General features: G+C 38.1%; 1 protein-coding gene across 1 annotated transcript; it reads right to left on the reverse strand.

Moving 5' to 3' along the window:
- Window positions 1–1,850: 1,850 nt before the first annotated feature.
- Window positions 1,851–25,470, reverse strand: ccdc80 (coiled-coil domain containing 80). Its single transcript, XM_028435376.1, has 10 exons — window positions 24,568–25,470; window positions 21,301–21,498; window positions 20,540–21,033; window positions 18,028–18,366; window positions 15,429–15,585; window positions 11,289–11,425; window positions 8,793–8,944; window positions 5,593–5,696; window positions 5,399–5,482; window positions 1,851–4,084 (listed from the first exon to the last, which is right to left on the reverse strand). The coding sequence occupies exons 1-10, from the start codon at window positions 25,109–25,111 to the stop codon at window positions 3,762–3,764; spliced, it is 2,532 nt and encodes an 843-aa protein (XP_028291177.1). The 5' UTR covers window positions 25,112–25,470; the 3' UTR covers window positions 1,851–3,761.
- Window positions 25,471–72,089: the final 46,619 nt, after the last annotated feature.

Consider the following 72,089-nt stretch of genomic DNA (forward strand, 5'->3'; position numbering starts at 1 on the left):
CCAACAGACACTGTACTAGTGATAATAACCAACAATTCACACTGACTGACTGATGATGAATTTTTTTTTGTCAGTGTGCAAAAATGCAAAAGTTGTCCTTTTTAATTCACATTTGAAAATAGATGGATGATGATCCATTTATTGTATCTGTGTGGAAAAACAAGCAAATACAAAAAGTAATTAAAAAATGAGGATTTGTTAAATTGAACAAACATCTTAAAGCAATTGCTGTACATAGAGAAACCAAACTTACGTTCCATCCTTTCACAACCTTTCACCTTCAATATATGTTAAGGTTTCCTTTATTCAGACAAAGTTTTTCCTTATGAGAGAACTCGTAGGGACACATCAAGGCATATCACCTCTGAGGAAGACTGGCAGTTGAACATGTCAGGAGATTTCCTGAAAAACCTTGTCTGAATAAATGAAACTTTAACATATATTTAAAAAAAGAAGTCAAAATGTACTGGAATTTTTTCTTTCAATAGTTACTAAATGTAATATCCATATTTCTATATATGGATTTTTTCATGTGATACAGACTAAGTCAATATCATTTGTAAACTTAGGTTAATTAGTTCTGAGAAACAAGAGTTTAGGGACATGAATAAAAAAAGGTGAAATTCTAATGAGAATTTTACATCAGTTCAGGTTGAGATGATGTCACTGAGTTAATTAGCACATTGAAATGTCACCTGTCGCTTGACGAATTAACTAATTCAGTCAAAAATTTAGTTAGCCAAAAATCCCAAAATAAACATATTGCATCTAGACAGCATGGAGATATTGGAAATGTCTTTAACAATAATTTATTAGATCCACAAGTGAAAATCTGATGATTTAAATTTTTTTTGCATTGACTTCAACTGTTCACATGAGAACAAAATTGAAAATGCTGTTAAAAAAAATTAAAAATCAGCTTTTCCCAAACATTATCGACAATGATTACAAAATGTTATTTCTCTAAAATGAACATTGAAAATGTATTTAGCAAGATTTTAAGTATTCGTTTACATTACCGATTACAGTCAAATATGTTGATGCACTATAGGCTCAATTTTTAATAAATCAAAAATCTGTGTGAATAGTTTGTGCAGGACAGTCTGAAGATGAGCAACAATCAAGATATTTTAGTTTTTTCTTTCAAAAAAGAATTATGGATTTTTTTTATGATAAATAGGTTCTTTGCAGCTTCGGCTGCTGGTTTAGTATTAATCACTAAACTAATGAACTTTAGAAGGAAATATCAGCAGCTTCAGGCACATGTCCATAATAACATCAATATTTAAGTGGTAGAGATCAAATCTGAATGAATAAATCAGTACTAATATTTGTATTTTAGCCACAACTGTTCAGTTTGTTTTGGTTTTTAACCTTGAGTCCACACATTTTCCTTCAGAGTTTGAACAATAGTCGTGCTAATGAGTTCACAGTTTAACAGAAATGTACCTAAAATATTATTTTAGACTCTTTTCTCATAGAAGCCATTATCTAGTGTCAGACTGTAACATTGTGGGTTTGTCACATGATTTTATGATGAAGTTAAAATTTGAAAAGTGCTCTAAATGTTCACTGACTAAAATGTCAGATTTAATCATCCTTAAAAAGGTTAAGCTTTTTAAAATGAAATGCTCAACGAAGCTTCTGTCATTTCATCATCAATCACAATGTTATTCAGTTAACTATTAATACTAGGTATCTCACTAAATACAGTGATTAAACATGTGTTAAAATAATAAAACTTTAATGTTTTTGTTAATCGTTGTAACCACTAGAGGGCGATGTAGCCTCAGATGATTTTTCCTTTTTAAGAATGCAGTTTACCCAATGAGTGGAACACTAAAGCATACTGGTAGTAGTTATGTGTTTATTTAAAATAAGGCCAGTAGATTATAAATAGGAACATTGCAATGCTACATCAATCTTTACAGACGAATAACAATCCTGACAGCTGTGAATAAAAAAAAAAAAAACTGAACCAATAAATACACTTCTCATTTCAGGGTGTTATCTACAAAATGAGGATCTGGACTGAAGACGTGCTTATGTAGAGTTTGAGCTAAAATAATACAACAAGAATAAAGTAGAAAACACGGTTCCATTTCTACAGACATAAAGAAGACTTTATAAACTTAAAGCTTCCCGTTAAAGGGTACTTTTAGTGAAAACGTGCATAGCAAAAAAGATGTTTAATGTATTACTAATAAACAAAATATGTGCACTTTTTTTATTTTTTTTTTATAAGAGAAACACATTAAAATGACTTTTTTAGAAGAATTATATACCTTCTGGCATAAACTATGTAGAGTCGCCATTTTGAACAGGGTATATCGCACACATCAGCCCGGCCTGTCGCTTTAAATAAATGGTGCATTGTGGGAGGTAGCGGTGCAACGGGTCAGTTTACATCGTGGGAAGTGTAGTTTTTCTTTTAGCTCTTAGAGCTAAGCAGCCATGTGTATCCGCTCCTTCTGTGATAAAGTGCAGCATCCAGGTTGTATGTTAGGAGAGGATTAAATATCGCCTTTTTTGCCAATTTCCTGCTTCTTCTGTGCCTCCCTGCAGTGCACCCACTCAGTGTGCAGAATTAGCCTAATGGACAGAGCTGTTTTTAGCAGCAGAAACGAGCCATGGCGGAGTAGTTAGGTGTTGGAAGTGCATAAATATGGCTAGCAACTGTGATGAACGCTGCGTGAAAGGATATCTGTTCATTGACGGAATGATGCGACAAGGAGCGGCACCTGACGAACAGGTAAGTTCTCCTGACAGCTCAAAATTTAGCCACAAGGAAATAAGAGAGAACAATCTGGTGGGGATGCGGTTTGTGCCAAGACACCCGCCCATAGTATCCCCTGTAAGCAGAAACATAGTAGTGCAACAAGTACGTTTACAAGCTGCATTGAGACTTTCAGTGAAGGAATTCTGTTGAGACCGTGTCTTGTTTCAGAAGTAACTTTGGCTTTCTGCCCATTAGCTTAGCCCGTTAGCTTAGCCAGCAGATCCCTCTAATAGCAGCTTAGCTTGAAACGGTCCTCTTATAACTCTGAAATTCATCAGTACGGAAACATCTTAAGTGTGTATCCCGTACTGATATTATGGAGCCAACATCTGGATAACTCTGACTTAGTGTTGTTATTTGGTTAGAGACACAAAAGAAATGTTCCTTTGGGGTTTTTCTCTTGTTGCAACCATTGGCTTTACACTCCGCCATTGGTCAGAAACCGTAGACCAAGGTTTAAAATTGTTCTAAAAACTCCTTTTAATTAATGTTTTTTTTAGTTATTTGTTTTTATATAAAGGTGCACATATTTAGTTTATTGGTAATACAATAAACATATTTTTTGTTATATACATTTTCACTAGAGACACCCTTTAAGCAGCTGCTGCAATCAGCCATAACATTATAAGCAACTGTAGAAACCACAACAGCTTAAAAAATGTGGAATTCTCTAAAACTTTTGAAGGTATCTGAAGCATATTTTTGAATTCCTGAAACTTGTTGGGAGATGCTTCCTTCATTGCCTATGACTTCTTTTCCCAGAACATTCACAGATGCTGGACGGCATTGATATGAGAGTTCATACCTCATCTTACATTGTCTGCTGTTTCCCAACAGACTTTCCCCTTGTTTTAAAAAGGTTGTCACAACGTTATGGCTAATCAGTGACTCCAAAGCAGTTGATAAAATAAAAGGTGGAAGCAGCCTCCAGGCCTCCACTAAGTGCTACAAAGTATTTAGGTTCCTGAATCAAAGGAGGCGTTCAGTAGCCGTAACCTTGGTGATATCCGTCCTGATAGCCGTGCTCGTATCCGTGCTGGTGGTATCCGTATCCTCCGTACTCGTCCTCTGGGCAGCGCATCCCCAGTGACTGCTGGATGGCCATCTCCTGCCTCCTCAGCTGCATGGAGTCCACGAGGTCGTAGATGATGGCCATGGACCACATGGGCGACGGGTACCAGGACTTGACGTTGCCGTCCTTGCCCACCAGTAGCATGGAGAAATACTCTGGACTGATCTGGAAGTAGTTCCTCATGTCCTTCACCAGCATGGCAGAAAGTCCTTCTCGCTCCACAGTAGCAGTTCCTGCAGAGAGAGAGGAATACGTTTAGGACTGGAAAACACTGAGTGTGTGTTTTTACAGCTGAGAAAACCAACGTGCTTTCCTTTATGGGCTTCATTCCAGCTTCTCAGCCAACCTTAAACTCCTTAAGCATCTACAGCAGTGACTGTGTCCCAACCATTGGTACGTGTAGGACAATATTAGTAGAACTAATGCTACTTATGTAGCACATACAGTTTAAACTTATATAACATAAGACGTGTTTTACTTTCTACACATCTAAAGGCAAAGCTAAAGGTGAAATAGCAAAAACAAGAGAAATACATGAATTAACAGCTTAAACTCCTGGTTACGACTGTCAAACTCATTCATTTATGGGTCAGTTTAAAGTCAAAAGGGCAACAGATTTTAGGCCGGAAAATGAGTAATTTCAACATTAATGTGCCCTTGTTTGCACTTTAACGTATAAATGATGAAGTCTGTAATTTAAGTCAGATGTCCATCTCTGCAGAATTTCCTTAAATTAGAGACCAATTGTGTTATACTGTAATTTGGCGACATTTTGTGGGAAAATGTTTGATTTTGCGAGTTCTTCCAACATTTAGAGATGAAAATGTAATGCAAAATAAGCATTGGAAATATGTGAGAACATGCAAATATTGTGGAGTTTTATTGAATTTGTTTATATGGAGGGACTGAATTATTTGGTCATTTGATTTGATGATTCATGTTTTTTGGATGGAGTTTGACAAGTGTGTACTTGATACTGCTCACTAAATAAACAACATAAAAACTGAAAAGTACCATGACTCATGAAAAGCTTGTGTGTGGATGAGACGAATTCTCAGCCTAGCTAAATTGGTTACAGACAGTAAAACTGGTAACAAGTGATTCCAGTGGTGTGTTAAATCAACTGGTCATCATATTAACTGGTGACTAGTCTAGTGCTGTGTTTCAGACAACATTGGAAGGCCACCTGATGTCACAGCTGTTGATAAAAGTCAGAGGGAGGGAATCTACAGCGTCACGCCAGTGTTAAAACAATGATCAAATGCATTTTTTCACTACGTTTACTGGTTACTTACCAACATGGTGGAACACAATAATGCAGGCTGTATTTATGTTACTTCCTTTTGATTTTAAATGATCTGATTTTATGATTTGAAAATCATGCCCTGTGTCATATTTTTAATGCGTTACGTGAATCATTTTCAATGCCTTTGTGTTGAAATGTTTTACTTAATATCGCCTGTGTTTGTTTGGCCAACAAAAAAAAAAAAATATTGTAAAGAAACAGGATCAACAACTACAGTAATATCATTGTGGGAAATACTCACCATTTATTGGATAAAGTTCCAAGACTCCGCCCATATCTGTTGTATCCGTGCCGACCAGCTTTAAGACGGCAATGTGTCTCAGACCTGTGGTCAGGAGTTCAAACAGATGAATATAAAGGGTTGTATGTGTTTGTAGAGACGGATGGATGAACAGTGATGGATGGATGCATAGTGATGGATGCTGTGAGGCTCACCCAGGTTACAGGCCTGGCTGCTGAGGCCATAGAGCTGCTGCTGATAGGCCCACTCCTCGTCATTGGGAGACGAGATGATGAAGAGGCGACGCCTCCATCGAAACCTGCAATCAGCCAGATTTAGGTGAAGCTGCTGCTTTCCATGTTACAGGTCGTCATGATGCTAATGACAGCGTCTGACAACCTCAAATTAGGCTTTTTAAAAAGCTGCACTGAAGATGGTTATTCTGGTTTCCATGGAAACTGTAGAAAGCCTGTCCATCAAACGCACGAAAGCAGCAATTATTTGGGATCAAATGATGGGCCTCATGGTTTAGATACACACACGACAACATGCCAACAGATCTACATTGATTTATTTTAGCCCAGCAGATATGTAGCAACATTACAAGATGTTCACTTCCGGAACAAAGCATGACAATTTGACAATCAAGAAATCCAGATGGCCACCATCTGTATTTTGTCATAACTTTGGATCTATTTGACATAGAAGCATGATCTTAGTAGCCTGGAATCCTGCCTAATCTTCTGGTATTATTCATGCAGGCGATTAGTCTTGAAGCGCTCACCAGGCCTTTGAGTTCTGGTGGCTGAGTGTGGTGACACAAACAAGCGTAACCAACCAAACAATGAGCGGACCTGACGACAATAGCTCGACCGGCGGAGTTATTTTTCCCTAAATGGAGCCAGCAGACAAAAACAGCGTGTAGTACGGTACAGACTTATGGTTTTAAAGCCTCTTCTTGTTGTGGTTTCAACAATATATTTAGGTCTTTTAAAATAGAGCAGAGCACAGATACGAAAGGTCTTGTCCGTGTCGGCCACCATGTTTGTTTTGATATTGCTTTGCATAGGGGATATGATGTTTTTTCCTGTTCGGCTCTCATTGGCTCGACCAACTCTGGGGCGAGGAAGTGAGTAGAGACGGCCGCATCACCAGACCCACTTTTTTACAAAAAGTAAGTAAGTGGGTGTGGCTTTGCCAGGCTTTGATCTCAGTGACCCATTATAGGTTTTTCGTAAATTGTGCTCAGAACAAAGTCCAAGATGGCAGCCATCCTTATTGCAAATATCAATCTTACCATAACTTTGTTCAGTTAGACATAGAAACATGATCTTTGCTGCAAAATGCTCCATTGTTGTATGATGAAATTAAAATTCACAGTACGGATGGTGGCCATCTTCAATCTTCCCCCGAACATATTTTACAGTATTTTCAGATATATTATTGAATTATTTGACCCTGAAAACAATTTGCCACTGAGATCATGCTTTTTTGTTAAATAGAACCAAAGTTATGACAAAATATCCAAATTGGAAATATGAATGGCGACCATCTTGGATTTTTTGATTGTGAGTCGGAACCATTGGTTTGCCAGCGTGGATACCATTAAAAATGGATGTAACCCCCATGTACACATTTTAATGCTTTCTTCCAGAAGTGAACATCTTTTTGACATATCTGCCAGGCTATTTGGACCTCTTCATCCCAATGAGGTGTCACGTCCTGCCTCCATGACGTCCTGCCTCCATGACGCCCTGTCCGTGCCTACATGTTGTCCTTCCACCAGCCTTCATCGTTGTTCTAGGTTTTCCCTGTTTTGCCTCTTGTGTCTAGTTTGAAGGCCCTGATCCATCCTGACTCCATGACCCAATCATCAATCATAGAGATCTCCTCTGGTTGAACAAACATGTCAAAGACAGTCTTTTTCTTCATGTATGACTTTCAGTATTACCCATCCATCCATCAATCCATTTTCTGACGAGTTTGCTCTTTTTTCCAGGGTCGTGGGGGTCTGCTGGTGCCAATCTCTAGCTCTCATTGGGTGCTAGGCAGGGCTACACTCTGGACTAGGGGTGGGAACCTCTGGGTACCTCGCGATACGATACGATACACAATACAAAGCTCGCGATAATGACTATCTCACGATTTGATGATACTGCGATTATCGCTATATTGGTCAGAAATCCATCTACGATATCTGACTAACAAGAAAAAAAAAAGATTAAGTGAAAAATCTCTGAAAGACAATAAATTGAAAGAGTGCAACATTTCTGTAAATAAGAGTCAACATACCAATGTAAATGAATAAGTATTTCCAATAGTGCTTTATGTAAACAAAAAATAGGGTCTTTCTTACCAGTGACACCAGTATAGTGCAATATTCCAGTAAACAATATATTGATTCCTTCAACAAACAGTGACAAAATTTCTGTGAAGACCTACCTGCACATTTTAGTGAAAAAGCAGCGCGAGCATATCGATAATCGATCGTGCGAAAAAATATTGCGATATATCGCCGTATCGAGATATCGTCACACTCCTACCCTGGACAGGGCTCCAGTTTATCACAGGACAAGAAACACACAGACAGACTCACATTCACTCCTACGGCAAATCTAGAGTCTCCAATCAATCTAGAAGTCATGTTTTCGGATGGTGGGAGGAATCGGAATCAGTTTTATTGCCATGTAGAGTTTTGAGACAATACAAGGAATTTTACTTGGTGGATGGTCCAAAAAAACACCCCCAAAAAACAGAAACAGTATAATAATTATAATAATGATAAATATATAGTATATATGTACATACAGTATATACAAGTAGTGCAGGTAGTATTGCTGAAACATTGTCTTGGTGGTGATGGGGGGATTTTGGTAATGATGGACCGACCCTCCTGCCAGAGAGGGGATATGAGGTACCTGGAGAAAACCCACACATGCACGTGGAGAACATCCAAACTCCACAGGGGCTTGAACCCAGAACCTCCTTGCTGTGAGGTGGACGTGCTAATCACAGCTGTATTACCATTGGTTTACAGTGCTGGATGATATCAAAAACTTACAACAGTTTATGACGTATATGACTGGGTGTTAACCATATTCTTAAAGGATTTAAACAGGAGTAGATTGGTTTACAATGACTTATTGTAGTGAATATTTATCTCAGACTTGCAAGGACTGACTCACTATATTTTCTATATTTATCTTCTTTTATTGTTTTGTTATTGGGTGAATAAATGTGTTTTGAACAAAACTGGTACCACAATGTTTCTGGCCATTTACTTCAAAGTAAAAGCATAGGTTTTACATTGTTGTTTTTCGTCACATAGGCAAAATGCCTGCGTCCCTTTGAAAACAGGTCTTTAAAGCACTTGATTCCTTGTTTGACGAGGATATGAACATTTCCCGGTTCTTACCTGGAGAGGAAGTTTTCCAGAGATCTGGGCTTGTCCTCCTTCTTACAGACAACTCCGTCTCTCTTTTGCTGCTCCATCTCTCTGATGCGGGAGGAGAAGGTGTCGATGTAGTCGAAGACGGCCTTCATGGCAATGGGAACTTCATAGGATTGCTGACAAAAATAAAACATGGAAGCTCTCATAAAAACCTGCTGAAGCACAGATCAATAAACCAGTGGGAGAACATGTGGGACGAGCACGAAAGAGATTCCAGAACAGTGATAAAGTGTACGCTTGCAGGATGTTTGGGATTGTGGTTTGGTTTGGCCTTTTTTACATCTCGACTTCTGAGAAGTAGCTTCAGGCATGTTGTTCATATGCAACAAAAATCTCCTTTAAATCTATAAAAACAACAAGAACTTGCACCACATTAAGGTGCAACGCTCAAACTTTCCAGCACATGCGTCAGCGCTTGTCCAAGCTTATTCACGCCTGTGTCTTTGCTTCCCTCGCACGTCTTTTTCTGTCTTGTACACACACCCACATCCGTGTACACTCATAGACTCCTCTGTCAGCACAGGACAGGAACACTGGCCTCTTTGACGGATCTGTCCGAAAACAGCCTCTTACATTTACTCTGGCACTCACATGAAAAGGCAGAGCACACACGCTGAGCAAACGTCATGTGTAGGTAAAATAGTTTCAAAAGTAAAATGCAAACAAAAATGGCAGGATGAGGACAGGTCAGTCCTCCTTTTGAAGCAGAAGTATTAATAGGAATGTGAACAATTTGTATAGAGTCACAATAAGAGCTTCTGTCCATAATTTGCAAATTGCTCTGATGAAATTGCATTTAGTTGCTGTTTAGCACCTCTGTCCTTAAATTAGCATTTTACTCCCTGCACCGTTGCAGCTTCGTCCCTAGAAATTAGGTGAGGTATAGACATTACATGGTGCGGTGCTAGTTTTTCTACCCTGTCTGCACATGCTGTTGAAGGTCAACATTACATGAAGATGACAGCTATTCATGTTGTATCATTGCAATGAAATAAATACAATAATTTTATTGCATAATATTGACCATCACCAGCCCTTCCTAAGGAAGGGTCAGAGAAACTTTTTTTTTGTTTTTTGTGGGATAACGTTTGAAGTGTAAAACAGGCTTTAATTCTAATGTTGGAAAAGAGATATGATAAAAAGTAAAAATCAATAGTGTACGTGAAAGACGGTTAGTGGATTCAACTCCAGACCACAAGCAAAGTCCACTTCAGGTGACAGTTTAGATTCTCTCCATTACTAAGGCCCTTAGATACAAAAATGAGGACCACAGCATATCGTCTTTATTGTCCAAAGGTCTTTGCAGAGAGTCTTCATTGTCAAAAAGGTATTAAAGGGAGAATATAAAAAGAGAGAGGGCAGTGTTACACCTTGTGAAGCGTTGCTCGTTGATGGTCGCACGGTGCACCATGCACTACCATATAAGACGGGTCCCAAATTACCAGAACATTTGGTTCTGGGCCACACTGATGTATTAAATCTAATTGTCAGATTAGTATCACAGACTAGATTTAGTAAAGTGTAGAATTCACAATCTGTAAGATACACGACCAATGAGCAACACATTGGAAAAACCCAGAACTTACATATGCACATTCACAATATTATGTTAGTAGCTGAGGAAATGAATTTAAATATGCAGTATCTTAGAAAGTGCAGTAAGTGTAAATAAAAGCTGCTGCAAAGTTAAATAGCTGGAATAATTTAATTTCTGTGAAGCAAAAATAGATCAAACAAAGAAACTTGTGCACAGGTAGTATATATTTGTTTCTATTTAGTGTATAAATATATAATTATTTCTTATTTCTGCTTTAAGTATCCATGCTTGTGTCACTGTGTGTCTGAGGTAGTCGATGAATGTCAAACTAAGGAGAATGTTGCATCTGTCTGGTGCAAATTGATGCTAATACCTGATTTTATATAATTTCATTTCATTTCCCCTGCTGGGCTGGGTCTGGGCGTCCCAGCTGAGGATTTTTCCTCTGGACCTGGACCGAGACAAGCAGAGGACCACGAAACAAAAGATAAGGATTCCATTTTATTTTTACAGTGTTTCCTTGTCTCAACTCTAACTTGATATCCAAAAAAGGCAGAATCTCAGAAGGCTTTTACAGCAGATATTTAGACTGAGTGATATTTTTCTTACTTTTCTATCCCACAGCACAACTTATGTCTTTACTACGAAGCTGGATAAGTATATCCTGGATTTATCCCTGTTAGCAGCCTTCAGTTAACCAAACATTCTCTATCAGAGAGCACCTGTGCTATGAAGCATGATATAAATACATTCACTTAAGAGAGGTGATTTCAGCCTGGCTACATCAATTATTCCCGTAAAATGTTAACCAGCGTCGTAGTACACCAGTAAGAAAGGCCCAGCAGCACAACAGAAAGATGTAGAAATAATCACACACTGCAGCCTTGTTCAGTGAGGATCAGATGAGCCACAGCAGCTCTTACCTTCACCCTCATGTCGGTGTCGGTGAGCACCATGTAGAACTCATCCAACGTCATGCCGAACTCCTTCCTCAGCTCTGTGATCAGATCCTGGTTCATCAGGTCCTCCTGACGAAGGCCCTTCATCGGCCTGTCGTTCTCTGGAGGAAGAAAAGACTGCTCAGTTTAGCCACATGGGTCAAACTCAAGGTCTGGGGGCCAAATATGGCCCTTTAGACCATCCAATTTGGCCCGCATGGTCACAAAATCAATGAAATTCAAAAGAAAAAATCCTGCAGGGACTGATATCTGTCAATTATTGCCTGGATGTTGTCGGCACCAACCAACCACTCAAACTACCCACTCACCAACCAACCAACCAACCAACCAATCAAACTACCTACCAACCAACCAATCAAACTACCACCCACCAACCAACCGACCAATCAAACTACCCACCAATCAATCAAACTACCAAACAACCAACCAATCTACCAACCAACCAACCAACCCACCAACCAATCAAACTGCCCATCAACCAACCAACCAACCAACCAACCAACCAACCAACCAACCAACCAACCAACCAACCAACCAAACTACCAACCACAAACCAACCAATCAAACTACCACCCATCAACCAACCAACCAAACTACCCACCAACCAACCAACCAACCAACCAACCAACCAACCAACCAACCAACCAACCAACCAACCAATCAAACTACCAACCAACCAACCAACCAACCAACCAACCAATCAAACTACCACCCACCAACCAATCAATCAAACTACTACCCACCAACCAACCAACTAACCAATCAAACTACCACCCACCAACCAATAAAACTACCACCCACTAACCAACCAACCAACCAACCAACCAACCAACCAACCAACCAACCAACCAATCAACTAATCAAACTACCACCCACCAACCAACCAACCAACCAAACTACCAACCAACCAACCAACCAACCAACCAACCAACCAACCAAACTACCACCCACCAACCAATCAATCAAACTACTACCCACCAACCAACCAACTAACCAATCAAACTACCACCCACCAACCAATAAAACTACCACCCACCCACCAACCAACCAACCAACCAACCAACCAACCAATCAAACTACCACCAACCAACCAACCAACCAACCAACCAACCAATCATACTATCACCAACCAACCAGCCAACCAACCAAACTACCCACCCACCAACCAAAATCAACCAAAAACAAATGAACTGGTTTGGAAACACGCACGAACACTTAAAGAAATATTAAAGTTTACAATGTTTTACAACCCTTATCGTTTTTCTAAAGGTAACCATGGAACATAATAATATTTTGTGTGTGTGTAAAAGCAATAACCTGAGCCCCGTGTCAGTGTGTGGAATAAAAATATCAGCCTACTCTCAGTGGGTGAGTGAAGGTGGATGACATCACCTGCTGGGTTGAATAAACCCTTGTTGTCGTGTGGAGTGTCAGCCTTGTAAAGTGGGTTTTCCATGTCATAAAGTGAGCATGTTGTCCATGTCTGTGTTAGACTTTGTTTAAAGCTGGGATTACTGTTCAAACCCGTGAAAGTTGTGGTGTTACATTGGAGCAATGGGATGTGATGTGAATGTACAGACCGGACAAACGCAGTCAGGAAGCAGACTCATAGCAGATTAAGTGGAAAACCCGACATTCCCTCCAGTGCTGGTTCCTGTACAGGAAGCCCTGAGTCAGATCACCTTTAGATTCCACACTTTTAGCTTTTAACAGTGTTGCCATCAATCTAATTTTGTGTGATTCTTAAAGTAAAAGCACAAAATAACCTCCGAAAATAAACGAAATAACAAAAAAATACACAAAATTACTCCAGAAATACTTAAATACACGCAAAAAAATTGCATAACATTTATGATGTTGGGCAACAATGTTGTGGACCAGGCAAGTTTATGCAATTCTGAGCAACAAGCTCATAGAAAGATTAAAAAAGTGGCATTCTAATGTTTTTTTTCATCAGTTAAGGATTCTACTCACACTTTCTTGCAGAAGAGATGATGTTCTCTCTCTCACTGAAATAATTATCAAATGCAAACATCACATGTCGCTTCAATAATTGACTAAGCCAGTCCCCTGTGTATAAGACAAGAGAACATATTGCATGGAGATGTTGGTCATTTGTTTTAACAATGATTTATTTGCTTCATAAGTGAAAAAGTGATGATTAAAAATGCAGTTTTTGCATTGACTCCAATTGTTCCTGTGAGAAAAAAATCAGTTTTTGAAATGTTCCTATTTTCCAAACATCATCTACCATCACTAAGAAATTGCAGTTGTTTAAAGATCACTAAACATGCAGTATATGTTTACATTACCATTTATAGTCAAACATTTTGATGCACTGTAGGCTCAATTTTTGGATGGTTTGTGTAAGACAGTGAAGATGAGCAGTAGCAAGTTTGCTGTCAATTGAGCAAAAATAGTGGGAGGAGATATAAATTATTCTGTTTTTGAAGAAAAAAAAATAGAGCATGGACTTCATAATTTGCAATAGGTTTAACTGTACAAACATTTCTTCAGTGTTGGAGCTGCATTTTAGTGAAAGTAGAAAATCTACTGCAGCACATATGGTTGATTTTCTGCAAATTTTCATTTTGAACTTTAGAGGCTCGCTGTAGTGCCACATTTTGGAAGATTTTTGCATCTGAGGCAATCTGACATGGGACTGGACCTTTGTGGAAAATGTGGTGTTTGTTTGCACATGGAAAGTTGGATGTAGACTGCTAAATATACAAACTGGCAACAATAATACACAAAAACAACTCAAAAGAAAACAAAATGACCAAAAACAGACAAAACTGGAGGAAGCAGTTTTAAAGCACTTTACAATCTCAGCGCATTCACCAATGGGACAGAGCTGACAAGGCGCTAAGGTCGACCATTAGGAGCCCTTAGGACACATTGACACATAGACTAGCATAGCCTTGGGATTCATTGAACCCCTGACCACTCAATCAGAAGACGACTCCTCTACCACCTGAGCCACAGTCACAAAAATAGACCAAAGCCTTTGTTCTTTCATGTATTAATGGTCAGATTGGTCTTTATTCTAAATGCTGACATGCTTTTGGATAATGTGGCCCTTGGATGCAGGGAAACAAAGTTGCCGAGTGGTTCATAAGCAGAGGTGGCAAAAGAACTAGTCTTCAATACTCAAGTAAAAGCATAGATACTCTGGTAAAAGTAAAAGTATTGAAGTTGCTCCCTTACTTGAGTAAAAGTAAAAAAGTGCATGCTACTAGATGTACTTAAGTAAAAAAGTAAAAAAAATGTCCCTTCAATAATAAGACAAGGTTTTTAAACCAACAAATTCCAATTTAAGAACATGTAGGAAACTGGTTCATGGAAACAAGTTAAATCTGTTACCTTTGAACACCTGGAGAATTTAGCACTCATTATGGAGGACGGGCAACCCGGCGTGCGCGGAAGGCGGGTTGGATGGCGACGGCAGGGTCTTGCCGGCCTCCTCAGAAGCAGTTTTAAACATTTTGCTTACCTTGGCTATGACCAGGAGTCGATCAGGTGGAAGAATAGTAGCAAAAGCCTTAGCTTAGCTCCCTATTTCCCCCTGGGATTAATAAAGAAATTCTGATTCTGAGTATATCAGAGCCTGCGGTCACGTGACTGCCGTAAAGTGAAACGTTCGTTTCATGTCCGTTTCTCCAAACTTACATAGTCGGTATTTCAAGAGGGAAGTCCCGCTCTGAGCACTGATACTGTCAAGCGCTGTGTATTGGCCTGAGGAATCATTTAAAATAACTCATTTGGGTCAACTCTTTAGGTCAAAAAGTCCACGGTGTGCCTTTAAGTACACTAACTAAGTATTTGTACTTTGTTACTTGTCACCTCTGTACATAAGTAGTCATTTTTTCAGTTCTCCAACTCTATCAGTATGTGAGGTATTTGTCAAAGAAAGACATCATCGAGGAAGTTCATCTTTGCTTTTCAAAACATCTCCTCTCATTCAGACTCAACAGTAGGTTGGATGCGATGGTTACGTCTAACATTATATTATCAGCCTTTCATTATTGGTAGAAAACCTGATGTAGATATTACTTTACTATGCTCATAGGGATATTATTGGATATCCATCCCAATTCTTCTTACCAATCTGGTAGTGGTCTATCTTCATGGTGGAGTTATTGATTGAGCCAAAGATGGTAATGATGGAGACTTTCCTGATGGCCATCTCACACACAGACTCCAGGTACTCATCTCTCTGCTGGATGTACATGCTGTTCTCCTCACTGTGGGACGTGATCAACTAGACACACACACACACACACACACACACACACACACACACACACACACACACACACACAGGTAAAAACACAAACTTCCACAGTGCAGTGGCAGAGACTGTTTACATGAAGCTGCAGACGGAGGATGTGCCCACATCACTGCTGTGATATAAATATCTCATGTGACAGACAGACAGACAGTCTGTTAGTATACAGCTGTGCAGCAAACCGTGTTATTACATAGACACCATTCATGCTTCTAACAGCAGGAAAGAAGGAATTCTTTGGGATGTTCCCTCTCCGCCCAGTCTCACGGAGTTCATTAAATTGTCATAGAAATATCTGTAAAGGGGGAGTATTATGAAAAATTCACTTTATAAGGGTTTTTGCTACAGTGATAAACATTCCTTTAGCCTCATTCAGGGGGCCAAATTTGAAAATGTTCTGTTTCCTCCCTTCCTTGCTATTCCACATTTTGTAAAAAGTCAGCTCCAAACGGGCGAGTTGGATTTTTCTCGCGTTGCGACATCACAACGTAGAAACTCCTCCTCCTGACAATTCTGACTCCTCTTACTCTAGAAGAATGTGAGCCCCTCCCTCTCAAACTACCTCACAAGTAAAACAAATATAGCAAATGCAGGTTGATATTACAGTTAGTATGACATTTAATATCTTTACGTTCAGTATATAGATAATTCAGTATATAGATAAACCGACGAGCTTCACTTTTAGTAGCCGTTAGACCACCATTTATCGCCTTTATGGGATGATCTGACGTGTTTTTGACCCAATGCGATGCAGCAGTTGGACAAAACAATGGACTATTGTCTTAAATAGAATATTTCTATGGTCAGTAGAGGTGAAAAGGACAAGTAAGCAACATTGCAGCTTATATGAGTGTTTGAAACAGCTGACTCAGATGATAGTTGAGAGTTTACTTCCCTGCGGCGCACAGCAAGCGGTTAGAATCAGTTTTATTTTTAGTAGCAGTCGGTTATACCGCCTCGTATCGCCTTTATGGGATGATCTGACATATTTATGACCCAATGTGACCCAGGGGTTGGACAAAACAAGACTATCGTCTTAAATTGATTATTCCTGTGGTCAGTAGAGGTGAGGAGGAGAAGGAAGAATGTTAATGATTTACTGCTGCTGTTGTTGTGATAAACACAGTGAAACAGTGCTTGACTAGCGAGTGTGTTTTTGCCCAAAAAACAGCCTGTTTTTAGAAGCGTCATGAAAATGGCTATAATTCTAGAAAACAGACAAGTCTGGGAAAATAAACCTCAAATACTATGTTGGTGGGTTCTTAGAACAATTGGAGATGGGTAAAAAATAGCATAATGCTGGACCTTGAAGTAATTATTTTTGTGCTGCGTGGCACAAATGTGTACGGAGTGAGAATATTTATCACTTTAACTATAACCCAAACTAGTGCTGGACAATATATCGAGATTCAACCTATATCGAGTTTTCTATTTTGGGGATATAGAAAATGACAATATCGCCTATATCGAGATATATCTTTTTTTTTTTACTTGTTTTGATTTAAACAATCACACAGCACAAATCACATCATGCAAGTATTTAATGTTTTTCATAGAATACAGTCAAACAGTGTCCTTCTTTACAATTTTTCTGTTTTCTGAGACATAAATATATACAGTATTTAGCTTATTTTATAATAAAATACTTGTTTTAGGAGTCTCTGCATTCGTTACTTCTCAGAACAGAATGAAAAGTTAGATGAATCGCTGAGTGCGTCCTTACCCAGACCTTCACCTAAACAAGCCACACTACAGAACTCACTCACACGTGCTGTCCCTTAGAGGAGAATAAGCCAAAAGGGGAACATTATGATCAGAAAACCAAAAAAATTACGACGCAAATTATTAGAACCAATGCATTTGTGGTGTTGCGTCATTAAAACATCCTATTTCGGTCCGATTGTTTCGGTTATAAAAGCGTTTCGGGAAAAACCAAAAATCCCCTTTTGGGCCATTTTTGGCAGATGCATCACTAATCCAAACTCTGAGTTAAACAAATTCCAATTGAAACACGAGTTTAAAAGTAATATCCCACAACATGAAAAGAATGTGGAAATCATGTTGGGAGAGACACAAAAAACAGAGATATTCTGTTTTCATGACGGTGTCAAGTTTCCCAGTGGGATCGTGTGATCCCTTCAATAAAATCTGTGCTGTTTCGTTGAAACCACTAAACTGATTTTTCTGAATGCAAAGTAAAAACCCAACCAAAATAACCAGACTGTGTTTAAATGTAAAGTCTCTTCTTCTGCTGTTGATTATATGAGCTGAACTTTAGATGTTTCTCACATACCAGCACTGAGACATCAATTTATGGATCTGAACCCAAACCACAAAGAGCGTTCAGCTTCAGCTAAAGCCTGAGGTAAAGCCGGGAAGCTTTTTATAAACTGGTAAACATAATTCCGCTCTTACCAGCAACCTTCTCCGATTCTCAAAGTATTCCAGAAATGAAGCCAGGGAGTTCTTTGGAGCGGGTGCTGGTCTCTTTGTTGGTTTGAGCTGATCTTCCTTCTCCACAGACTTGGACGCCTTCTTCCCGTTCTTCTTCCCCCCGTTCTTTCCCTCCTTCCCCAGTTTTCCTCCTCTCCTATCTGCCTTTTTGGTGCCCTTTTCATTCTTTTTCTTCTTCTTGTCCTGTTTGACTTTCACCCTTTTGGTGGGAATGATGTCGGTGACTGTTTCCGGTTCCTCTGGCTCTCTAAGCGTTGGCCTGCTGGGCTCAAACCGTTCTTCATACTCATTGGTCACGACCTGCAAACAGTCACACAACATGCTGTCAAATTACTTCTTCTTCTAAGGAGTAAGGTTATTGTGTGCACCCTTTAAATTTGGATTTTATTCTTGTGGATAAGAAACTCATTCCTGTGGACTATTTTTCATCATCGTCACAGGCATTATGTGTCGAGTAAAGATCTGCAATGTAAATACTGCATTTCATGTTTGACCCAGTGGTGGCAGTAATGCATCAAAATACTGGATTCCAACTGCTGTTTAAAGGTTCCATGTCATGCTATTTTTCACCCATCTCCACTATGTTTTTGAGGTTCTTAGAAGAAATGAAGATGAATAATGTGAAAAATGACATGGGACCTTTAATAGCTAGTTCCTGTCGATACCAATGCCAGCTTTTTAGTGCCGTATCGGTGCCCCTTCCGATACTAGTAATGGTGTCAGAACAACACTAGTACTGACCCTATTTATTTGGACATTAAGTAAAATTTGAAATGTTACACAAGATGCTTAGCATTGGCCTCACTATATAGTTCATTGGCTTCACAACAGACTGTAATTCAATCAATCATGTTTTATGTATTACCAATAAACAAAAGACATGAACATTCCTTAAAAAAAATACTCTGAAGATGTTTTTCCTAGTAGCTTCATTCCTTGGAATCAAACCAATAGTGAGCAGCCATGTTAGGCTGAATCTGATGTAATAAAGTGTTATCAGGGTCAGTGTTTTGCATTAGCTCCCACCTCAGATTTTTGTTGTGCTTTTCTCCAGTTTTATTAAGATGGTTTGGATTTACAAAGATGTGTTTTGGAGCTACATTTGACGTGTCGGAAGTTGTTATAGTAACTTCTGATCTCAGCAACCAAAGCCTGCTGTCAGCCTGCAATATTTACACATTGGACTAGCAACTGCTCGAGACAGACTGGATATCCAGGCAGAGCAGATGGAGAAGATATTCTAGTGATTACAAGGAAGAAGATTCTGCCAGAGATGTGCCCAATGACAGACCAAATAAAATGAAAGCGTGTCATACCAGCTAATGTAGGAGGTGAGATGGTGCTGAGCATTCCTCACTGAGGAGCAGTTATTTACCAGTAGTTACTGTGACTGCTTAAAGCTGCAATATGTAGAATCATGAGACTTGTATGGAGTCAACCGTGTCCGTCCCTCTGCCCTCTCTGTTTCGAATTCACTGGTATCCTTGTGAACGAGCACAACTGTGGAGCTCTTAGCAACTTTTTCTCAATAGCTTTTGGAGTAATTTTGTGTAATTTTATTGTCATTTAGTGGTATTTTGGATTCATCCTATGAATATTTCTTTAATTCTGTCTGTTTCTGCAGTCTTTTTGTGTAGTTTTGTGGTCATTTGGTGTGTTTTTGGGGTCATTTATACAGTATGTATTTTTTGTGCATATTATTCGGTAACTTTTTTTCTACATTTGTGTATTTTTCTCTCATTGGCCACGGTTACATGATGATTTTACGGGGATGCATTTACTCCGCCTCCAGGTCCTAGTGCCAGCCGTCCACTGAAGCCTGTTCTGTTTACCGTGTTTACCAAGGTCCGTGTTTGTTTAATAAGTCTGTGTGTGTTCGTGTGAAAGTCTGCATGTTTATGCCTCCGTCCATCCACTCTTTTCATTATATCCATGTCTTTTAAGGCTCTTACTAAATAGTCTCAGCTAGAGTTCGGGCCGCCGCTATCTTGGATTATGTCATCACCAGCGCGTCATCGCCACAAGTCGCGCATGCGCAAAACGATGCAAATGAACTTAAAGCGGAAATAACCAAGTAAGTGTTTACAAGAAAGAGGAATGATCGAACTCAGAATTAAAAACGGAATAAACCAGCCACCTAATTCGGAATTAACTTTAATTCGTAATTAAATTAGCATTAGGAATTATGTGTTTACAAAGGTCAGGTTAAAGAGGAATTAACTTTTATTCCACTTTAAAGAGGAATTAAAGCTCCCATTTAAACGTGGCCATTTTGTGTGTTTTTGGAGTCATTTTGTATGTTTTTGGAGTCATTTTGTGCTCAAATTGTCTGTTTGAGTATAATCTTTTGATGGACTTTGCAATGAAAGATTTCAATAGGTTCCCTTTGAGGGGATCTTCCACTGTTTGTGAGTGATTCAGTGCAATACAGCTTCACACATGATGGTCTCTCAGGGAACAGCGGCTCATTTACCTTCTGGCCTCCATTTTTCTTCCTGCCGGGCTTCACCTTGGATGGTTTATTCGAAGCAGGAACCAGTTTGTGGATGTCCTTGTCGGTGCGGTTGTCTCCAGACGGAGTGGTTCTCGCTGGGTGTCGCTCTCTCTCTCTGCGGTTGTTCTTGTTGTTGTAGTAAGGCTCAGCGGTTGTCCTCGGGGCCGGGAACCAAAGGGTTGTAGTGGGAGCTTTGGTGGACCTCTGGGTGGTGGTTGTAATGGTCGTGGTTGGTCTTTTTGTGGTGGTGGTTGTACGTTTTGTGGTAGTTGTGGTGGTTGGGCGTTTTGTAGTGGTTGTGGTTGGACGTTTTGTAGTGGTGGTTGTTGCTTTGGTTGTGGTTGTTGTTGCTCTGGTGGTGGTGGTGGTTGGACGGGTTGTAGTAGTTGTAGCGGTGGTGGTTGTTGTCAATACCTGAGTTGGTTTTCTAGGGATCTTCTTCCATGGTTTTCTCTCTACTGGTGTGTCAAGAACTGTAAAACAAAGACAACCCAATGGTACGTTCTGTTTTTCTAATATTCTGTTTAATGTGAAACTACAATCCAAATGTTTATTCAAGCATCGAGTAAAGGCATACCAATACCAGGTAAGAAATAGAGATACGAGTTGTGTGTGAACGCAGCCTCAGTTTAAAACAGAAACTGGAGTAAAACTTAAAAGACCAAACATGAAGACTAAAACCAAGGTTACATTTAAACCTGCTGTCCACCTTTCACCTGATTACATTTCAGGAGACTCACCTGATGGGGTCCCCTCCTCCACCTGGCCCTCCACCCCGGCTCCTTTACACTTCTGAACGAAGCCTTTTTGTCGCAGCCTCTCCAGCTTCCTCATGGGTGACCGGTCTATGACCTCGTACATGGCCTCCAGCCTGACCGGGTATGGGTATCGTTCCTCCACCTGTAGAGTCTTCCTCAGCAGCACCATCCCAAACTTCCCTGCATGTCAACACAAAGGACAGTCGGCCATAGGACAAATTTTGAATCTGTGCAACATACAGTAAAGTCTGTACTCTAGACCTGAGATGGGCCACAAACAGCTTTTCTCTAATCTGAGAGTCACATTATTAAAAATCATGTCAGTATTGAGAATAATGACCAGTTTGAGCATTAACACAACTAGCAACAATTGCTCTGTGAGTTTTTGTTGGTTTCTTTTGTATTTTTCTGTAATTCTGTGCTTTTACTTTAGGGCTACACAAGATTTTGAATTATTATTTATCATTTTATGTTTATGGAGAATCCGTATACAATTCATTCTTTGGTTATTTTGTTTCAAAACCAAATAAAAAAATAGAAAAAACTGATTGTTTTTTTTAATTAATTTTTATTTATAATATTATTAATTTTTTATTAATTTGTTTATTAATTTAAAACCAGAAACAGAAAAATGAAAAACCAAACAAGCAGTGTTTTTCTGTTTTAAAATTAAATCTGGTTCTGTTTGTGTGATATTTGGATATTTACGGGGAAACTTTGACGAGAGCTTCATGTTTTATTCTCACCATACAGAGGGACTTTTATTCTGCTCCGTTTGATCAAAAATGATCTTGTATCATCACACTGATGGCAGAGGCATAATTTGTGTGTCAATGACGTTTTGTTAAAGAGTTATTGATGCTGGAAGTCTGAATCCGTGAATATCTGCCAACTTTACCGAACGGTCCGGACATAAAAAGAAGCAACGCATAAGTCACATTACTGGTGAATTTAACTAAACCAAAACCAAAAAATGGATGTTACGTAAATCATGCACATATGTGGAACCAGAGGTGGTGAATGAGTCTACGGGTGCTCCTCGTTCCTGTGATTCAACTTCCGTGTGTGTTGACGGTTGCTGTTAGCAGTATTTATAACGTGCAAATAAAAATTCTCACTCCCCTCCAAATGCTGTGATTGTTTTTGCAAAAGTGTCAAATGGTAGAAGTTCTAACATCTATTGTTCCTCACATCAACCTCACAGTCGATAGTCAGTCACCAGTTTATATGGATACTATTTAGATTGTAACACCGCAAAACAAACTAAACGTGAGCTGCTTTTTTACGAGCTAAAACAGCTAAAGCAGGACCAGAAAACTGCTGAATAAATCCTGGTCCAGGACCTGGGGAGGGAAACCAGGTGCAGCGGACTTCAGTTCCCGCTCTAATTTCCCCGTAAATATCAAAATATCACACAAACAGAACAAGGTAAAAAAACAGAAAATATTGCTTATCTGGTTTTTTGGTTTTTCTGTATTTCTGTTTTGATTTTAAAAGTCATAAAACAAAATAACCACACTGTTTTATTGTTATTTGATTTGGTTTGAAAACGGAATAACCAAAGAACAAAGGGTACACGGTCATTCTTGTGTATTATTGTTATTGTTTTGTTTTCTTTATTCATGGCTATTTTTGTAGTTGTCCTTGGTAATTTTGTGTAATTTTGTGTATTTTTGTAGTTGTTTTGTTTATTTGTTTTGCCATTTTGTTTAGTATTTTTCTGTAATTCTGTGTATTTACTTTGGGCTCCACACAACATTTTATGATTCTTTTTTGTTTTTGGAGTCATTCTTGGGTATTTTTGATATTGTTTTCTATAGTTGTATGTATTTTTGTAGTAGTCGTTGGTAATTTTGTGTATTTTTTATTGTTGTTTTGTATATTTTTTGTGTATTTTTGTGTATGTGTATTCCTCTTGTGTGTTTTTGGAGTCATTTTTGTTTTCATTTTAAATGCTTTTATGTATTTTTGGAGCAATTTAGTGTATTTTTCTTGGCCTTTTCATATTTTTCTTTATTTTCTTGTACTTATGTAGTAATCATGTAGACTTTTTGTAATCATTATTTGTATTTTTTGTTGTCATCTTGAACATTTTTTCTGTATTTTGTAGTCATCTTCTGTATTTTTGTAGTAACTCCACATATATAAAAGAGAACAGACAATATCAAAGAAAAAACAGTGTCAGATATCAGTCCTGCAGGATCTTCACTTAGGTTTTCTTGATTTTTAGACCATTTTTTAAATTTAATTTGGGAATTTTTTTTTTAATAATTTGAGAAAAAAAAGTAGGTCTTGGAAAAGTTTGTTATTAAAGTTATTTCAACAATTCAACATCGACGACTGCCATCATGATGATGGGGAAACTGTGAGCCCTGCAAATGTAGTTAAGTTTTATTGAACCAGAACAAAGAGATCAGAACACATTAGCCAGTTTTAAGTCTTTACACTGGCTCCCAGTCAGCCTCAGAATAGACTTTAAAGTTCTGCTGCTGGTTATAAATGTGTGAATGGGTTTGGTCCAGAATACATCAGTGACATGTTAGTCAGGTATGAAACCCAGCAGGTCTCTCAGATCTATGGACACAGGTCAGATAGTAAGAGCCCAGAGCTCACGGCAAACACAGTTACACTGCTTTTAGTTGTTATGCTGCAAAGAAGTGGAACAAACTGCTGCAGAGCTGAAGTCAGCATCACATGTGAACATTTTTAAATCAAAGTTAAAGGCACTTTTTTCTTTACTGGTATGATTGAGAGGAGATTTTTAATCAATTATTGTTCGATTAATATTTTTATGTGCTTGATTTTAAATGTTTTTACTGATGATTTTAATGTTTTTACTGATGATTTTTAATGTTTTAATTATTTTAAACTGTTCTAATGTTTTCTATGGCACGTTTTAATCATGTAAAGCACATGAATTGCCTTATATAAATGCACTACAAGTAGAAGGGCTGAGAGTTATTGGTAAATTACAATGATAATGTTTTCACTTTCACCTGTGGGCCAAATTGGATGCTTTTAAGGGCCTGGATTGGCCCCCGGGCCTGAGTTTGACACTTATGGTGTTAGGGGCTTTTTGTTGGATTTTGGACTGTTTCAGTGTGGAATCTTCAGCTGTATCTGGCAACGCAGAACAAACACTGACACATCTGCAGAAATAAATGAGTGATACAGAAGAAAGACATAGTGGATAAACATGAATTATGAATAAATAGTGTGAATCCTTCTAGTTGAGCTTTGCATCCTCACCTTTCTCCAGCTTCAGGAAGCTCATAAGTCTGGGGATGAGCGCCGTGTCCAGGGGCTCCTCCATCACCTTCCCCTCGGGGGTGACCCTCCTCACCCTCCCTCCCATCTCTCCCTCCTGGTGGAACATGACTATCTGCTGCACGTGCCTCTCAGCCAGCTCACAGTAAACATCTGGCTTCAGCAGGGACATCATGAGTCGGTAGTAACCATCAGAGTCATGAGGAGCTGAGATCACCAGGACTCGGTTCTTCCCTGCAAAGCTGCCCAGAAGGTTGGGTGACCCGGTGCTGCTGCTGGGCATTCGGGTCACCCTGGACCTCGGGCCTTGGACGCCCTCATCCTGGACCATCCTATCCATTATTCCTCTTCTTGCAGACCTTCTATACTGCACATTCCCAGTAATACTGACTGGAAACCTTTCACCCTGATCAGCCTGGGTGTTGATGACACCCGGATGGGCGCGTCTCCTGAGGTGCGTCTTTCTGTCCGCTCCAGTGCAGGTGATCAGATACATCACAGCAAAGGGAAGCACGAGGGACTTCATGGTGGAAAAGGTCAGATGAATATTGTATTATATACAGTCAGATATTCCCAAAGGAAGACCATAACAACAGAGGAAAGTCACTCATCTGAGCGCAGAAGATTCAGCAATGCTTCAAGTCCAGGAATTCATCCGCCCAACATTCCCGCGTCTGTGCGTAAAAAAAAAAAAAAAAACTCCTATGGCTCCGCACTGTGAACAAAGAAGAAAGTGTTCACAGGAATAAAGAAGTTTGGAAGTGAATCCCATTAAAGAAACAACAATCCTTTTCTCCCTGCCAGTGACCGTGACACTGACTCTGTCTCGTTCCCGTTTCCCTGCTGTTGGAATCCTCAGCGCTCCCAGTAAATCCCAGTAACTCCCCACTTCTCCCCTGGAAAAACCCAAATGTCCTGCCTGGGTGGAGTTTAGCTCAAAACACTGCGTTTTTCTTCCCAAGGTTAAAAAAGTGACTTTATTTTAGCTGAGAGATGTAAACGTTATAAAAAAAAAAACAAACTTCACAGGGATTTCATTTACAAAAAAACCAAAGCTGCAAATGTACACATGATGGCAATTTCCCCCCGTTTGTTAGTTTTTGTTTGAAAGTCACATATTTGTAATGAATGTTGCTCAAAAAGGACATGTTGTATGGAGGTCCGAATATAAAAACTTGTTTAATCGCCGACATATTTTTGTACATTTTTGCTGCTTTTTCTTTAATTTGAGACAGAAAATCATGTAAACGGATATGTTCATATCTCATTGTTAAAAATTATGTATGAAAATGTAAATGTTAAATCTAAATGCAACTGTTATATAAATATTAAACATAAGTCCACATGTTAAATGTAAATCTAAATGTGAAATCTAAATATAAATATAAAATGTATATCTAAATGGTAAATGTAAATCGAAATATTACATTTCTATTTAGATATAAAATCTGTCACCAAGTGTAAAGCTAAATGTTTAGCAATTATACAAAGTAGGCACGTCAGCTGCTGTCAATTCCGCGGCCCCGCCCACACCACCGACTGCGGTTCAGTGAGTGAAATGTTCAAAATGTCGGCTATGAAACAGTGACCGAGGACACATTGTAAATTTTCCATTTCCTCAGTGAAAAAATTACACTCTCAGTGAAAACACCAATCTAAACATAAACATGTTTTAAATAAATATTTATGTTCTTGTATATTTGTATATTTGCATGTGTATTTGCACATGTATCTAATCCTGATTATTTGTATTTAATATGTATTCCTTGTTCTTGTGTTAATGTAATCATTGCCTTGGTCTCTATCTAGTTTTCTTTTAAAACTTTTAATCATGTATGCATCCTTTGTTATATAGTGTTCTTCTCACCTTATTACAATTTTCCACTCTGAGCCACTATAACTTTAATAATTAATAATTTATCTTTGCTACTTTGTTAATCTTTGTTACTAGGAATGTAACAACATTTCATGGCACAAAATTGTTGCGATATATAAAAAAAAAAACGGCGATAATAAATTCATAGGTGAACAAAATAAAATCAAGGTTTAAAAAGTTATTAGAATTAGAAGGGGCACAATAACTTGACCCTCCGGTCCTGTAGAGCTTAGAAGCTGTAGTGTTACAAGATGAAGGACAACAGGAATGCTTCGTTAACTCATAAGTTGGTTGTTTGTAGTGATGCCATCAAAAAAACAACCCGGCTTGAAACAGTGAACGAGCAAATACCGCGGTCAGTGTGTGCTTGTCTGGAAATAAGCCAATGTGTTTGTTGAGCAGCCATATTTCTGTGCACTAAAGCCTCTTCTAAGTAGAGGTTGAGACAGATCACTGTAAAAACAATGAAATGTACACTCTCAAGCAGAGGTGAAAGTAACACACGTGCCAAACTCATGGCCCGGGGGCCAAATTTGTCCCTTCGGAGCATCCTGTTCGGCCTGCAGGAGGAGGTAAAAATTACAGAGAAAACATGAATCATTGTGTAAATGAAAATCAACAATATTCACAGGTGCTCACAGTTTTCCCTGTGCTTCTATTGCACAATTGCAGTCATTTTTAATATTAAACAAACAATTCCTCAAATTATTACATAATATTTCCTTTAATTAAATAGAAATTAGTCACAAAATCTAAAAATTTAAGGTGAAGATCCTATTGGGACTGATATATATTACTTACTTATTGCTTGGATATTGTTGGTTTCTTACATATTTTGTATTTTATGGATACATAGAAGTGTAAACTAGGGCACAATGATGTTGAAATGACTCGTTTTCCTGCATAAAATAATAGTACTAGGGCACAATGATGTTGAAATGACTCGTTTTCCTGCATAAAATCTGTGGCTCATGAGATCAAACTGCTCCGTATTTGGCCACATGAGTCAAATGACACTCCTGAAGTAACAGATTACAAGTACAGTACTCACGTTATTGTAATTGAGTTGCTATTATGGGTATTTGGACTTTTTTGATTACATTCCTAAATTAGCAATTTTACTTGTACTTAAGTACATTTTAAAAGAAGTGAAGTAATAGTTACATTTCTACTCCCAACCATTACTGAGTAAATGATAATTTTTTTGTTTTAAAATGATCAATGGACAATTTGACCTCGATGTCAAAGCGTCTCTCGCCTGCGCGCACAAATGCGTGTAAGATCCCTTTAAATGTAGACATTTGGGAGATTTCAGCCAATCAGTGTTCTCATATTCTATTCTGTACATATTTACCTGTTCTTTCAGTCCTTTATACTCTATCTTTTTGCAATTTTATCCAGTTCCTTGGTGTTATTGGAACATTACGGCGGACCGTTGACATACGATGTGGCACTGACTATTTTAGAATCATGTCGACCTCCACAAGTCTGTGTTTACAGTGCTTTCTTTTTATTGCTAATTCAGATTCTAAATCAACTCTCACTCATCACTAGAAAAGCTGAGTGTTCTTTATGTATTCACTCCAAAAATTCCACCTAAAAAACATCATCAGCTCATGCCACAGTCGTTTCCAGTTCTCGGCACTAAAAACACGTATCCTCTGATATCTGTTGCTTAATGAGTCGAGCTTCATGTTCCTCTTGATGTCCACAAGTAAAAACAGCTGCAGGATTAATGGTGAATGAAGAGTCCAGGATGTGTTGGCTCTTTGAAACACTGGCCTGTAATTACACTCTCTGAATGGAAGATCTCATCATCAGATGAACCACATACAGTTATTCATAGTTATTATTAAAGACCTTCATTTTTTTTCAGATTTAGCAGTGCGTCGTGTGATGTAAGGCCTCTGACTTTTCATTTAAAAATTTACCAAATTCCATATCAGGGTTTACTCATACTGAATACGGTCACTTTACTCTTTTCCCGTTTAGTTTACGTTTCATCATCTTTCCCTGTTTAGATACTTTACTGGCTATTAAACTTCCAGAAATCATACCAAACATGCTGTTATTAATTCTAATTTTGTTTGATTCAGATGAGGTACAAAATTGGGATGGTTACACTGAAATAGCGCAAAGTTTATTAGCAAGAGCGACGTTTGCCACACCGCTAGCCCCTCAGGAAACAGGAAAAATCCCATGGACATGATGAGTAATATGGTCCTAAAACATTATTTAGGAATCTTTCAAATACCTCCAACTGGTGAATCACCATTTTTCGCACGCTGTGCGATTTAATGCTTCTGCCGTGATGTGTCACCTGGTAAACAGTTCAGCTAAACCTGTCTTTATACTACAGATTTAATGTTGCAGTTATAATAATCTGAACCCATTTGTTCATCACAACACATTAAAAACACACTTCAGATGTTGGATCAATTTGTAATCACATGATGTGATCACTATTCCATGTGTTAGAAAAAAGAAACAAATACTGTCAAAATCTGAGCATTAACAGTAAAGAAGAAAGGATTCAGTCGGCTTTTGTTGGTGTCGTTTTGTATATTGTTTGTTTTTGTTTTTATTATTTTGTGTTTGTCAGATTGTGCTTTGGAGTCATTTTGCTATTTGTTTGACTTTTTGATTATTTCTGTAGTCATCTTGTGTGTTTTTGAAGTAATTCTGTGTATTTTTTTGGCTGTTGTTTTGTGTATTTTTGTAGTTATGTTTTGGGAGTTATTCTGTGTATTCTTGTTGTCCTTTTGTGTGTTTTTGGAACCATTTTGTGCATTAACAATTGGGACTACACAAAATAAGACCAAGTGAATTTATTGAGGGAAACAGGTGCATTAGTTCAAAAATCATATGTTATCTAATGTATTTTATCAAGCGGATAGTGTTTTTAGTTATTTTTAAGTTGTGGTCTGCCTCAAAATCCTCTTAATGTTAAAACCAAAAAAAAGTGTCTCTGTTGCAAAGAAAGTCTGAAAGACATAAATCTCGATGATGTATATCAGAGGTAGGCAACTTTTATCATAGCGGGGCCGAAAACAATGTGTTTGTTTGATCAGAGGGTCACATGATCAACATTCATGTCAGCATTTAGAATAATGAGTGATCTGAACATACAGGAAAGAACAAATAGTTTTTATATTGTAATTTGGTGTGTTTTTCTGTACTGTGGGTTTTCAGAGTCATTTTTTGTGTTTTTCTCGTCTTTTTATGTACTTTTTTTGCAATTTTCCGTAATTTTGTATATTTTTCTGAGTAATTTTGTGTTTATTGTTGTCGTTTTTGTGCGTTTTTTTTGAGTATTTTTTGTGCTTTCATCTTGTCTTTTACTGTATTTTCCTGAAATGTTGTAATTCTTTGTGTTTTTTAATGTAATCTTGCTCTTGTTTTGTGTATTTTTCTGCCATTTTGTACATTTACTTTGGGGGCCGCATTAGACCGAGTTCCGGATTTGGCCCCTGGGCCGCCATAGTTGCCTATGTATGATGTATATAATAAATGTGTGTACCGTATTTAGTATCGTGGATCGATCATAAAACCACAGTGAAAAGGCATGAAGTGATGGAGGCCTCATTAGGGGGCGCTGCTGAGCCCACAGATTCTGCAGTGAAGCCTCAACGTAAGAAGAGTAATCTTCGATGTTAAACTGTGTTAAAGTGCAGTCGTATTTTTATATTTTAAAACAGAAACGTTTCTCACATGGACCATAAAGATTAGATGTGGCACTTTGTTTTTCTTTTTCCCCTTGTATCCAAATTCTCCTCCTGACCATCTGTGTCTCACATGTTGTGTTCAAAGGCAGTCCTGGGAATGCTTAACGTGTCTAAAACCCCACAGATTTCCCTCAGTGTGGAGCTCAGACGGTCCTGATAACTCTCACATGTCCATCAAACGGTGGCGGAGGACGGTTCAGCTAACCTGATTACAGAAACATTCAGCGTTTATCACTCCCGTGCATCGTCTGAGGGAACCCGAGACGTTTTTCTCACATCCCTCCACCTAATGGATTTCTGTTAACGCTGCACATAAACATTGTGCACTCATAAACACCGTGACCTTTAACCTCCGGACTCCAGCTCTTGTTTATCAGCACGTCAGAGGAAAAGCTGTCCCGTGATGCACATGGAACATAAACTGAACAATCGCAAGGGGACAGTTAATGATGGCAGAGGATTTCTACAAACCACAAATATCCAGAAGACCTAAAAGTGTAGAAAAGAAGCTGGTGGTCACATGTGTACGGTGTACAGTGTAGGACATCCTCAGGTCTCAGAGTGAAGTATCAGTATCAGGAAAAAACCTCTGTTTCAGCACAACTTCCATCACATGTAATATCCTCAGGCTTCCAAATAAAAGTCATCAGATTCTACTGCCTGTAAAACATGACATGGCGTTTTATTTTGAAGTATACATGACAAAGAACGTTGAAAAGCGATTCTTTTCTTTCATTTTCAAAAGTTAATATATATCAACCAGGGTTTGGGTCAATTACATTTTAAAATTACATGTATGTCTTCAATTATCCATGTTCAATTACAACTCAATAATGATTACGATCACCGCCATTTTTTTTCAATTACTGTTAAGATTACAATACTTATTTTTCCCTGAAAGTCAAATATAATTACAAGTTCAAATTCAATAATCAAAATGACTGCGCCTTATCAAACATAACCTTCCTCTTGTGTTAGCTTTCTGTTTCAATTACAACAGCAATACAAATATTATAACATCATAATTGTCATTAATTACCAATTATGCAATTACAATTATCATTGACCAAAACCCTGATATCAACGTATTTATTTGATTAATAAATACACAGTTAAATGAAACGTTGATATGTCTTAACTTTTAAAAATAAATAGAAAATAACAGCTTCTGACTTACTCTCGTATCCCAAACAGCATATATTAATGATGCCATGTATATTTTATTTGATGGAGGTTTTGCTGAGTCATGAGTTTGTTTGGTCTGACAAATGACAAAGGTTTTCCTGATACCTGATACCTCACTGTGAGACCTGAGGACGTCATCAGTTACAGCAGTGATTGTTAACTCGTAGCCATTTTTGATCAACTACGTACATCCTGTGGTGGAGTTTTGCAGTTTTTCCTTTGAAAAATAAAACTGTTGAAGCAGACGAGTTTTCTATTTATTGAAGCTTCAAGGCACAAATGTCACGGTTACATGATGTTTTTAGATTCGGAAGTAGTTGTTCCAAATTAAATCATTCGGAATTAAAGTGTTCTGCTTTGTGTTTACATGGAAATAGTAATTCCAGAATTGAGGTTTACATGGAAAACAGGTTTATTCCGCTTTAGTTAATTCCGCTTTAGGTCTGGGGGTTAGGAAGGCTCTGATTGGACAGTGGGAGAACGTGACGTATCACGTCTATCAGGAAAAACACGCAACCAACCTTTTATTGTCGGCTATAACACAGACATGAGAACTGTTTTCACCTTTATTTTGATTGTAGATTTGAAGCAGCAGCTCAACAATAACACACGGTTTCAGTTTGGACTGCGGAGCAGAAGGAGATATGAACTAATCACTGGTAAAAAAAAGAAAAGAAAAAGCTCAGTAAAACTCTAGAAAACAATCACCAGGAATACATATTTGCTCCCTGGTAGACAGTAGCTCTAACAACAGTGAAAATGATAAACTTGGTGATATTACAGCCTGTGAATGCAGTACGGGGGACGCATTTATTCCGCCTCTGGGTCCTAGTGCCAGCCGTCCACTGAAGCCTGTTCCGTTTACCGAGGATACGTGTGTGTTTAATAAGTCTGTGTGTGTCTGTGTGAAAGTCTGCAAGTTTATGCCTCCGTCCATCCACTCTTTTCATTATATCCACATCTTTTAAGGCTCTTATTAAATAGTGTCGGCTGTAGTCCGGGCTGCCTCCATCTTGGATTATGTCGTCATCGCCGCGAGTCGCGCAAACGCAAATGATGCAAATTAACTTAAAGCGGAATTAACCAAGTGAAGTGTTTACAAGAAAGAGGATTTATATAATTCAGAATTAAAAACAGAATAAACCAGCCACTTCATTTGGAATTAACTTTAATTCGTAATTAAATTAACGTTAGGAATTATATGTTTACATGGTCAGGTTAAAGAGGAATTCACTTTTATTCCGCTTAAAGGAGGAATTAAAGCTCCCATGTAAATGTGGCCAAAGTCACATCACAGGGGTCCCGGGGTCTGTCGGAGAGTGCAGAGAACAATAAGTTAACTTCATCTTTTATAGAGAGAGAGAGAGAGAGAGAGAGAGGGAGTGAGAGAGAGAGAGAGAGAGAGAGAGAGAGAAAGAGGAGAGAGAGAGAGAGAGAGAGAGAGAGAGAGAGAGAGAGAGAGAGAGAGAGAGAGAGAGAGAGAGAGAGAGAGAGAGAGAGGGAGAGGGAGGGAGGGCGTAGACAAGACATCAGAGTCACGCTATGTTTTGCTTTAGACAGATATGGAGTTGATTGCTTCTTCCTTTCCTTATTTACTAACAGGGTAAAGTGAGGGTTTGGTGGTTTGACTGGTTTTGTTAACAGAAACTGCTTACTGCTGGTCTTCTATGGCCAGTGGAAAAAAAACAAATGCTTACATGAATAAATACATTCATAAGTAACAATTCTATAAAGGAAAAAAGTTCTAATTAATTATGTAATTCCAGAACGGAAACGTTTAAACCTGAAATAAAAGCAAAGATTGTGAAAAACCAAAGTGTCACACAGATGATGGTACATGAGTGAGATCTCAGATGTGTTCAAACGTCAACTGGTCAAACTTTATTTATAAAGTGCTTTTCTCACATATTAGTAATAAGCTTTACCAAACAGAAACAACAAAGAGAAACAGAACAAGCCCAACTGCAGAGATGGTTGTGCTGTTATTGACAACGATGTTTCCCTACAATCCAGATAAAAATAGAAAGAAATGTTTTAGCTATGATTCACTGTTAATCTTAATGAACTGGTTGAAGGTAATCAGATGACCTTCATTTTGGCAGTTGGAGACTTTATGCAGAGAAATCTGTAACAATCCAGGCTTAGTTCAGAGAAAGAGAGCTGCAGTAACTCTAAGCCTTCACCGAACACCCAGACAAACTATCTATTGACACGTGTGAACACATTTTTGTGTAAAGTTTGCTCTGCTAAGTAGGCTCTAAGTGCCCTGAGCCACGTGTCTGTTGGTGTGTGTTAGAACCATTGTGTTGATACATAAACCAGGGCTTCCACAGACAGAGGCCATTCATGGCCTTTTCACAGGAATGGAACACCATGTGGTCCAGGATAAAGCCAATGACACATTTCCTCAGTGAGACATTGTAGATGTATAATACATAGATGTGTTATTCAATGTGAACCTGAGGCCTAAATGTTATGGAGGTTTAACATGGAAATTGTCTTACAGGGCACATGCAGGGATTGAGCGTCCATCCATCCATCCATCCATCCATCCATCCATCCATCCATCCATCCATCCATCCATCCATCCATCCATCCATCCATCCACCCACCGAGGGCCGTTTCTGGACATAGGCAGTATAGGGCGACGTCGGCTGGCGGCGCAGCGCTGGTCACTCACAAAAAAACTCCCCAAAAAAACAGGTAGGCAAAAAAATTATAAATCAAAATCAGGTCGGCGCCCCTAAATGTAACACATGTTTGGGATGGCGGTGCCCCTCTGTGCCCTGCTTTTGATATAAAGAGGAGAAAATGTATCTAAATCACCACTCAACCAGGTGAGCCAAAAAGGGAAGAATAAGGAGAAGGATTCTGGGGTCCATGATTGAGAGGGGCCCAGAGAGGCATCTAATATAATTATAATACTAAATATGACACTCTGTGATAAAGGCACAATCACACATACTGTATTTTTTTATTTACAATGTATTTGGTAACACTAAGTTTATTTGTTGCAGAAATATTTCTCAACCCCCCCTTCATTTTATGTAAAATGGTTCAGTCCACCTGCTCCATCAGAGCAGAGCCTGCAGAGCTTTTCACAGACTGTGCTTGGAATACGGAGAAACAGTCTAGCAGCAAATAATAGTATTTTCACTGAGTCCCCTACCAATTAATAATAGTCAAAAATATCATTAAAATGCATAGTTTTAAATAAAACCGTATTTTATGGGCCCCCAAAACCCTGGCAGTGCCCCGCTTAAACCTGACCTGACCTACACTTGTGCCATGTGCAAAGTGGGGGCGGAGTCATCGGCTGACGTCCCAAACTTTAAAGTTTAGAAAGCTTTAGTCTGAGGGCCTTTATACTTTGGACTTATTCATTCATTAGCTCCTCTTTAAGCACTGCACCAGTGTTTATCCAGTGCATCACTACATACAACCAACTAATGAGTCGATGGAACGTCCACGTTGTCTTCTATCTTGTAAACACTGCCATGTCTGAGCTGCTATGGAAAGCCGGAGGGTCAAATGTCATTGCGCTCGTTCTAATTCTAATAACTTTTTAAACTTGAATTTATTTCGTACACCTTTGAGTTTTTTCTTTTTTTTTTGTGAAATTTTGGGCCACGTGCAAAATAAACCTGGATGAATCTGAAAGAAGAGAAAAAATTCTCCTTCCAAACAACATTGACGATCAGAAAGAAGTTGAAAACACTTCATGACTTTAATAAGTAAGCGCTCCAACATCCAAAGCAGCTGGAATTCAGAGATATGTTGAAACTTTAATGATTTCCATGTGAACGCTAAGTCATTCCAGCAGTTGTGATGAAATGCAGAGCTGGAGTGAATTCTTTACAGATTCAGCCTCAAAGTTCCACCAATAAGTTCCCTCTGAGACAATGAGCTTCATGTTTTAGGGAGCGACTGCTGTGTTTCACTGCAGCCTTGTGGCTTTGAGGGCAACGTAGACAACTGTAGACGTAGACTGGATAATGACCTGCAGACGTGCATAAAGGAAGAGGAACCTAGAATACAAGCCACAGCGTCTCCCCAGATGCACACACACCAGAGGTGTACAGAAATGAAGTAGATGTACTTTATTACAATACTTAAGTTTTTTTTTTTTTGATGGCGTACTTTATTTGAGTTTTTTTTTAAATCAACATTTTTACTTTTACTCTACTACAATAAATTCCAAATTTTTTTGTCCCTTGCACCCCCTTTGCCTTTTGTCAAATGATGTGATACCCCCTCTTCATATCATAAGCACTAGGGGTGTGTATTGCCATCTGGCGATACGATTTGTATCCAGATACATAGGTCACGATACGATACGATATACAGTAACTAATATTGAAGTATAAGGCGATTATTGCAATTTTTTTTAATATATGACTTAAGAAACAACTAATCTGTAAATGTGTTCACCTTCATTAGAACATTATGTATGAAATATATTTTATTGGCATATTTTACACTCAAAACATTGGCTTTAACATGCCATGTGCCAACAACTTCAAATAAAATAAATAACATACAATCTGCCTGTGGCTTTTAAACCAACTTTGACTTTGGTGCAACATAACTGAGGTAGTAAATGTAAATGTAGTGGGAAAGACTATTCTAGTTAAAAAAAAAAACATTACGGATGCATTTAGAATCAATCCGAGAATCGCGAGACGTAATGTCGCAATATATTGCCAAATCGATTTTTTTCCACACCCCTAATAAGCACCCTCTCAATCATTTCGTATGCTTTTTCATTTGTGGAACAGCGCGCTCTCCTAAACCCCTTAATGTGTCTTCAACTTTTGTTCCCTACAAATTCAAAGCAATCAGTGGAATTAAAAAAATATACCTACTATACTTCAATATGAAGTAAATACGGTCTCCTTTGTAAAATGTTATCATTATTGTCTCTGATTGTCACAAGTGTGATAAATCTGCCACTACAGCATTAAACAATCCTGTTTTAATCAATTAAAAAAAATATAGTATTTTATTTAGCAATAGTAGTGTTAGTTTGTGGTTAATTTGTCCCAAAAAAAAAAAAAAACAGTAACATTTCCCAGATTATTTTTGAATTAATTGGTCAATCTTTCTGAGTACCCCTTGCAATGTGCTCCTGTACACCCAGGAGTACACGTACCTGTTTATGAACCACTGCTACATTTAAAAGTTAAAAAATATACATTTACTCCTATACTTTTATTTTTGTTACCTCGTTACTCGTTATAAATTAAAATATGAATATAATTCATCTGGAATGGGGCGTCCAAGAGCACGTAAAGAACAACTTCTGGTTTGCGCACGGATTGGCGGTAACGGCGGGAATGGGAGGCCCCTGGCAACAATGTTAACATGCCACCTCAGCAGTTATCGTTGATCAGTGTGACCGTACGTCTGCTTTTACCCGGACATGTCCAAAAAGTCAGGCCGGATTTTACAAACTCATCAAACTCATCAAAAAAAACGCATCTCGGGAACTCATTAATTTAAAATATGGTAACTCCGCTAATATTTGCTCTATCTGAGAAATTCCAGCAGTTTCTGAAAGCTAGGAAGTTCTTTACAGCCAGTATTAATCACTATCTCAGACAGATACTTGATTGATTCACTGCTTAGATGTTTCTTTGTTTTTTTTATCATAATACATCTGAAATAAAGAAAACAAAGGGGAAAACATGTATGGCTGATTTGCTTCTTTTTATGCATACTTTTTAAAATACTTTACTTTTACTTGTACTTTTGATACTTGAGTGTATTTTTTTTTCACACCATACTTAAGTACCTTTGGTGTGAGCTGAGACTCAAGTGATTTTCTAATGGGGTATTTTCACTTTTATCAAAGTCATTTTCAGTTATTGTATTTGTACTTTTACGTTGTTATTTTTTAAAGTACTTTATACACCTTTGACAAATACACACAAAGTAAATGTTTCTGAATGTCAACCTGCTACGTCAGCATCGTCAAATGAGTTTGAAAGGTGATTTTTGTTTAGGTGTGTAGAATAAGATGGTCACCAGTCAATCCACTGACAGACGTGTGCTGATATTATTTCTATCTCTCCTGAAGGATGTCTCAGACCTGTCAAATGATTGGAAATCAGGCTTCAAGCCCTAGCAACAGGATGATTTTCAAAATAAAAGCTCCTCCCTTCAGAAAATGAAGTGAGACGATACCAAAGCAGGTGAGTTTATAAAGGAAACCACAACATATTTAACAATCAGATTGGATAGTGTTTTGTTTGAACAATGGAATGGGTTTGTTTACACGCTGTGGAGGTCAGAGTGAGCCGTGCTGGAGTTGATTCCATCCTGGTGTTTTCACACAGCGTGTGAGAGGAAAGCTGTACAGTGTGTGGGTGATGTTTGAACACTGCATTCCTCACTCAGGCTTTGGAATAACATTCCCTTCATGCTCCGCCACCGCTTCCAAGTGCTCCATCAGCTAACTTCCTGCTCCCAGAGGTGCAACACCAGGTGAGGCTCAACAGTGAGTCAGCAAAAAGTCTTTATAATCAAGGAATATCTGATATCCAACAACTTTCTCTGGAACTGGCAACAGTAGAAACAGGAGTGGACTCGACACCTGGCATACCAGGCATCGTTCCGGTGGGCCGTCGACCTGAAGTGGGCCGAATGTGGGTTTTATTTATTTATTTATTTTTGACAGACGAGTGGAGGTAGACATGGTAACAGGTGGCCAAAAATTGTCCAAAAGTGGAAAAAATGTGGCAAGAAAAGAGAAGAGTGAAAAGTGACTAAAACGTGTCAAAAGCAGCCAAAAGAGGCAAAAGAAAATTGACAAAAACGAGGAAACAGGTGGTATGTAATGACAAAGGTTAGTTTAAATGGTCAAAATGTGGAAATCAATGGTGAAAAACGGCAAAAATGTGGAAGAAAAAGAGGCAAAATGTAGGGGAAAATGAAACAAGTGGTATTTATTGAACAAATGTTAGCTTATTGGGATGAAAAGTGGCCAAAAGAATTAAAGAAAGGACAAAAATTGGATAAAAGTGTCAAAAAAAACTTGCAAAAAAAAGGATTTTTATTTACAGTATAGCTAAAGTCTGGACAAAGTTTTGAAAAGGGGCAAAAATGTGACAACGAAAGGTGCAAAATGGCCAAAGGAAAAAGGTAAAAAGGGTTAAAGTTCCCCCTTTTAAGGTTTTCTGGGAGAATAATGATTAAAATAAGACATAAAGAGACACATGTTGAGCATCACTAACTTAATAACAGATTTTACATGGAGTCAGTGATAATGTAGTTGCTGGTCTGGATAGAAAATGCCAGGTCTGAATTTTGGTCCCAGTCCATCCCTGGATAAAAAATATGTTTTAATACTTTTCACGTATGATTAAGATGTTGTCCTGACTTGAGTGATTTTACTGTGTGGCCTGATATTAAATGATTCAGCTCTTTATTTCATCATCATCATCATCATCATGATTATATTACCTTGACTTTTGCCAAGGAGCTAATATTATTACCAGCATTACTGTATATCTGTTTGCCTAATGGACAAATTCAACTGGAAATGTTGGTGCTTGGCAGAAGTTTATGCTCTCTGAGGCTCTGGTTTCATACATTGTTACTTTGTGAGTTTTTGTGGACAATAAAAGCACTGATATTAAGACTTCTGCTTCCCTTCTCAGCATCTGGCTCCTCCAACACCTCAACTTAATTCCCTTTTCCAACCAAAACATTCACTGTGTTGGACATTCAGGGTTTTATTTCATGGGAACTAAAACCCTGTCTAAAATAATCATTCATGTGCATTTTTATGACATCCAGTCTGTTTTCAGAGAGAATAGCCTCACAACTGTCTTAACAAATGTGATCAAGCTGTGAGACAAATGTGTAAAAACGTCTCAGTCTGATTTAGAAAGCTGCACACTTATCTGTCTGTTCACTTATCCCTTCACTCTTTTACCCTGCTACATGCTAAGCTAACCGGTGGGGTTGTGGTGACAGATGCAGTCTCAATTTGCTTGTTAGTTAGTTAGTTAGTTAGTTAGTTAGTTAGTTAGTTAGTTAGTTCATTCGTTACTTAGTTTGTTTGTTCGTTAGTTAGTTTGTTCGTCCGTTTGTTTGTTTAATAGTTAGTTAGTTAGTACATTACTTTGTTTGTTAGTTCATTCGTTACTTAGTTAGTTCGTTCGCTAGTTAGTTAGTTAGTTAGTTAGTTAGTTCATTCGTTACTTAGTTCGTTCGTTCGCTAGTTAGTTAGTTAGTTAGTTAGTTAGTTAGTTAGTTAGTTCATTCGTTACTTAGTTAGTTTGTTCGTCCGTTTGTTTGTTTAATAGTTAGTTAGTTAGTACATTACTTTGTTTGTTAGTTCATTCGTTACTTAGTTCGTTCGTTCGCTAGTTAGTTAGTTAGTTAGTTAGTTCATTCGTTAATTAGTTAGTTAGTTCGTAAGTTAGTTTGTTAGTTTGTTAGTTTGTCCGTTTCTTTGTTAGTTCTTTAGTTTGTTTGCTTGTTCGATAGTTCGTTACTTAGACAGTTAGTTAGTTCGTTAGTTAGTTTGTTGCTTAGTTTGTTAGCTTGATAGTTTGTTAGTCCTTTCATTAGTTCTTTAGTTTGTTTGTTACCGGCTGCAGTCTGAACAGCAGAGGACATGCTAACTTTGCCGCTGCTGCTGAGTTGAGATTCACTCCGGTGCAGATTGAAAACAATATTGTGAGCAAATGTTTCTGCGTATTGGTAATATCTGGTAATATTTCCTTCCTTTGATGAAATATCCACTTTGCTAGTGTTGCTACGACCTGTTGTTGTCCTTTCTTGTGAAATGTAACCAAACTTTTGAGCGTTTGTGCCACTTGGGTGCCATGATTCCTGCTGGCTGCACTGGTGAATGACGTCACCTGTAATGTTGCGTAACTTGCGTAAGCTACGCATCGTATGGGGTGACGTTAATCGTGCAAAGTTGTCAACGATTCCAAGGAATTGAGACACTGGTAACCGACTCACCCCATCCCTACTTCTCCTTCTTGTCAACACTGTATCATGTTTTTCTGCAGTCTGTGCTTTCTCCTCTTTCTTCGCTCTTTTTTTCTGTTTCAGGTAAATTTCCGCTGGAGTTGACGACTCGTGATCTGTGGTTTGCGGCTCATCCAGTCTGTGGGTTTTGTCTGTCATGACTTTATATTTTGTGTTGAATGCTATGAGATGACTTATTGTTGTATTTGGCGCTATACAAATAAAGTTGAATTGAATGAAGTCAACAAACAGATGTGGGAGATGGAGCTCCTTCCTAATCTCTTGAAGTTTGCCTATTGTTCACTTTTAAAGAAATGACACCAGTTGGAAGGAATATGAAACAGCCACTGCACCGAGTGTCAGAAAAAGCTCTGAAAGATGCAGAGGAGACATTTAGACAAATGATCATCTTTACATGCAGTTAAAGATGTGCATTAGATGTGCTTTAATGGTGATTTTGTTGTAGTTTTTACATTTTGTCATTTCACTACGACAGGTACAGATTTAAAAATGGGATTATTTGATTTGAGGGTCACATGATCAACATTCATATTAGCATTTAGAATAATGATTAATCTGAGCATTAATACAAGAAACAACAATGTGTTTGTGTATTTTTGTGCTCCTTTTGTGTGTTTTTGATGGCATACATTTTCTGTTTTCATTTTGGTTTTTGGGGTAATTTTTTGTATATTTGTTGGTATTTTGGCTTTTTAGGAATTACTTTGTCTACTTTTGTGTGTTTTGAGTGAAGTTGTATATTTTTCTTGTCATTTTGCATGTATGTTGTGTGTTATTGGAGTTATTTTTGTTATTTTTGCATGTTTTTATTATTTTATGTATTTTTAGAGTCATATTGTACATTTACTTTTTGGCCACAAGTTGACGATGTCTGATTTACTTTTATACCTTTGCGCACGTGGAAATAATGCAACAAACTAATAATGCCCAATATCTTCTTATGGTGTCTTTAAACAGGCTTTAAACCAGGTTTGATAAATCCTATCAACATTAGTGAACGTAAGACTGTATTTTCCATCCAGACTTCATGAGTAATGTGCTTTTTTTTGAGGCTCACACTTTCCTGGACGTGCTATGTTTAGGCCTCGGTGGAACCACAGCAGCGTTTATCTGCAGACACACCCTGTTGGATAAAAAAAAAAAAAAAGGAGTCTCAGCTTCTTGGTACGAACTCAAAGAACTGAGGCCACAGTCGGACAAGGTCCTGGAAAGGTACTGGACTTTCTCTGAGTTTCCTTATTGTTTAATATTAATTGGTAGAAATTAGAAATAAAATGATATATATAGCTCCAACCATGAGCAGGTTCTGTTTAAAAAACACTTTCATCACAAGCCAAACCACTAAGAATCATCTGAGATCTTGAATCTCTAATTATCTTTGATATTCTGAGTGCTTTGATCTTCTATAAGCCTGGTTTCCTTTTTTCACCCTCTGCACTAGGTTTGTGTTCATGTGTTTTTGACCAACCCACGGCTAAATATAGTCTGTTTTCGTAGAGTTTTCTTAGCAGCTGTACAGTGGAAGCTTTGGTTGTGGTGAGTGTTGTGAGGTCATCCATGTCTTATTCCATGTCATCCAACCACCCATCATGATGCCTGGATGATCAACACATGACTACAGGGAAAACCAGAGCAGTAAAGATGGACAACTTCTATCACAGCGATTGCCTGACCTCAGGGTCATTACCAACATTAATGTCAGCATTAATGTCAGCATTTTGAGCTAAAACCAATCTGAGCATTAATACAGAAAACAACAAAGGGCTTGTGTGTTTCCTGAGTCATTTTGTTGATTTTCTGCTCATTTTAGTGTTTATTTATTTTTTGGGTAATTTTTGTGTATTTCTGTTGACATTTTGTCTTTTTTTTGTATTTTTGTAGTCATTTTGTGTGTTTTTAGAGTAGTTTTGTATCGTTTTGCTGTTCTTTTTGTGAATTTCTGTTGTCTTTTTCTGTAATTTATTGTTTGTCTTTTATTTTGTATGTTTTTGGAGTCATTCTGTTGGTTTTCCTCTTATTTTAGTATTTATTTATATATTTATTTCTTTTTTGTGTAATTTTCTTAGAGTAGTTTTGTGTCATTTTTTTAAAATTGCTTTTGTGTACTTCTGTTGTACTTTCTGTAATTTAGAACAGAAATTGTTGTTTGCCTTTCATTTTGTATGTTTTTGCAGTGATTTTGTTGGTTTTCCTTTCATTTCAGTTTTTCATTATTTATTTTTGTGGTCTTTTTGTGTATTCTTGATGACATTTTGTCTTTTTTTTAATAGTCATTTAGTGTGTTTAGAGTAGTTTTGGATCATTTTGTTGTTTTTTTTGTGTATTTTGTCCTTTTTTGTAATTTAGTTGTTTGTCTTTCATTCTGTATCGTTTTTGGAGTCATTTTGTGAATAATTTGTAGCGTTGTTTTTGTATTTTTCTATAATTCCTTTTTTTTGAGGAGGGGGGTTCCATTTTGTTTTGTAGGTTTTTGAAAACATTTTTTGATTTTCCTGGTCATTTTGTGTGTTTTTGGATTCATTTTTGTGTATTCTTGTTGTCCTTTTGTATATGTTTGTGTAGGTTTGTAGTCTTCTTTGTGTTTTTCTGGATTACTTTTGAGTATTTTTGGATTACATTTGAGTATTTTTCTCCCTTTCGTCTATTTTTTTTCACCCATTTGTATACTTTCCTGTATTATTGGTTATTTTATTGTCATTTTATATGTTTTTGTTTGTGTTTTTTTTTTCTTCTTTTTTTGTATTTATCTGTAATTCTGTGCCTACACTTTAGGGGCCGCACAAACGGAGACCGAGGGCAGCCACAAGCAAAAAAACATATAAAATGACCAAATAACCAATAATACAGGAAAATATACAAATGGATGAAAAAATCGGTACATGAACAGGAGGGTGTGAGGGACTGAGCAAAAGGGATCAACAAGATCCAGGAAAAACAGATTGCTTTTAGGATGTTGCAGAGATTATGACCATCCTCCACAACCACCAGTTCTTCTCCCTCTGGTACTGGAATGTTAATGTCCTGCTGCTGAACGACCAACTCAACCTGCTTCAATGTCACTTCCCTGTTGTTCCTTCTTTCCTGCCTTGTTGTATTTTTAGGCCTTGGGTGGAAGTAACCTTTGTCCATCCATACACAGCTCTGGAGCTTATGTCAACAGGCACTCTCATTGTTGTGAGTCGCTGAGGAAAAGGTGTGGAGACTAAAACTGTAAGAAAGCAGTCAGCATGTCCGTCTTTTTGTTTAAAACCCTTTTTCTCCTTCAATGCCTTTACCTTTTAGAACTGAGAGCTGCTTATTTTCTAGACATACCCACCAACGTATTTATCGATATTCACAAATTCCCTCACGTTTACAACAAATAAATTACTACAAATATGCAGAATGACTCTGAAATCACACAAAACACAAAAAGACAACAAAAATGAGTCATTTTGTTTAAAAAATATACAAAATGACTCTAAAATCACACAAAAAACAATGAAAAGACAACAAAAACACACAAAATGACAAAACACTTACAGAATAACATTTTTTGTACATGAAAGTTTTTTTTTACCATAAAGAATCCCAGAGGAGGGAAAGTTTCCCGATCCCTCACCTGAAAAGATAAATGATGGCTTTGGGAAGGAACATGAAAACCCCTGAAAGATGAGTATGAGACACTTTTCAGTTTCATAAATGTGATTCATTACATTTCTCATGTTTCCTGTTGAACAGCTGCAGATTTAATTTGTACGTTCAGTCATTTCACTTTGACAGAGATTCATTCTTTATCTTTTATGTCCCTTTTCCAAGCAACACGTTTGTGTTCAGCAGCCGAGGAAAAGAAGTGAGAAACCATGTAAACACATACTGTAACTGTGTCTTTGGTCCCTCCCTGCACAGACATGATGGCGAGAGAATCACTTCCTCAGAGGAGATCCTGGACCTCCAGCTGTGGAAGAGCACAATCACATCCCTGCCAGTGTTTCCACTGACGTCACGGACTGTGAGACACATGTGATGGAAAACCATGACAGCATCAGAGAAACATGAAGGGCTCACCTCATGTAGATCTACCTCTGCTTCCTGCTCTAATCCTTCCATCAGTCAGACACAAACGCTGCATCCCTAGTTTATACTCTACGTACTATAACAGTAAGTTTTGATTTCTATCCTAAAAAATCAATACTTCTTTTACATTGACAGAACTAATTAAAACTTATTTCATTCCTATTGTTTGCTGACAAAACCATATAAAGAATAGATCTGTTCCTATTGAATTGAAAAACTGACTAAATTCAGTTAAAAACTAACATTAAAACTGCAACAAACATTATTTCTGAAACTTTACTCCACATCTTTTAGTGATTTTTCTTTTCAGGTGATGAATATATAAGTATAAGTAATATGTAAATCCTTTGCATTCCATGTTTTGTTTTATTTCATTTATTCAGATTTCTATTAGCTGCAGCCTAACAACAGCTGCTCTTCCTGGAGTCACAAAAAGCACAGAAAGCTATTGACATAGTGACATATCAACTTTCACTAATATATTACAAAATACATTACAATGCATGATTACATACAATGCATCTGTGCAAGAGATAAACACACACACACACACACACACACACACGCACGCACACACACACCCACACACACACACACACACACACACACACACACACACACACACACACACACACACCCACACACGCACACACACACACACACACACACACACACACACACACACACGCACGCACACACACACACACACACACACACACACACACACACACACACACACACACACACACACACACACACACACACACACACACACACACACACACATATATATATATTGAAGGTAGGCTACTCCTGAATTTGCATTTTGTGTCGTACTTCTGTGTAGTACATTTATGTGGTGCATTTGTGTAGTACATTTGTGTAGTACATTTGTGTAGTACATTTGTGTAGTACATTTGTGTAGTACATATGTGTAGTACATTTACGTGGTGCATTTGTGTAGTGCATTTGTGTAGTACATTTGTGTAGTACATTTGTGTAGTACATTTGTGTAGTACATTTGTGTAGTACATTTGTGTAGTACATATGTGTAGTACATTTATGTGGTGCATTTGTGTAGTACATTTGTGTAGTACATTTGTGTAGTACATTTGTGTAGTACATTTGTGTAGTACATTTGTGTAGTACATTTACGTGGTGCATTTGTGTAGTACATTTGTGTAGTACATTTAAACCAGTGGTTCCTTCCTAACTTTTTTTGACTCAGGACTCTATATATTTGCACAAAGTGACAAGATGTGTCAGCTCAGATATTTTTATGCTGATTTTTTTTGTTTAACCTAGATTTATATTTGAGGAAGTGAAAGTATAGAATACAGTTGTTTAAGATAATATGTGGTGTTTTAATTTGAAAAAAGAATAATACAATGAAATACAGTTTTATTCAGTAATTTTTTTTTTTTTTTTTCAATTAATAGACATTTAAATTTGAATTCCAGCTGACCCCACAAGTATGGCTTTCAAAATTAAAATTTTTTAAAAATATGTCTGCCTAAAAACAATATCTTTTAATTCAAATGACTTAGTGGTCAGAAATAATCCTAAATACTCTAGTAATTATTTTTTAATGATATTTTATTGATATAATACAGAGAAAAGTGCAACATCACCATCTACAGGCCATAATAAGCCAACACGTTGCTGTTTTATTTGGGCATTAATACTGACTGACACTAGAGGGCGACATTAACCAAGAATGGATATGAAATATATTGAAAAATATGAATCATTGTGTAAATTACCAAATAATTGAGTTGTGGATATCTCAGTAGGATTGCAAAGGGGTGTAAAATATCTGACAAATTTCCACCGGAACTTAAACTCAAGAATTGTGGAAAAATTCAAAAAATAGAAACTTTTCATGGGAATTGTTTATTGAAATTAAGCAGAGTCATTGTACATCGCTGTATCATATCCAAAAATAAATGTTGGCATCCATGCAAATTAAAACCCCACAACATTTTAACTGATTTATTTGGAAGTAGAACTTTACAATTATTCAATTGGAGTTTCTTTGATTTTTTCACAAATTCAATGATTGGCATTGGTTTGCAGTTTTCCCATGCTTGTAGAACACAATGGAAGTCATTTTTACTCTAAAAGAAAGAAAATTTTTACACAAAATCCTGCATAACCCTTAAATTATTTGACAAAATTTCCCCAAATGAAATAAATATAGTCACTACCTGTCACATATTGCTTGGATAATGTCGGTGCCTTATATACTATGTTCTTAGGGGTGGACTCATCATCTGGCATACCTGGCATCGTTCCGGTGGGCCATTGACCCGAAGTGGGCGGGTCTGGTCTGCTACGTTTTTAGGTGTTTTCTACAGGAGTTTGGAGGCCAACATGGAAACAGGTGGCCAAAAATGGTCCAAAAGTGGCAAAAACGTGGCAAGAAAAGAGTGAAAAGTGACTAAAATGCACCAAAAGTAATCAAGAGTAAATAAAGAGCAAATAAAGAGGAATCAGGTGGTATGTAATGGAAAAGGGTAGATTTAATGAGCAAAATGTTGCAAACCATAGTGAATAGAGACTAAATGCAGGAAAAAAGGAAACAAGTGGTGTTTATTGTAAGTAAGTACACTTTATTTATAAAGCGCTTTTAAAGATAAAAAAAAGCACAAAGTGCTGAACAAACATTTCAGTTACATCCCATTCAAATAAACATGAGAAGACAATCACATATAACTGTGGGTTGCCATGGGCATGGGAGGCGCCACATATTTAGATGAAAAAGGGAGAACAACAGGAGGATAGGTGAGGGGGAAAAAGCAGGTTTTAAACTGATTTCCCTATTGGGGAGGAAAGTATAAAACAAAACAAAAACCTCAGCGTACGTGAACTAAAAGCAGAACACAGTCACAAAACTCGAGAACATAGCACATGGGCATGGGTGGTGGGTGGGAGGGGGAAGGGGAAGGGGTCAGTGGGGGTTGAGACAGGGAGGGGAAAAGAAAGGATTGCCAGCCACTGGGGGGCGCGCACGTGCAGCCTCTGTTGGCGCTCCACATGCTCCCTTGTAGGGCTGCTCAATTAATCGAAATTTGATTACGATTTCAATTATTACACCCAACAATTACAAGAATAACATAATCAAAAACCCTAATGCTACGTCACTTCCTTCAGTCGCAATCTCTACAACAGAGCTGGGGGGATGTGATAGTTGAATGTAAACCGACCAAAATAAGATAAAAACCAAACAGAAAATACGATAAAAACCAAAATAAATTGAAATTCACTCAAAATATAAACTTCTAATTATTTTTAAATAGCAGGGTTTCAAACTTTTAAATAGCACACGAACTGCCGTAAAATAGGCCGACTGGATGGAGACGCGTTTCGCGCATGCGTGCCGGACCCCGGACTAGTTTTGAAGCCCAGACACATTTGGTACTTACACCGTCCATTCTTTTTACAGTTTATGGATCAAACGTAACCATATTTGGCCCCTGAACTAAAATGAGTTTGACGCCCCTGATCTAAAAAACCCACAACAAGCCTGGGGGGCTTTGTGAAAGGCATGGGTGGCAAGTGAAGACAGCACACAGTGATGAAGAGGAAGGAAGAGAAGAGTGAAGTTCATCCATCATGTGTGTTTAGGATAGACTTGTTTGAGTCGGCATCCTCTGTTCCCATTGGAACCCCAGCATTCCCCAGCATTCCGCCCCCGTTTTTTTCCTCCGGGGCCTGAAGTCAACTCTGACCTCCACAAAGAGCTTGTTAAATGCCTGTGTAATCCCTGTGTCTGTGTTTGCCAGCGTGGGTTTTTTCACCTTCTGTGTGTGTGTGTGTGTGTGTAATCCTGCAGGTTGGCCTCTCAGGAGACATCTTGTCCCGGCCTATCAGGTCAAGCCTGATTGATCATGCAACATAAAAACCTTTAACAACTGCTTTTCCGCCTCCCTCTGTCGGATCGATACTATCCACAAATCTCCAGGTCTGAGAAGGAATGGAAGGAATTCCTGAAGCAGCCGCTGCACAGACTGTGGAGGGAGGAGATGTTTCATTGCACTTCTCATGTTTCCAGTTAAACAGCTGCACATTAAAGCAGTTAAAAAAAAAAATCAGATAAAGACATATTGTTGAATTAATAGATCAATAAATACATGCTAATTTGTTTGAAAAAAAAAAAAAAAGATGTAAAAGGTTGAAATTGTTTTATTCTTCACTGTAAACAGTTTATTGCGCATTGCATTGTGGGATGTGGAATCCTGTAGACCAGGTGTTCTCAACCTTGGGGTCAGGAACCCATTTGGGATTGCAAGACACTGGGAGGGGGTCGCCAGATGCCTTTTGCTTATTTTTAACCATATTTTTGCCACATTACTCCCATTTCTTCCAGTTCTCCATCACATTTCAATGGCTTTTCTGCCCATTTTTTACACTGTCAAGACATATTCAGCTCTTATAAACCCTTTCCACCACTTTTCCACCTGATGTATATTGACCCATTATTGTCACTTTAAACCTCTTTCATCATATTTTTTGCTTATTTTTGCCGATTGAATGACATTCACAATTTGCCATGCCCATTATTATAAATTAAAATAACTGTTCCTACTTATTTCTGCCACTTTTAGGCCATTATTGACACTTTGAACCCTTTTTACCACTTTTCTCTCCATTTTTGGCCACTCTGTAATTTGTAACTTTGAACTAATTTTTGTGGTTTTTAAAATCCCATTTCACCACCTTTTCCCCCAGTTTTTCCTCACTTTTAACCCATTTTATTTCAGATTTCTTGAAGATGACTATATACTATGGCCCAATAAATACTAATCTTCCTGGATAACAGTGGATATTATTCAGATGAATAAATTAATGTGGTTATCACAGATTCATAGAACAATGGACCATCATTTTACTGACTTTATGGATGGACCCCAAAAATCTCTCCCCTTTATTCCCCCTTATAGATGGTCCTGTCTCTACATGACTGTTCTTCAATGTTCATGTCTGTGTTCAACCACCTGGGGGTTGAGGGCTGAAAAGATTGAGAAACACTGTTGTAGATGATGCATAGAAGTGCTTTTACTTAATTCTTGCTGTGATTGCAAATTGTGAGCAATGGAATTTAAAAAGGGGGGAAAAATGGGTTTAAACCTGCAAATAATGGGCGTTACAAATCATGAATGCGGTTGAATTGGCAAAAATAAAATAAAATAAAATGTAGTGAAAAGAGGTTAAAAGTGACAATAATAAGCTAACTTGTGCAACATTAGGTTGAAAAAGTGCCGTGTGTGAGTCTTGGAAGTGGAAAAAATGTGCAGAAAAGGTATTGAAATGTGATGGAGAAATGGGAGTACTGTAGCAAAAATGCATTAAAAAGGGAAAAAATATGGCAACAAAAGGTGATGAAAATAGGTTCAAATATGGTAAGTTTGGTGTAGCTGTAGAAAAATGGTAAAAATAAGCAAAAATGGGGTCAAATTGTTCAAAGAAATATTTGTAGTTTCTTGAAGGTATCTCGCAACCCTCTCCCAGTGCCTTGCGATCCCAAATGGGGTTCTGACCCCAATGTTGAGAACCACTGGTCTATGGGACTCCACATCCCACAATGCAATGCATGAAGCTTTTTGACATTGTCAATGAGAGTGTTCACAGTGGAAATAAAAACAAACTTTTGTATTTTTTTTTTCAAGCAAATGATCTTAATTTTCTTAAGTCATTTTACTTCTGTCGGATTAATGATTGTCTCTATAAATCCATTCCTTAAAGCCCCCTGGGGGGTTTACAGGAGTAGGAAAACTGATGAAAATCCTACACCAGTTCAATCCATTTACGGTGCCAAAAGCCTCGGCCCCAGAATGAATGAACGAAGACAGATGATCCTGAGTGAGTCACTGACATCCACAGACATGTCTGTTTCTTCCTCTCAACCCCAGTCCCAGTGTTCACCCCAGCTAGGAATGCAAATGAATGCTCTCCAGTTCTCATGGCCAACCACCAGGATAGGAATCAACTCGCCCCCCCTTTACACTCACACACACATAGGAGCAGGAGGAGGGTGTGTGTGTGTGTGTGTGTGTGTGTGCATGTGTGTGTGTGAGGATAGGGAGAATTCTTGGGGTGAGAGTCACGGTTTGAATGAGGACAGTGTTTATAGTGTGGCAGAAATATGTGGTGGAACAGATAAAATAAGCGTGTTCGTGCAGGCAGTGAAAACAGAAGTACACACACACACACACACGCACACACACACATACACAAACACACACATACACGGGTCGTGGTGCAGGTTCAGGTCGGACACGATGACTCGACATCAGGGTCTCAGTTCCATGCTCTTATTGTGAAGTTCAGCAAAGCACCAGCTCTCAGGTGAAGGTTTCCTCTCAGGTGAATTGGTTTAAAGCAGTTGTCTGGATCTCAGTAGTGGTGGGTAACACCACACCTTAATCTGGGCAACACCACAGTTTAATCTGGGCAACATCACACCTTAATCTGGGTAACACCACAGTTTAATCTGGGCAACATCACACCTTAATCTGGGTAACACCACAGTTTAATCTGGGTAACACCACAGTTTAATCTGGGCAACACCACAGTTTAATCTGGGCAACATCACACCTTAATCTGGGTAACACCACAGTTTAATCTGGGCAACACCACAGTTTAATCTGGGCAACATCACACCTTAATCTGGGTAACACCACACCTTAATCTGGGTAACACCACCGTTTAATCTGGGCAACATCACACCTTAATCTGGGTAACACCACAGTTTAATCTGGGCAACACCACAATTTAATCTGGGCAACACCACAATTTAATCTGGGCAACACCACAGTTTAATCTGGGTAACACCAGAGTTTAATCTGGGCAACATCACACCTTAATCTGGGTAACACCACAGTTTAATCTGGGTAACACCAGAGTTTAATCTGGGCAACACCAGACCTTAATCTGGGTAACACCAGAGTTTAATCTGGGAAACACCAGAGTTTAATCTGGGAAACACCAGAGTTTAATCTGAGCTGGATCCTGCCGGAGCAAAATCCGGCACCTCGCATATTTTAATTGAATCCAGCAACTCTTTTTTTTTTTTTTTCCCAGCACCTCATTTGCTTTTTATGTGTTTTGATTAAATATGAAGAATTATATTTGGACAGCTGTGTCTTTTGTTGAATTTAAATCAATGGAAATTTCATTGTACACACAAAATTTAATGTAAAAACTGAGCACAAGTGAGGAAAAGAGGGCAAAGTCAGGCTACGCCCAAGCTACGTTTATAGTGTGATTTTCTGCAAAAATTGTCTTCTCAGCTTGAAAGATGATAGAAAATGGCTTAAAAAAAGCTAAACCCAAGGTAAAGAAGTCCAAGGTTGTTTCTGTGGAAATCGCGGAGCAGCAGCAGCAAGGCTGCAGTTAGCGTAGCGAGTAGCAGCACTTGTAGCAGCGATGCTAATGCAGCAGAACCTGCATCCAACGAACAGGACATGGGAGGAGAACCATCCAGGGGACATGAGGAGGACTCAGAGACAGACAGAAGAGAGACGATGGTGAAAGTTCTGCTATTGATGTAGAGGCTCAGTTCAAAGTGAAGATGAGAAGATGAGATGCTACCATTAGCTTATGAAAGACAAGGCAGGACTCGGCTGGGAAATATGCAAAAAAAAAGTTGTGAGAATACAAAGTTCTCCTCTTTTGGACAATTTAAAGGTAAGAACAAGTTATATTTTAATTTTCTGCTGTGTTGCTGATTCATTAGAGGAGTTATGTTCTTATTGGTGTAAAAGTTAAAAGTGGCTAAATTAGCGGTGATTCTCCGCTGTCCTTGGTGCTGAAACATGGCAGATTTGACAGCTGTCATTCAAAGAGAGTTTGTGTTTCTTTAATGCTGATTCATCAATCTTTTACTAAACATTTAGCTTAATTGTTTGTTTGTGTTCATGTGATATTATTGGATCATTTAATTAGCAAAAGGCGCTTTAACATTTTTTTTTATTCCATTTTTTTAGTTCAAGGGCCAAATACAGACCAGATTGATATCAAATGGGCCACAGATTTTAACAGGAAAAAGAGCAATTTTAACATTAATGTGCCGTAGTTTGCACTTCCAGTTATACATTATATATAAAGTATTTGAGACCGACAATATCCAAATATTAAGTGACCTTAAACTAAAATTCACTTACATTTCCTTGATATTATGAACAATTGTCATTTAATTTAGTAGATTAATTTAAGGAAATTTGCAGGTTTGCAGGTAATTTTTTTTCATCAATTTGAAATTAAAAAATGACTGCCATCACATCATAGAGTATAAGTCTGGGAAATTTGTAAATTTGTATCCATGAGTATTTGGATTGGCTGAGATGAGTACAACTGAATTATTTTGTCATTTACAGGTTTGGGACCAAATTAGATTCTCAAAGGGCTGGATTTGGCCCACGGGCCTTGAGTTTGACACATATGACGTACTTAATAATGTATTATGTATTAAATGAAAATCATTTTCCTTTAATATAATCAAATATAATATCTGATTAGGAAATATTTTAGGAAGGCTTTATATCCACATCCTATTTGGAATAACTTTGGCTACAACTGAAACAAATTTCATGCTTTTATCCCAAAATGAACAACTGTTTTGTCACTAAAGTGGGTGGTCCACTTCTGACAGGATTTCCTCAGTTCCCATTGGATTTATTGGCCTGACAGACAGAAACTGACGATCTCCAGTTAGTTTACAACTAGATCGCTGTGTTTTGCATTTGCCCTCTGGCCACATACCAAGGTGTGTGTCGACGAGTGTGTTTGTGTTCAGCACCGTCACAGGAAGTGATAATCATTATTATGATCAAACATTTAGCAGAATATTGACAGATATTACTTAGTTTATCTAGTATTTACTTGTTAAATCACTCTGAAGAAGAGTGAAATCCTAGAAAAAGGTGACTTGTTGATACTAAAGATTTTAAGTTGTATTTCTCTGATTGTTCTTTTGTTCATTGAAAGCAAAAAGCTTTTTTTTTTTTTTTTAATGATAAACATTGAATGGGGTCTAATTGACTTCATTTTTGTTGCAGTACCGTACATGAACTGCTGGGTGCAGTGTCGTTTCACCATTTACATTGAGAAGAAGAATTGCGCAACAGAAGAAGAACCGAGTCGCATGACTCGAGAGCCAAAAAATAACTTGTATTTTTAAAAGAACAACATATGAATTAATATATATTTTGTACAGTCACTGTGTTTTATGGCACCTAAAATATTTGTATAATATGTACATTATATTAAGAGTTGTATTTGTCTTGCTCCCCCTGAACCACCCCTGAACCACCCCCCAACCCTGAAACTCTGCGTATGCCTTTAACCACCGGAAACAATCAGAATTCAAACGATCCGGTTCTGCTCCCTGACTCTAAAGATCTGGGTTAAGGACTCGACTCAAATCACTCAAATGAGTCACTCAGATTGACTCATGATTCACTAGTTATCAGATTGTTGGAGAATCCATGTGACTATCCATCATGATGTTTACATTTATGGCAAGTTTGTTTTTATTTCTTTCTCTGTGAAGCAATTTTTTACATTCTGCGATGCTAAAAAGTAAATAAATAATTTGATTGATTGGTTGATTGACTGAAAAGAGGCCCAATGAAAGATCAGCTTGCACTAATCTGCACATGTGCGTCTTCATGAACTGCACCCGGAGCCAAAGGTCAAACTACTGATTTCCCCTCTCTCCGTCCTCGCCACGCTTCAGAAGGAAAGCCTTGAACGTATCATGACCTGACAGCCTTATTTCACCTCCATGGGGGTAAAAACACGAGCCGTTTCCTCCGTACTCTTCATCTTCATCGCCCTCGTTTCTACCAAAGAAATCTTTCAATCTTCCTTTGTTTCCTCGGTCTTCCCCACGCCTCCTCTCTCCACGGTGAAATCCCAGCCCCGTCCACCTAAGTGTCACTGAAGAATGTTCCATCGTTTAAAACAGAGGGGTGGAGGGGGGTTGGTGAGGGGTGGGGGGACGCTGCGCTAATATATAACCAATTACAGCGGCCACATTTCCTGTGTCTCCTTTGAGCTCTGTGCAGCTCAAAGTGCCAATCAGGCCAGGAATGCCAGAACATGGCTCTTATTTGCCAGGGGTCAGCGCACCAGTAACCTCACATTCTAAAGGACCATTGTTCCCATGGCCAGAACGCACACACACACGCACACACACTCACACATAGACCCTGGCCCCTGAAGGCCCCACATTAAGGGCCCGTTCTGTTTAAACAGCATCCGCCTGCACAGCCATGAAAAAGGATTAACCAAGGTGTGTGTGCGCATGTGTGTGCATGTGTGTGTGTGTGTAGATGGTACCTGAATAGTATTTAAACATGGAATGCTGAATGTTTGCATTTTTATTATTTTTTATTGTGACCATGTGGTTTATGCACTTTACCTGTATTTAATATGGATTATTGACACCAGTGTAAGGGAATGACTCCATGCAAAGAAATAAACTACTGATAAAAATAAGTGTTTCCCAAATGGGGGTACGCAATGGCACTAATGGGGGTACTTGAGGAAGAGAGAGAGAGAGAGAGAGAGAGAGAGAGAGAGAGAGAGAGAGAGAGAGAGAGAGAGAGAGAGAGAGAGGGAGGAAAATTAACAAATAAACGGTCATTCTTGGTTCCACCCTAGGTGTGAGATGACCGGAGATGATAAAAACTATAAAAATTAATCTATTCAGGAGCCACTAAATCAGTGTTTTTCAACCTTGGAATTTGGGCTCCATGTGGAGTCACCTGGAATTTAAATGGGGTTCCCAAAAATTTCTGAAAAAATAAAATAGATCTTTGTAATTCTTATTCTTTTTTAATGTTAAACAACTGTATTTCTATACTTTCACTTTGTGAATCTAGTTCAACTAAAATGCAGTAAAACAAACAAACAAAACTGAGCTCAAACATGATCAAAAACTAATTCTAGAAAAAAATGTCTTTGGGGTCGCAAAAAATGATTGATATCGAAATGGGGTCACGATCCAAAAAAGGTTGGGAACCGCTGCACCTAATACTGTTTCCACTTATTTACAAAATAAGATTCTTGAAAAATATGTGTTATTGCTCATTCATTCTATCATTTTGTTCTAGAGTTGTTTTTAAATAGTTTTCAAAGCAAAATGTTGTAGTCAGACAAATGGGGGACTTGGATTCAGAAATTAGTTTGAGAACCACTGACTACAGGTCCTATAGGTTCCCGAAGTAGGATACGCAAAATGTCATAGGGGTTACATTAATAGAAATTAAAAACCTCCATGCATTGAATGACGGCCCTCTAGTGGTGACAGAGAAACAATCTCATCAAAATAGCGAGCTACATTGCTTAGCATTGCTTAGCACAAGTCAAACACACTTGATGCCCCCCACCACACACTTTCTGTCACTGCATTTCTAGCAGTGACAGAAAAACAATCTCAACCTCAAAAAGCGAAAATACATATAAAATCAATAAATAAATACGTATTGTGTTTTTCGGCTGGGGTTGACAAAGCTCTCCAGTGAATATCTAACGTGTACAATAGTGTAGTGACCAACTGGAGACATGAAGGTGGCAGCAGCACACCTTTGGATGAAAGATCACCCATGATGTGCAGAGCTCAGAGGGAGAGGGAAGGAGTTTACGAGAGTTGATGCTGAAGCTCCCAGCAGCTCACACTCGACCAGAGAATGTGTGGAACTAAGTGGACTATTGAGAGTGTTGCGATGGTGAGATAAAAACGGAGCAAGCGGTGGGACTCGGCATGTCCAGGAGGAGGAGAAAGTTGCGTGTGTGCCGACTGACGGGGGAGAGACTTGGAGGACGGCCAAAATACAGTAAGAAAACCATTCAACTCTGACCTAGATAGCAAAATAATCATAATTTTGCAATCAAAAGCCCGGTTTCAGTGTTGTTTTTGTAGTTTAATAGAAGGAAAACCAATGTTGAGGTGTCACTAAAGCAAAAAAAAAAAATTGCTTCAAAATCACGAGTAGATTTTTTCAGAAAAAGACGTTTTCCTCAGATTTGTGTGAAACTTGCCTCTATTCAACTGCTGATTACATAAGAACCAAACAAGCTAGAAACAAAATATTTTTTTCTGATGAAAAACCTTCAGAATTCAGATTATCATAGTACAAAATATTGTGTGGGTCTTTAAATATTAGTCAAATTGCTTTAAAACGGCTGGCACTGAGGGAGTAGAAATTTTGAAAATGGCTGGCACTGAACGAGTTAAAAAGCAAAAATATGGCAAGAGCTACATTGCTTAGCACTAGCCAAACGTGATTGATGCCCACCGTCACCACGTACTCTGTTCATTCTCTGAACCTCACGCTTCTCATTGAGGTTGTATTGAGTTGTATTTCACAGTTTCAGGGTGATGAACATGTTGTATTAATGCTGTCTGTTCAATGTTTGGTAGATTTCATTTTCCAAAATAAAAAAAGATAGTTTCTCACTGAAAATGCCAGTAAGCTAATTATAAAATAAATAAATATTAATATAATAATTCTGAATAAGACTTTACTGTGTGCTTACAGATTTGTACATTTGTATATTTGTACTATTATTTGCGTTATTTTATTTTTTCTCCTGTAATGTGTGCACTTGTATTTAATCCTTATTTAATTAACGATATTTTACTTGATTATGTAAATTTTCTTTTTCTTCTTTTGTTTAGTGTTTATTCTTTTCATTTGTAATATTTCTCAAGTATCTGTGACATACGTAATTTTCCCCTGTGATAAATAAAGTACTTTTGATTCTGATTATCATTATATTCTTATAACATAAATTATTCCTCAACTGGATAGGTAAACTTCAGAGAAAATTTCACTGTAGGGCTACATTGTATATGACATTACATTATGTTTTTTTTTTTTTTTTTTTTTACGTGTTCAGGAGTAGTGGGTACATGGCTTTAGGGTAAATGTCTGAAGGGGTACGGGACTGTGAAAAGTTTGAGAAACACTGCCGTAGACCTATTCATTTTTCAATTATATTTAACAATTTAGATTTTTTTCTTCTTATTTTTACTTTGATTATTGTTACTATTTTTTTAAGTAACTGCCTCTCTTTGGATTAAACCATTTCTGTGAGATTAAAGCTGGATATTGCCAACGTAACGACCAGTTATGCTTCGATCAGAGAATGAAAAGGAGCTTTAATCTGTCTTTTAATGAATAACAGATGACACAGCAGGATAGAAACTGTTATCAAAGCAGTTTCCAGATCTTCTTCTGGTCCATTCTGTTAAAGATGGCCACCACCAGCGCTACAGACTGCAGAGATGGAGCTCATGGACAGACTCTACCACTAGATGCCAACAACAAAGAAGCCAATCTGCTGGACGACAAATGCTGTCGTTGTAATGAAATAAAAAGAAAGGATGAGCTTCTCACACAGAGCTCATGAACAATCGATGGCGCTAGCTTCTCTCACTGCTACTTTTAATGACTACATGCCTCCATAGAGCTAAATAAACCTCTTATTATTCATTATTAACACAGGAAAACAAGAACAATCCCTGGTTCCAGGCATTGATATGTTAAATTGGATCAACACGCCACAGGCTTTTAAAACGGCTGTAATTAAAGGGTTCCTGTAGTGAATTTCAATTACAAGCTTCATCAAAATCTCATAAATAATACAAGATACTTAGTTGTTTTTTTTTTCTTTAGAAACCTATTTTGTTTTTTTAAATCCTGCCAATTAGTCAGACATGCTACTCACTGCCATGTTGAGCATTAGAAGGAGTTGTGATATAATCTGTGACCAGAGGTGTAAATAAGTGCTGATGTATCCGATTCCTACTCAAGTAGAAGTACCGTATAAGTACAAGTACGTCATACATAAAATACTCAAGTACAAGTAAAAAGTAACTCAATTAAAAAGTCAAAGTAAAAGTTACTCGTTACTTTCACCCCCCATGTTTATTTTTGGTCATACATTTTTGCCACAGTTGCCTTTCATACAGTAAACATCTCATGTATAAACTTAAAAAGGAAGACACCAAATCTACCACAATTGGAATTTAATTTATTTTACACAAATAGATCTGTATAAAATAAAAGGTTTGTCAAAATTCACAGTTTTGGCGACATGCATTACGTTTAATCTGGTTGGTCGGCTATGATGTGATACATTTGATTTTGGTCTGGGTATTTTGTTTTTTGTAGTTTCTCAATGTTCGTTGATCAATTAGAAACAAAAAACAATAATTTACTGTTAAATGTCACAAATTACTCTACTTCTTTTAAAACGTACTTGGAGGCACACCGTGGACTTTTTGACCCAAAGAGTTGACCCATATTATTTATTTTAAAGGATCCTTTAGGCCAATATGCAACGCTTGACAGTATCAATGCTCCGAGCGGGACTTCCCTCTTGAAACAACGACTATGTAAGTTTGGAGGAGACGGACCGTCTATCACCAGGTCACGTGACCTGGTGAATGCCTGGAGAACGTTTCACTTTACGGCAGTCACGTGACCACAGGCTCGGATATATATAGTTCCCATATGATGTTAAAACATATGGGCATTTCTCGACCCGGCGCCATTGCTGTGGGCAGCTGAAACTAGTTCATCCTCTGTTTACAGCCAAAAGAGCACAATATAGTAGTTTCATGTTGGGTTAATGGTGCACTAATCGCCGCGATAGTTCAGTTAAACGTGGATTCTTTAGTAAGGAAAATCAGCAAGTCAGATCTGTAACTTCGGGATAAGGATTGGCTCTCAGGGCTGGGGTGCGAAGCGGGGCTGGGCTCGCGGCTATAGTCTATGGGCTGGCAGAGCAGCCGCCATTGTCGCCCTCCTCTCCACGCCGCTGGAGTCTCTGCGCTTCGGCCTTCCTCGCCACGTCGATGGTGCTTCCCCCCTACTTCCTGGCCTCGCTGCCATTGTCGTGCCCCTTTGCCGGGGGTCGTAGGGGACGGGCGACCTGGCATGCACGGGGTCACGCGTTTGCCCCAACCCCAGCCGCCGCGCCAACCCTCGGCGAAGGAGGCCCACGACTGCAAGGATGCCAGGGAGCGGGGAGGAGCACCACCGACTCCAGCGGCGGGGAGAGGAGGGCAGTGGTGGTGGCTGCTCCCCCAGCCCATAGACTGTAGCCATGACGCACCCGAGCCCTTAGAGCCAATCCTTTTCCCAAAGGTACAGATCAACTACTGTCTTCATACACAATCAAAGGTGGCCCGACTGACCAATTTTTGCAACAGTGCTGCGGCGCTTGTGGCCACTAGGGATCTAACGCCCCTAGTGGCCAAAAGATACGCCTTTAAGTACAAGTAAAATGACTGATTCAGAAATATACTCAAAAAAGTACAAGTACCCATGAAAGCTACTCAGTTACAGTAATGTGAGTACTTGTAATCCATTTCTTTCACCTCTGCTGATTACATGGTGATTCCGGTCACTGAGCCAACTTCAGTGTGTTTACCATCAGCCATAACATGCATGATTACAGTCTCTGAGTACCACAGTTAAAAACTAGGCACTATCTTCGACTTATCCTTTAACTCTCATATTCCACCTCCGTAATATCTCTAAAATCAAGAATATCTTGTTCCAAAACTAATCCATGCATTTGTTCCATTTACACTAGATTATTTTAACTCTTTATTGTCAGGATGTCCCAGTAAGGGGGAGAGTACGGTACTAACCACTAAATCTGATTTAAGTAGGCTTTGAGGTGTCCCTGCAGTACCAGTATCACTGATATGCACTGCACTTTATCACGGCCCCTCATTGAAACTAAAATGCATTATAATTTACTAATATTTATAAGCTTTTCACTTATGGAACAAATTGCCCAGGGACCTGAAAGACATGTCGACTTTATGCATATTTAAAAATGCTTTAAAATCATATATATATATATTTTTTTTTTTACCAATTTGAAAATGTGTCTTGATGTACCTTTTTATGTAATGTTTCTGTATATTCTTAAAGGTCCAGTGTTATGCTATTTTTCACCCGTCTCCAATTGTTCTAAGAACCTCAACAACATAGTACGTTAGGTTGATTTTCTCAAACTTGCCTGTTTTCTGGAGTTTTAGCCTCTGAAAAGTGACTTTCAGCGCGCTCCTAAAAACAGGTGTTTTTTTGGACTTTGGTGCATATGCATGAGTGGGAGTAAATGCACACGCTACTCCAGCGCTGCTTCAGCGTGTTTGTTTATCACAGCTACAGCAGCAGTAAATCATTACCAGTTTTCCTTCTCCTCCTTACTGGTCTGACCACAGGAATAATCCATTTAAGACGATAGTCCATTGTTTTGTCCACCCGCTGCGTCTATTGGGTCACAAACTTGTCAGATCATCCCATAAAGGTGATACGAGACGGTGTAATGGCTACTAAAAATGAAACTGATTGTGAGCGCTCGCAGTGCGCCACAGGGAAGTGGGAACTCTCAACTATCAGCTGAGTCAGCTGTTTCAAACACTCAACAGAGCTGCTACGTTGCTTTCTTGTCCTCCACAGCTCTTATGACCACAGAAATAATCAATTTAAGATGATAGTCAATCGTTTTTGTCCTACTTGTGCATCGCATTGGGTCACAAACAAAAAATGTTTTTTTATTTATTTGTCGGCGTAATGAAAATGTGTCCTGATGTACCTTTTTATGTAATGTTTTTGTATATTTTTAATCGTCTTTCATTTTTCTTTCTGTTCTTACATGTACCAGAATCTTGATTTGAACAAATAAACAATTGAACAGGTACAAGCAGGAGAGGCAAGGCAAGGCTCATTTATTTGTATAGTGCAATTCATACACAAGGCAATTCAATAACAGAAGACATTAAACAGTTAAAAGACTTGACAACTAAAAATATATATATGAATTAATCAGATTGTAAACCAAAAGACCTCCAAATAAACACCTCCACAACATGGTAATGTGATTTATCCTTGTGAAGAAAACAAAGACAATTTGTTCATTTCATGTTCAATTCATTTCACTGACTGGTTTATGGACCAAGTCAGTTTTTGTCAAGAATTTAAATAATTATTGGGTTTTTGCATATTTGTATGAGCTGTTTTAAAGAAAGAAATCCAATGATTAAAAAGACCAAAGCGATGGAGACTTGTGATGTTTGTACGCTTGGCTTCAAATGTGATTAATGATCCATAATTCTGCACTTCCTGGAATCTGTTATGATTTAAAGTTGAACAGTGTGCCAGAATCTGCTTCAATCTGTCCAAGAAAAAAATCACATTCTGAAGAAATGTGTGTACCTATTATATCTTAATTTCTTGGATTTCATATTTATTATTATTAATATTATTATTATTACTAGTACAGTGCCTGTAGGAAGTATGTATTCATATAGTAAGAGTCAAGTGTCAATTATGACCAAATGAGTATGTGTTTGAAGGTTGGATGTACAAAGAGGTGTACATACTCTGTACTCTGTAGTGTTATAAAGGGGTTTATTTGTGTGTGCAAAGTAAAATGGCGTGTGTGATTTCCCAGGTTTAATTCTATCGGACATGCACATGATAAATGTGTTTGTTTCTTTTTCCTCATTTTTATATTTTTTTCATTTGGTGTATTTTTCTGTTATGTATGTTTTTTGGAGTTATTATGTGTATTTTTGTATCTTTTTTGATGTAGTTTTGTCTGTTGTCATTTTGTGTATTTTTTGTATAAATATTTAGTTTTGTGTATTTTGAGTCATTTTCATATTTTTGTTGTCGTTTGGTGTATTTTTCTGTAATGTGTGTTTTTTGGAGTTATTTTGTGTGTTATTGGAGCCTTTTTGTATATTTTTGTGCATTTCTGTTGTTGTTTTGTGTACTTTTTATATAAATATTATGTAGTTTTTTGTTTTATTTACGCATTTAGTAAATTTTTTATCATGAATACCTTATGTGTGGTGTGTATGTGCGTGCATGTGTGTGTGGAGCGAATTACTCACACACACAACACACACACACACACACACACACACACACACACACACACACACACACACACACACACACACACACACACACACACACACACACACACCAACAGAACAGGATAGAGAGAGAGAACATCAGAGTGTCCCAGACTAGTTGAGCCGTGAACCACAAATCAGGAACTGCCATCATCAGCTTCACGACACCTGAAACAGAGCAGAGAGAGAAGGACGAGGAGAAGACACTGACTGCAGAAAAACATGATACATTATTATCAAGTCAGCCTGTCATGGCCTTGGGCCTCACTCCCAGTGGCCTAGTCAATACTTATTATGAAAGTGATGAATCTCTTCCCGTTTATTGGTAAGCTAACAACTACTCCAAGGTCTGTAAATGCGACCGTTTACAGACGACGCCATGTCCACTCTAGTGGCTAGGTTATGTTATGATTCAGTCCTGTTTATGTGGACTGTAAATCATAACCAGCTAAATTAGAATTTGAATCTCTTCCCGTTTATATGCAATCTAACAGCGACTCCAAGGACTGTAAACTGCGACCGTTTACAAACTAGCCCATGTCTGCTCTAGCGGTTAAGTTAATGCTATTATATGGTATACTCTTCAGCATATAAGTAGGTTTTGAGTTTAGCCTTAAAGGTGGAGAGGGTAGCAACCTCCCGTACTGAGACTGGAAGCTGGTTCCAAAGGCGAGGAGCCTGATAGCTGAAAGCTCTTCTTCCTGTTCTACTTTTAGACACGTTAGGAACTTCCAGAAGGCCAGCAAATTGAGAGTGCAGTGATCTGCCCAGATGATAGGGCACTAATAGTCTCTAAGATATACAGGAGCTTGATCATGCAGAGCATTGTATGCTATCAGGAGGATTTTAAACTCTATTCTAGATTTTACAGGAAGCCAATGAAGGGAAGCCAATACTGGAGAAACATGCTCTCTCCTGTTTGTTCCAGTTAGTATTCTGGCTGCAGCATTCTGAATTAATTGGAGACTTTTTAGTAAGTTATTGGGACATCCTGAAAGTAGAGAGTTACAATAATATAGTCAATGATGTAACAAATTCATGGATTCGTTTTTCAGCATCACTCTGGGCTAAGATATTCCTGATTTTAGAGAGGTGGAAGGTGGAGTAAAGGTGGAATAACGTTGTCCTTGTGATTTGTTTAATATGAGAATTAAAGGATAAGTCAGTATCAAAGATAAACTCTAAGTTATTTACTGTGGTGCTGGGTGACAGAGCAATGCCATCCAGAGACACTATTTGCTCTGATAATTTCTCTCTGAGGTGCTTTGGACCAAATAATAACTTCGGTTTTATCCTGGTTAAGAATGAGAAAGTTACAGCTCATCCAGGATGTGATGTCTTTAAGACAGGTCTGGAGTTTAAATAACTGATTAGTTTCTTCAGATTTCATTGACAAATAGAGCTGTGTATCATCCGCGTAGCAATGGAAATTTATATCATGTTCTCTGATGGTGTTACCTAGTGGAAGCATATAGAATGTAAAGAGTATTGGTCCCAAAACTGTACCTTGTGGAACTCCATGATTAACTATGGCATGTGCTGAGGATAGATTATTAACATGAACAAAGTGGGTTCTGACTGACAGGTAGGATTTAAACCAACCCAGCACTGTTTCTTTAATCCCAAAAACGCTTTCCTGTCTCTGCAGCAGTAGATGATGATCCACTGTATCAAAGGCTGAGATCTAAGAATACTAGAACTGAGTCCAACCCTCTGTCTGAGGCTAAGAGGAGCTCATTGGTTACTTTTACTAAGCCAGTCTCTGTGCTGTGATGGGCTCTGAAGCCAGACTGAAAGCTCTCATATAAATTGTTCCTAAATAGGTGATCACATAGTTGACCTGCGATGACTTTTTCAAGAATTTTGGAAACAAAAGGGAGATTGGATATTGATCTATAACTGGACAAGTCACTTGGATCGAGGGTAGGTTTTTTTAAGGAGAGGTTTGATTACAGCGGTTTTAAAGGCCTGTGGTACATAACCTGTTACTAGAGATGTGTTAATCCAGTTCACCATATTAGTGCTAATGCTAATTAGTGGAACAACATCTTTAAATAGTGAAGTTGGGATTGGATCTAAAAGACAGGTTGTTGGTATAGAAGCACTAACTATTGAGGTCAGTTTAGATAGACCAAGTGGAGTGAAACTATGTAAATAAAAGCTGCATGTTGGAGTTATTTCAGGAGCTGCTTTGTTTAAGAAATTATTGAGCACTCCTGCAGGGGGGACATTAGCTTTGTTTTTAATTTTTAGAATTTTATCAGTAAGGAAGTTGATGAAATCACCACTGCTCAGGTTGACAGGAATAGAGGGTTCAACAGAGCTGTGGCTTTTAGTGAGCCTGGCTACAGTGTTGAATAGAAAACAAGGATTATTTTTGTTTTCCTCGATTAAAGTTGAGTAATAGGAGGTTCTAGCTTTGCGAATTGCTTTTTTTTTACAAGTTAACAAACTTTCTCCAGCAATATGAACTTCTACCATGTTTGAAGAGAGCCACTTCCTTTCAAATTTCCACGATGCCTGTTTTAAAAGACGCAATTCGGAATTATACCAGGGAGCTACCTTTTTATGACATATCGTCTTCTTTTTTAGCGGAGCTACAGCATCCAGAGCTGTGTGCACTGTTGACAAGATGATCTATTTTCTCTGTTGTTAGACATTGATAGCTACTCTGTTGAGATATCATATGGATCAGAGGTAAGCAATGATGGAACTAAATATTTAAATCTAGCTACAGCTTTTTCAGACAGTGATCTACTATAGTGTACTCTTCTCTCAGTGTTTAAGCAGGCTGATATTTTGAATTCAAAGGATAACAGGAAGTGATCTGAAAGAATAGGATTTTGAGGATATATTGTCAGGTGGTCAATATCTAAACCACATGTTAGAACAAGGTCCAGGGCATGATTAAGATAATGAGTTGGTTTGTGTACATTTTTGCGTAAAGCCGATTTAATCTAATAGTGAGGTAAATAATTTATTTAGGCTGTTGTTTTCATTATCAACATGAATGTAAAAGTCACCTACTATGATAGCTTTATCAGTGCTCAGCACCAGATCAGTGAGAAAGTCAGAGAATTCAGAGAGAAACTGAATATGTATTGTCCTGAAATCTTTTACTCTAAACCTTTAAAAGAAATTTAATGTTTTAATATATATAATTATATCACATTTTAGGATGCTTTTTAATAGGGATGTAACGATTAATCGTAAGGCAGTTAAAAATCGATTCATAGGTATCACGGTTGATATCGATTTTCTGAAAATTGAATCGCAGTACTTTTTTTAACCAGCAGTGTAGGCGGCGGGCGGAGTCTGCTAATACTTTCTTTCTGGCAGCCTTCTACTCTTAAATATGTTAATAAATGATTCATTACCCCTTTAGCACCGAAAGAATATCTGTAATATTACTTGAATATCTGTAAAAGTCACGTTTTTCTATTAGCTCTGTCTGCTAGCATAACTTCTTTTCTTCACTGCAAGATATCTGCATGCCAACCGACCACTGTGTTACCAGCGCCCTCTGCTGGTCCAAAAAAATATGACGTAAATCAGTGAAATGACGTTTTTTTTTTTTAAAGTCCAATTGTTAAGGCACAAAATGCATTTTCAGTTGCACTTTTAAAAAGAAAAAGAACAATTATGCAGTTTTGCATTGTTTGTTATAGAACCAGAATTTAAATTAATAGGCTTCATTTTCATTTGTATTATTCCTTTATTTATTTCATTCAAGATTTATTTTTAGTTAAATTGCATTGTTTTGAATAGTTTATCAAGGAATTCTTTTGACAATGAAAAATAAAAGGAAAATAATACAGTATTTTCTAGTTTTTTTCCCAAAAAACAAAGTTGTCTACAGTCCCATTTTGTAAAATAAATCGTGAGAGAATCATATTGTGAACCCAGCATCGTGAATTGTATCGTATCGGGAGTTGAGTGAATCGTTACATCCCTACTTTTTAAGCATTAAATATTGCAAATATTTTTATTTTTCTTAATTAAAAATTAATGGTAAATTGCTTTTAAAAGATTTATCAAATTCAAAATGTACAAACATTTTGAGTATTATTGTTTTACCAAGCTGATAGTAAAAAAAAACTGAATGGATTTCCAAGCTTCTGTTTCGTGACCGACTATAGCATGCAAACGCACACACACAGACACTCTCACACACACACAGACGAACTTTCACACAGGTATGCAGCCACGGTAAAAGAAACCTGACCTACCTGACGGATCGAAACTACACCTACGCTACTTTTTTAACCCTTCAGTGTTCAGCGTGGGAAACAATGCTTAGGCATTAGCTGCTAATTCCTGCTGAAAAAACCTGCACCAGATGGATGGTTGGATGGATAATAGAGAGACACGCTGATAAATGTTGACATGGCCTCGAAAGGCGAAGGAGAGATAGGTAGATGTTGGGAGAGACGGTGAGGTGCTGAAAAAAAGGAGCGAGTTGCTTGTCAATACAGCGCTTCTCGTTTCCTTCCCTATAAGAGATATGTGAGGCCAAAGGGCATGCCGCCTATTCACACAAACATGATTGCAGCCTTGTTGCGAAAGTCCTTTCATTTAGAAAATATGTGACTTTCAGAGAGAGGAGAAAGCTTCCCTCAGCCGTCACTCCTTTTCTCTGCTGCTCTGAAGGAAAAAAAAACCTTGTGCCTGTGAATTAAAAGACTTTTCATGACACTTGTGTTTTCAAGGTCCTGCCATGAAAGGCTCTGAGTTCAAAGATGTAAGAAGGAAAAGAAGAAGAAAAAAAAAATCACTTTCCTGAACAGGCTGTAGATCAATTATTTACCGTTTCATACTGAGCGGCTACATACTGTTAGCGTTAGCTGATAATTGCTGTTAATTCCCTGGAGTTTGATTTTGCATCAGAATGTTGAGTCATGCTTTCTGCCGTTTTGGCCTCAAGGTTATGTAGCTGAGGTCAATACCACCGCAGTGTCACTAGTGATGTCACAAGGCTTGTGAAAGTCCACGTTGATGTCAGCAATGTCTCCGTCCAACGGGTTGCCAGGTTACGGCCTGATCAACATTTGATGTTACGATGCTTATCAGTGATAAGGGCAGACAATCGTTTCCAGTGCTGACGTCACATCAAAGCATTTTGCAGAGGCTATTAGAGCAGAGGCTAGAAAATGCTGAGTCATGTAAATACCTTTAACAGATTGCAATACTACGTTTCCCAAAGTGGAAAAAGTAAAAAATAAATTGTTTAAACTTAAAGAGTATTTAAACCTCTGTTTCCTCTTGACCTGCCACAAGGAGGGAAATTCAAAAAAGGCCTTGATTATGGGCGGAGCTCCTGGAGCAGTTAAAACATGCCCAGATCTCCAATAAACAATCTATGCTACGTCAACTAGCTACTCATTACTTAATATACATCTATTCACTCTTCTCTCAATCCAACCCACCACAGATTGTAGAGTCCACAGGTGCTAGTTTTTATAAAAGGGGCGGGGCTAACAGTGCTTGTTTGTAACGCAAGATGGTCCCAAAAGGTCACATGATCTTGTTCTCAGCCAATAGCAAAAATCAATTGTAATAGCCAGGTTTCAACCCATAGAGGGCAGTCTTTCTGACATTTTACAACTAAATATGCCAAATTGAAATGCTTGACTAAAATGTTGAGTTGAACCAGGATCAATCAGCAGCACTACTTCATGCCCAAATACTTTTGTATTCAGCAGAAAAAAGTGATTTTGGGGTGTAGTTACTCTTTAACAAGCATAGGCGGAATTTACGATTCTTGCAAGGGGGGCGAAAGAAAAAAGATAAATAAATATATACAATACAATATTTGCGCCAACCACAATGTGTGTAACATAAAATAAAGCAAAAATGATTAGTAACATGATTGATCATGTTGACTACAAAAATTTGCGTCGACACGTCGTTTAATGTTGTAAATTCATGATAAAACAGGCCGTTTTCTGCTTCATTTTGGCTGCAATACCATACATGAACTGCTGTGCACAGTGTTGCTTCACCATTTACATAGAACAAGAACCATACAACTGTCTCAAAAGTTTGCAGCATCGCTATTCATGTCAGCATTTGGAATGATGATCAATCTCAGCATTATTACAGGAAATAACAAGGTTATTCTGTGTCTTTATGTTGTTTCTGTGTATTTTTGTTGTCGTTTGTCTGAATACGAGCTTACGAGCGGCCGTATTTCAACACTAAAGCTTCTTCTAAGCAGAGATTGAGATGGAGCATGGAGTGAAAACAATGAAAAGTTCACTCTCAGGTGCTGCTCTAAGATACAAAACAGTTGGATTGGGAAATGAAAAGCTGCGTGCTGTAAACATGAGCCATATTTGAATCATACACAGGCCATAGCATTGGTGCAGTACTACAAAAGGAGCTAATGAATGGAAAGTCCGAAGTATAAAGGCCCTAAAGGTGCTTCACACCAAACATGACTTGAGCAACTCTGGCCACTAGATTACATTCAAAATCTGTAAATGACGTGACATCAAGAGACGTCAAGCAACCTCCCTTCGAGCGACTTTGTAGCATATTCTGAGTCGCTCGAAGTCGGTCAAAGTTAAAAAATTTTAACTTTTCAAGCAACAACTCCCCGGTTGTCACCGGCTGTCAAGCTGGAGGAAGCAGCCCTTCCATCCCACCACAGCGAGACGGCTGCAGCGAGAGGGCTGTACACTTCCTCTACTTACTGGGGCCAAATGAAAGCGGCATACTCTTTGAATAAGCCTTTTAAATTCTAAGTATATTTAGAGTGAACTCATGTCTTAGTAACTCCGTAAGTTGATCATTTCAATCGTAAGTACAAGTGGCACTGTCTATGATAAGTGCTGTAAACGTACGTATGGAGAAGTGATCAGCCCTCTCAGTGTTGCCACCGGCTCTGCAGACACACACTATTCCCTGGTCATTACTGAAGCGATCAAGTGATGAAGCGACCAAAAAGCACGACAATGTTCAAGCGACTCATCATGGGCGATTTAAGCGACTAGAGTCGCTGAAGTCGCATTTGATGTGAATGCATCTTAAGACTAAAGCTTTCAAAATTTTTGTGTTTGAGATATGAGAAATAATAATAATTAAAAAAAAAAAACAGAATGGTCAATTTGTTTTCACTGTGTATATGTGAAGCAAAACACTCCCACAAACTGTATCCAACTTTTGCAGTCAGTTTGTTTTTCATTAACACAGATTTGTTGCTCTTCATTGGGATTTTTAGTCATTTTTTGTGAGTATTCTGTATCATGAACCATATGTCGTACTTTATATTGTATTGTGAGTTGACCATTTCGTTACACCTCTAATATAGATTGTACTATTGTCTCACTTTGTGGCGTGTGGTTTTGTTTAAATGTAAAGAAAAGTAAAGGCTAACTGACTTTCAAAGTGTATTTTGGCCTTTTTGTTGCACTTACTGGTGGTGAGCTTGTCCACACATGTAGGCCACACTGATAAGATTTAGACCTGAGCAGCAGCAGCAGCAGCTTTATCACCCGCTTGCCCTTTGAAATGGTTTGACGGGCGGCACATCAAAGCTGAGCGGCTGCTCTGACACAGACCGGCAATGACTCGTCACTGTTGTGTAACCGTGGTTTACTTTTTAAACTATCCTTCCTCTTTCTGCCACCAGTGTCTGGTATAAATATGAGGGTTTTCCTGTTTCTGTTTAAAACATGTGTCAGAGAAACAGTTTCAAATACAGTTAGAAAGATTATTTTTTAACCTCAGCCGTTGGTTTCACAGGAAAACCCCTTAAACTCCAGGTTCTGCTTTCTGCTCCACTGAGGCACCATGGCAGTAATACGATTCATGTCAGTGGTAAAATTAAAGGTTCAGTATTTAGCATCTTATGGCACTTGTTGTATAAAGGTAAAAAAAATATTGTTTTACATGAAAAAAACAAAGGATATTACTTCACCTAGCTAATACAATATAGGAAGACTTTGTTCCCTAATTTTACTTAACATCATTATTCTCCAATCGAGGCATGATTTTACGAGTTTTTTTTTTCTTAAAGATTGGCTGAAAACCCATTATCAATATGTGCCAATATGACATTACTATGCTAATAATGGGCTAATCAGATAAATCAACATTTGTGTAAATGGAAGCTCAGCAGTGAACCTTGTTAGAACCCGATATGTAACAAGAATAATAAAAAATGTAATAAAACCCAAAATGTAATAACTGGTCAATAATGTAACAAGATGCTGAGCGCAAAACATAAAAACAAGTTGCCTTAATAGCGTAATTATTACATTACAAGGAAGGCGAAAAATATTTTTCAATTAATAAATCATTGACTCACTCTATGATGTAATGACATTATTAAATTATTCGGGGAAAAATGTTTTGCAAGCCCCAGAATATAATAACGGAAACGTAAATAATAGTAATAATAGCAAAATAAAAAAAAAATAAAAAATATCATGTTCAATTTTTTTTATTTTAATAACAAGGCAGTTCTTTATTTTAATTACATTTTTTTTAAAATTTTAGCTCACATCATTAATCTCCAAGTATTTGATGTAGTTTTTTTAAATTATTGGCTGAAAACCCAATATCAGTATGTGCCAATACTACATTACTATGCCAATACTGAACTAATCAGATAAGTCAACAACATTTGTGTGAATGGAAGCTCAGCTGTGAACCTTAAACATAGTCCATCGTGTTAAAGCATTGTTCCCTATTACAATGATCCTCGGCCTGTAACTATTATTCAATTCAATTCAATTCAACTTTATTTATATAGCGCAAATTACAACAGTCACACACAATATGCAATATGCACACACTCGTGGTATTTGGAAGCCGTTGACAAAGTCTCAGGTCGAACTCGTACCACGTCGGGGAGATATTTGCTCCACACACACACACACACACACACACACACACACACACACACACACACACACACACACACACACACACACACACACACACACACACACACAGAACATTCTTACTTTTATAGGTAGATATGAGCTTTTTAGCACCACAATTTGTCATAAAACTGGCATTATAATCAACATGTGCAGACTTTTAAATTTACATCAAAACCCGACAACGAACAAAGAAGCGATCTCCACCCTCACATCAACGTCTGATCATAAAATGTGAGTAGTGACGTCAGGATTACGATGGTGGGCATGAACCAACGTGAGCGTTAAATGCTTTTAATTGGAACAAAAAGAATGTCAGGAAATGAATTCTGGCTGATGGGTTTCAATTGTTTGTGCTGAAGAGTGAACCGTGTGAGCCGTCACTCTGCTGCTCAGAGCAGAACAGAAACCTCAGCAGGACGTCAGCTGGGAGAACATTTGTTCTTGATGGAAGGACAGAGAGAGAGAGGGAGGGAGAGCGAGAGAGAGGTGGAAGACAGACGGACAGACAGACAATAATGTATCAGATAATGGCGTGCAGTTGATAATATAATAACGACACACGGTGTGCGTGAGATGAAGGAGAAGAATCATTTCCATGAATTGTTTTGGGAAATAAGCAAGTGATGGATAATTTAGACGTTCATCTCTACAGTGGATACTCATACACACCCTGTGTTTAATCATGTGTCTGACAGAGTCCTGAATATGAACAATCCAAAAACAGAAACAAGGTAATCTAATCTTCAAACCATGCAAACACCCCCATCAGGGCTGCAACAACATTGCTCTGATAGAAGATGATTATC

The sequence above is a fragment of the Gouania willdenowi genome, chromosome 21 (genome assembly GCF_900634775.1).
Source record: "Gouania willdenowi chromosome 21, fGouWil2.1, whole genome shotgun sequence".
In the NCBI taxonomy this organism is placed as follows: Eukaryota; Metazoa; Chordata; class Actinopteri; order Blenniiformes; family Gobiesocidae; genus Gouania; species Gouania willdenowi.

Coding starts and splice junctions, on each gene's coding strand:
- ccdc80 (XM_028435376.1), bottom strand. CDS start 25,111: ATGAAGTCCCTCGTGCTTCCCTTTGCTGTGATGTATCTGATCACCTGC. Junction 21,499..24,567: donor CTTCCTGAAGCTGGAGAAAG/GTGAGGATGCAA, acceptor GTTGACATGCAG/GGAAGTTTGGGATGGTGCTG. Junction 4,085..5,398: donor GGAACTTTATCCAATAAATG/GTGAGTATTTCC, acceptor CTCTCTCTGCAG/GAACTGCTACTGTGGAGCGA.